At 50.2% G+C, this 55,159-nt stretch overlaps 1 protein-coding gene, 1 long non-coding RNA gene and 3 pseudogenes across 2 annotated transcripts; 1 reads left to right on the top strand and 4 right to left on the bottom strand.

Moving 5' to 3' along the window:
* Positions 1–8,625: 8,625 nt before the first annotated feature.
* On the bottom strand, positions 8,626–11,477 carry LOC125506659 (uncharacterized; annotated as a pseudogene).
* A 13,435-nt stretch (positions 11,478–24,912) lies between these two features.
* LOC147967678 (uncharacterized) lies at positions 24,913–31,635 on the bottom strand. Its single transcript, XM_087522500.1, has 3 exons — positions 30,927–31,635; positions 27,397–27,576; positions 24,913–25,079 (listed from the first exon to the last, which is right to left on the bottom strand). The coding sequence occupies exons 1-3, from the start codon at positions 31,633–31,635 to the stop codon at positions 24,913–24,915; spliced, it is 1,056 nt and encodes a 351-aa protein (XP_087378626.1).
* Positions 27,909–30,342, bottom strand: LOC147967679 (uncharacterized; annotated as a pseudogene).
* Positions 31,636–40,342: 8,707 nt separating the features above from the next.
* Positions 40,343–43,579, bottom strand: LOC125506658 (receptor-like protein EIX1; annotated as a pseudogene).
* Positions 43,580–49,825: 6,246 nt separating this feature from the next.
* LOC147967677 (uncharacterized) lies at positions 49,826–52,281 on the top strand. Its single transcript, XR_015603188.1, has 4 exons — positions 49,826–50,284; positions 51,151–51,261; positions 51,456–51,513; positions 51,702–52,281. It is a non-coding gene; the product is annotated as an uncharacterized LOC147967677 (long non-coding RNA).
* Positions 52,282–55,159: the final 2,878 nt, after the last annotated feature.

Genomic DNA, 55,159 nt, shown 5'->3' with positions numbered 1-55,159 from the left:
TTTGTGCTGCCCCGGAGATATCTCAAAATCCACTTCACGGCTTCCCAATGAGGTCTTCCTGGATTAGACATAAATCTGCTCACAGTACTAACTGCATGAGCAATGTCAGGCCTTGTACACACCATAGCATACATCAAACTCCCAACAACTGAAGCATAAGGAACATGATGCATTTCCTTTTTCTGCTCATCAGTGGTAGGACATTGCTTTCTGCTCAACTTGAAATGGGCTGCTAGTGGACAACTCACAACTTTAGCATTTTCCATCCTAAACTTCTGAAGTACCTTCTCAATATACTTTTCTTGAGACAAGTACAACTTGTTGCAATTTCTGTCTCGCTCAATTCTCATTCCGAGAATGTTCTTTGCTGGACCTAAGTCTTTCATGGCAAAACATTTGCTTAACTCCTTCTTCAACTTAGCAATCCTAGAGACATTCTTGCCAACAATCAGGATATCATCAACATAGAGCAATAATATGATGAAATCATTACCTGAGAACTTCTGAATAAACACACAATGGTCTGAGCTACACTTCTTGTAGCCTTGCTCCCCCATGACAGTTTCAAACTTCATGTACCATTGTCTTGGTGCTTGTTTTAGACCATAGAGACTTTTCTTCAGCTTGCACACATAGTCTTCTTTGCCTTTCACAAGAAACCCCTCAGGTTGCTCCATGTATATTTCTTCCTCCAACTCACCATGAAGGAATGCAGTCTTCACATCCATTTGCTCAACCTCCAAGTTGAGACTTGCTGCCATGCCAAGGATTACTCTTATGGATGTCATCTTCACAACCAGAGAAAAGATCTCATCATAGTTAATGCCTTTCCTCTGGCCGAATCCTTTTACAACTAGCCTGGCCTTGTACCTTGGATGTGATGTGTGCTCTTCTTGCTTGATTCTGTAGACCCACTTGTTCTACAAAATTTTCTTGCCCTTAGGCAACTTCACCAACTCATAAGTATGATTCCTATGCAAGGAATCCATCTCTTCTTGCATAGCCTTTTTCCACTCCTTCTTGTGCTCATCTTCCATTGCATCTGCAAAGCATTTAGGTTCTGAACCGTCAGATAATAGCACCACGTATTGATCTGAGGGATACCTGCTGGAAGGAATTCGACCCCTGTTGGATCTTCTAAGTGGAGCAGCTGGTGGACTTTCTGGTGCTGGTGCTTCCTGTTGATCCGGATCATCAAATTCAGCATCATACTCTTGTTGCTGCTGTTGGGGAGCATCTTCTTCACCTGCACCACCATGTACATCATCTTGTACATCTTCTGCATCTGCTTCAACTTGCACAGGAGCTGGAGCTGCAGGAACTGGATCAGAATCAATTATGTCTTGCTGCTGCTGAGGAGGAACCTGCCCCTTTGTCTTCACAATATCCTCAATTGTTTGGTCTTTAAAAAACACAACATCACGGCTTCTCACAATTTTCCTTGTTATAGGGTCAAACAGCTTGTAGCCAAACTCATCACCACCATAGCCAAGAAAGATGCACTGTCGTGTCTTCGAAGAATCAAGCTTTGACCTTTCATCTTGAGGAATATGAACAAAGGCCTTGCACCCAAAAACCTTCAGGTGGTCATATGAGACGTCCTTGTCACACCAGACCCTGTTGGGAACATCTCCCTGCAAAGGATAACTTGGTGAGAGATTAATAAGATAAACTGCAGCCATCAAAGCCTCACCCCAAAAGTGTTTACGTAGCTTTGCACTTGACAACAAGCATCTAACTCTCTCCAAAATTTTCATGTTCATCCTCTCAGCAAGACCATTCAGCTGTGGTGTCTTCGAGGGAGTAAATTGATGCCTAATACCTTGCTGCTTGCAATATGCATCAAATGGCCCAATATACTCTCGTCCATTATCAGTGCGAATGCACTTGATCTTCTTCTTAGTTTCTCTCTCAACCGAGGCTTGGAATTGCTTGAATACACCTAGTACTTGATCTTTGGTCCTCAAAGTGAAGGCCCAAACTTTCCTGGAAAAGTCATCAATAAAAGTCACAAAGTACTTGGCACCACCAAGAGATCTTACCGACATTTTGCAAACATCGGAATGTATAAAGTCTAGCTTCTCGGGCTTCTTGTGAGGAGGTAGAGTCTTGAAGGCAACTCTGTGTTGCTTCCCTGCTAGACAATTTGAACATTTCTTGATGTGAACTCCTTTCACACCCTTCAACAATTTTTTCTTCACTACCACTGTCATCCCCTTCTTGTTCATGTGCCCAAGTATCTTGTGCCATAAAGCACAATTATCATCCTTCTCTAGTGTATTGACGGAAGCACTAAAGAGCTTAGCATGAACATGATACAAAACTAAGACCATTTTACCTCTTGCAACAATCATGTTGCCTTTGGTGAGCTTATACTGCCCTTTTCCAAAACTGCTCAAGTAATCATCACCATCAAGCAAACCAACTGAAATAATGTTGAGACGAAGTGCCTCAACATGCCTCACAGATTTGAGGACTAATCTTGTACTATTTGCGGTCTCCAAATGCACATCTCCTTTTCCAATGATGGCTGCTCTATCATTGTTTCCCATCTTCACAACACCAAAATCACCTGATATATAGTTAGTGAAGAGCTCTCTGGCGAGATGTAGCATGAATGGTAGCACCGCTGTCCGGTATCCAAATCATCTCGTCACCATCCACAAGGTTGACAATTTCATCAGAAACAACAGTGATCCTCTCCTCAACAGTGGAACCAAATCTGCCCTCATTTTCTTCATGCATAACAAGCATGATGTCCTCTTCTAATGCAATAACTCGGTTGCCCTCTGTGTCACTATCACTATCAACTTGCTTCTGATCTTGTTTCTTCTTTTTCTTTTTGTCTTTCTTCCACTTGTCACATTGCCACTTAATGTGGCCCTTCTGATGGCAGTGATGGCACTCATAATCAGCATACTTACTTTTTGATTTCCTCCTACCTCTTTCTGCCCCTTTACCTGGACCTCTGCTCTTACTTCTCCCCCTGGACTGAGTGACCAACACCTCTGAATGTGAGGAAGAACTAGCTTCAGCCACCTTTCTGGACTCTTCATTTAGTACCCTGGTTTTCACAAGATTCCAAGGGACAACTCCATTAGGTGCTGAATTGCAAACCATGACCTTAAAGGTCTCCCAGCTGTCCGGTAATGAGCCTACTAGCAGCAAAGCTCTCACTTCGTCTCAAATGTTATTCCCATTGAAGAAAGCTGATTTATAATGCCTCAAAATGTATTCACATGGTCTGTAATTAGAGTGCCCTCTTTGTACCTCAAGCACATCAATTGTTTGATCAAGAACATCTTATTTGTACCTTCTTTTCGGGTAAACAACTCTTCCAATTTCTGCCATAAGGTGCGTGCATGTGTCTCATCAATGATATGGTTCAAAACATTGTCATCGACCCATTGACGAATGAACCCACAAGCTTGGCGATGAAGTACCCTCCACTGACCTTCCTCAATGCCCTCCGGCATCTCTGTCGGGTGGTTGGTGCGACATATGCCAACGGATGGCTTATCATTGTGGGAGCCAATAAAACGTCGCTGGTGCCTGGAAACGGGATAAGGCGAAGACATGCACGCCGGCGAATCTTACCCACCTTCGGGGCTCTCCGTGGAGATAACACCCCTACTGCTGCTCTGCGGGGTCTCCGCATGGTCACTAGATCGATAAGTAGCTACAAGAGGCTCCTTGAGCTGTTCGGGGGGAGGAAGAAGAAGGGCAACGCTAGGTTTCTTCCTCCCTCGATGCGTTGTCTAAAACTCCTAAAAAAGATATCCCTTTGCATGGGTGCCCTGGGGGTTTATATAGGCCTACCCCCTAGGGGTACAATGGTAATCCGCCTGGGCATGGGCCCTAGCTGTCTGTGTCTACGCTCGCCGGCTTCTCCGTCGGCTAATGGGGCCCGCCGATTGGTGGACCCGCCGGCTGTCGGCTCTCCGGTCGGTAGGCCGGTCCCACCGCTTGGGGTCTTGTCGGGGGCCGGTTACTGTTGCCCCACCTCTGGTGACGTGGGCTTCGTCGTGGTAAGCATAGCTACGGTGCCGCCGTCGGGCGGCATATCACTATAGCCTTACCCCGTCTTGTCTTCTTAATGAGGCGCGTCCCTCGAAGGAAGGGACTAGCCGGCTACTGGGAGCCGGATACTCCCCAGGCCGACTGCGGGAGGCCTGGCCGCCTTCGGGCATCTTCTTGACCGATGAGACCCGTAGCCCTTGGGTCGTACTGACGATTCACCATGGGTGATGTCACGGTCGACATGGCAACAGTGCTGCGCTGGACTGGGGATGGCCGCCATGTACGGCACACTGTGGCCATGCGCGTCCCGGGATTCGGGGGTGGCAGGCTTTACTGTAGCCATGCCCCGTCTCATCGCCGTTATGTGGGTGTAGACTTTGAGGGCACGATCTTGGCCGCCTGTTGGGGGCCGTCTTCTGGGAGTCGGCCCTCTCGTGGCCGGCTTCTTGGAGCCGGCCCTCTCGTGGTTTCTTTTGGGAGGTCTTGAGGCAGGGCCGCCTTCGCGCAGCCGCCCTGAGAGGTAGCCGGCTAGAGGAAGGCGGCCCCATGCCTTGGATCTTGAAGGCTGGAATGGCTTGTAATTTTTCTGAAGTGCCAGGGGAGCCGGCTGGGCTACCCGTGGTCATTTACTCTGACAGTAGTCCCCAAAGCTGGTTGGGCTCCGAGGCTGAAAATAGACGAGAAGCTCAGTCAGCTTCCTATCCAGAGGAGCCGGCAGCTGGGAGCCGGCCTTGATTTGGTGCGTCGTCTTTTGGTGGTTTCGAAGTTTGAAGGCGGGACCAGGCATTTGTGCGGGTTAGGTTGCGAGCTGACCGCTCGCCGCCTACGCGCCACATGGCATCCGATGGCTGGAAGGGCCTGCCAGCCCACGCGCGCGACGGGACGTCACCGCAGTCCGGGGCCCACCACCACCGGGCCTCGACCCACGCGCAGATCCTCTGTGGCCCGGACGGACCGCACGTCTTCGAGCGGCGGTTACCGCACGCCGTTAAGGCATAATAATCACGGGACGTGGGGGAGTGGGCGCAGTTAATCCCACGCCCCCCACGCCTCGCCTCCTCGGCTTCGCCGCACGAGGCTATAAGTAGGGGGGAGGAGGGGGAGCGGTAGTCGCTCGCACGCTTGCCCTCGCTCCGCCCCTTGCTTCTTCTTCTTCCTCTCCGTCACCGCAGCTTCCTGCCGCAGCCCAACTCTTCCGCCAATCTTCTTGGCTCGCCGTCGTTCTGCTATTGCGGGGCTGTGCGCCTCTTCACCGCCGCACCTCGCTCACCACCGCGCCGTCCCCATGGCACTGTCGAGCTCTTGGGATGGCTCCAACGTCCATGACGACCACGTCGATTTCCTCCGCCGGATGCGGCGGCTGCCGGGCGCAAGCTACGTGCGGGTTCGTCCCACGCCGGCGAGGGAGATCTTGCCGGTACCGGAGGAGGACGAGCGGGTAATCTTCCGCTCGCACTGCTTGCGTGGCTTCGGCCTGCCGGCGAGCGGGTTCTTCCGGTCCTTCCTTGAATTTTACCGTCTCCTGCCGCATCACCTCACTCCAAACGCGGTGATGCTGCTGTCGGCCTTCGTCACCCTGTGCGAGGGCTTTCTCGGTGTTCTCCCCACTCTCGAGCTCTGGGAAGAATTCTTCCAGGGCAAGCTCGGCACTGTTTTCGCAGGCGTGCCCGCCCCATGCGGAGCCTTCATCGCCATGAGGCGGACGAACAAGAACAATCCATTCCCGTCCATCCCGCTGATCCACTCGGTGAAGCTCTGGCAAAAGTCTTACTTCTATGTGAAGAATGTTGCTCCGCAAGGCGACTTCGTCAACTTGCCGGCTTACGTAGCCGGCCCGCCGGCTGGGAGGCAACCCTCATGGAGCTGTCGCTGTCTCAGGCCGGAGCTGCCGCTGTTGCCCAGCTCCGGGTGATGATCCAGTCGGAGGGCCTGACCGGGGCTGACCTGGTGGCCGCCTTCGTGGAGCGCCGAATGCTCCCGCTCCAGGGCCGGCCTCACATGATTTGTCAGTTGAGCGGCCGATTCGACCCATGCCGACTAAGCACCAGGGAGATGCCGCATGTCGAGGTGTCCTATATGGCGAACTACATTTCCAACTGCAAGCTCGCTGAGGAGTGGCGGTACGGCAAGGAGCCGTATTCTCGCGCCAACCTTCCGATCGTGGTAAGTTTCTCTTATTTTCTTCTTTTCTTGTAGCCGGGTTCATGATGGCCGACTTCTGATCAGCCGGCTTGTTTTCAGCAGAACCCCCTTCTTCCGCCGGCAACCGGGGCTGCAGGGGTGGAGCGCCAGCTCCTCCCTGACCGCACGGTGGACGATGTTGACGACCCAGACCTGGGGGCGGCCGCCATGGAAGACGCCGTCGTAGGGGAAGGCGGCGAGGTAGGCGGCGCGGGGCTCGGAGCCGCCCTCGAGGACTGGGTGGATGATGACGAGGTCGAAGTCGTTCCGCGCCGCCAACCGGTGCTCGATCATCAAGGCGCGGGCCCATCTGCCGCGCCGGCTGCTCGTGGCGGCGCACAGAAACACCGGGCCGTGTCGACTCACTTCGGCAGCCGGCCGAAGGAACAAAAGGGCGTCGCGGCTGCGACCAAGCGGGACGAAGCGGCCGCGAAGGCGGCTCGCTTCCGCAAGGTGGTGAAGCAGCCGCATGCGATTTCGGCGTAAGTGGTGTTTTTCTTATGCCTTTTTTCCCTCTTTGTTGAAATTCTTCTAAGCCCTCCTCTTAACTTATCGAACAGGGCCCCGCTTTCTCTCGAGCGGGCCTCCGCCGCCTCCATAGTTGGAACCATGGGAGGGTCTTCGAGCTCCCACCGTGTGGATCCCCGCGCCGACCTCTTAGAGGCGACGGAGCGGAACTTGCGGGAGGCGCGGGAAGAGTGGGAGGCGGAGGAGCAGAGGGCGGTTCGGGAGGTGAGGGAGAAGTCGGCGGTGGTGCGGGCCGACGCGGCCGCCAAGGCCCAAGCGGAGGCCACAGCCGAGGAGACGGAGGCGGAGGCCCTGCAGAACCAGCCTCCGCAGCTCGTCATCCCCCTTCGCGCCGCGGCCCCCGACATCCCTGTGCCTCCATCGGAGGAGGCCGACCGTGACCAGCCGGTGATGGAGAGGGAGGCGGTGCTATCGCCGCCGTCCGGAATGGCTCAAGGGAGCCGGCCTGAGGCGCCGCCCGTGCAGCCGGCTGGGGACGAGCCGACTATGGGGGCGGATCTTGTGGTTTCGTCGTTGTCTCGTCGGCGCGCGGAGAGGGCGACTTCAGCGCCGGGGCTGCGGAAGATAGCGGGCGCCGGCACGTCGGCCCAGGACCCGGAGGCGGCCAGCGACAGCTCGTCCGGGTGGACGCCAGGCGGCGGGACGGCCGTGCTGAACGTGGCGGCGTAGGACGTCCGGAACCAGCTTCAGGCCCAGGCCACCGCGCTGAAGCAGTACACCCAAGAGTTTCTCACGACGCGAACGACTATTCGGGTGAGTCCTCCTGCGCGTTGTTGATTGCTTCTGATTTCTTCCGTGGGGGCGCGTCAGCGCACCCACTGGGTGTAGTCCCCGAGTTCCGAGTCGGCTGCTGAGCAGGCGGCTTGGAACTTATTGGTAGACTTTGATTGCCGTCTTGTTCTTACTTGCATCTCATGTCTTTTCTACAGGAGTATCACAACTCCCGCACAGCTGCTTTCAACTCCCAGGCCCAGGAGTTGAGTCAGAAAACCACTGATCTGACCGAGAGCCGGAGTAAGTGCTTCATCTTCTATTCTCAAGTGGGGGCGTGTAAGCGCACCCACTGGGTGTAGTCCCCGAGATTCGGGCCGACTGCTGAGCAGCCGGGTCGGATCTTTTCCTGACGACTTCTTTCTTATTACTTTTCCTTCTTCTTCATATCTTCAGGGGCCAACACCGACTTGAGGGAGCAGCTAGGTGGAGCCCAGTCCGCCCTTCGTGCCAAGGAAAACGAGTGCAACGCCTTGACTCAGGAGCGTGATCGCTTGGCCAAGAAACTGGCCGACCAGGAGGAGAGCCATAAGGCGGCCCTGAAGGCGGTGCAGGATGGCGAGACTGCCCTTAAAGCCGAATATGAGACCGAGGCGGCGAGCTGGGCCGAGGAGAGGCAGGCGCTGAGTCAAGGCTATAGCCGGGTTGAATATTTGATTGATGGTAGGCCGCCTTCTTCTTTGTTTCTTTGCCTACCTCTTGTCATCTGGTTTGTCTTTTGATTTTGAGCTACTGCTTTCTTGTTTGCGCAGATTACTTTCCCGGTTACTCCGTCGCCACTACCCAAGCAATTGAGGCCTACCGCGATGCGCGGCGGCAAGAAGGGGTTGAGATCGCGCCGGATGCGGGCCGATCTCTTGAGGAGCACCTCTTGGCGATTCAAGCCCGCCTGCAGCCGGCTCACCGCATGCTCCGCCATCTTCAGCGCGCTGGCGCGCAAGTGCTGGCCGCTCTCTGGCCCGGCGAGGTAGTTCCCCACACCCCAAGTCGGACTGTCGACTGGCTGGAGGTTGCAGTCGGCCGCTTCAAGGCTTGGAAGGCATCGGCGGCCCGGCTCGGCGCTGGGCGGGCGCTGGAGTTCGTCCGAGCTTGGTATCCTGGGCTGAACTTGGACCAGCTGCGCACCTAGCGGCTGGAGGCCGAGGAGGAGCAGGAGGCAGTGCGGCCGGCTGTTGCCCAGCGCGCCTCGACGATCGCCGAGTGCACTGACACCTGTGCCTTTGCCCCTGAGGTGAATGATGACGGTGTTGCTCAGCCGGAGGAGTGGTTCGGGCTGAACCCGGCAGAGGGTGAGGACTCGGCGGAGGAGATTGCTTCCAGCAACGAGGGCGAAGAGGAAGAGGAAGAAGGTGGTGAAGACGTCGTGCTAGATAGCGAAGCGACCAGCCAGCCTTAGCCTGATCGTGCCTCCAGCAACGAGGCGCGCCGTCTACGGGAGGTGGTGATCATGCCGAGATTCGCCAGCCGGCCACTCCTCCAGCCAGCACTGCCGTCTCCACCGACCTGCCCGACTCGCCTGTCGCTCCCTTGGCCTTATCCGCTGTCCTTGCTTTTCCTGCTCGTTACTTCTTGAACAACTTTTATTAAATTTGCACAGTTCCACCCACTGGGGGTGTATTCAAACTATGTTGAATGCTGGCCTTTCGAAGGTCTTTTGTGTAAATATAATCATGCATGTGTTTGGCTTTCGTTCATGTTTGCTTTTCATCTTTTGGGCTTTTTCCTTTGCCGCCTTCCCGTGGTCTCCGCCTTCCCAGCCGGACAGTTGCTCTGCAGTCTGTGGCTGGAGAAGGACTTGACCGTTTTTCTTTTGGGAAGGCAAGTACTGGAGCTTTTTTAGATTGCAGCAAGGTGAACGAGAAGCCGGCCAGCCGGCTTCTCTGGTAGCCGGCTGGCGGGACGGGAGGCCAGCTTGTGTTATATAAGTTCGTTAGTCCTTAGCCGTTTTTCGTGTGGGCGCCCTTTCCTGCCTTTGGCTCTTGCCAGCCGGACAGTCGATTCTTCGAGCTGCGACTTTCGGCAAGAGGGGGCTTGGGTGCCGGCACACTACTTGTTTGACCGCAGGCAGAACTTAGATATAAGTTAAGGCGGCGAGTCCCCGGGCCGACTGGTCGAACCCGGTGCCGGACGAAAAAACAAGTGTAGTAACATAATCATAGGCGTGATACTCATCATTCATAGATAAAAGAGGGTAGTCCCCGAGTGCTCCTCGGGGCACCCTTTGTCTCGTACTTAGTACAAAAGATAGCGTGGTACATACTTCTTCGGAGGAGATTGGCGTTCCATGGTCGTTCCGACTCCTTGCCGGAATCATCTCTCTTTCGTGCCTTCGGCTTCTGCGTGTCGATTAGGTAGTAGGAGTCATTGCCTAAAGCTCTGCTGGTGACGAAGGGGCCCTCCCAAGGGGCTGAGAGCTTGTGCTGGCCGGCTGTTCGCTGGATCAACCGGAGCACGAGATCGCCCTCTTGGAAAGATCTTGGCTTGACCTTCCGGTTGTGGTAGCGGCGAAGACCCTACTGGTAGATGGCTGACCGGCTGAGGGCTAACAGTCGGCCTTCTTCCAGCGGGTCGACGCCGTCTTCTCGCGCTTCCTTGGCCTCCGCCTTCGTGTACATGGTAACCCGAGGTGAGTCGAACTCGATGTCAGTTGGGATGACAGCCTCGGCACCGTACACAAGGAAGAAGGGGGTGAAGCCGGTTGACTTGTTCGGGGTAGTGCGCAAACTCCAGAGGACGGCCGGCAGCTCGTCGAGCCAACAGCCGGCCGAACGCTCCAGTGGCATGACCAGTCGGGGCTTGATGGCTGAGAGAATGAGACCGTTTGCTCGCTCGACCTGGCCATTTGACTGCGGGTGGGCAACGGATGCTAGGTCCAGCCGGATGCCTTGTGTTGCGCAAAAATGTGCCAGTGCTCCCTTGGCAAAATTTGTGCCATTGCCGGTGATGATCCTGTGTGGTACACTGTACCGGGTCGTGATATCTGCGATGAACATCACGGCAGTCGGCCCATTCAGCTTCTTGATCGGCTTTGCTTCAATCCATTTGGTAAATTTGTCCACAGCGACGAGAAGATGTGTCATGCCGCCGCGTGCTGTTTTGAATGGGCCCACCATGTCCAACCCCCAAACAGCGAAAGGCCAGGTGAGGGGGATGGTCTTGAGTGCAGAAGCTGGCAGGTGTTGCTTGGAACTGAAAACTTGGCACCCTTTGCAGTGTTTGACTAGCTCTTTGGCATCATCCAAAGCAGTCGGCCAGAAGAGTCCGTGGCGGAAAGCTTTGGTGACGAGTGATCTTGAGGCAGCGTGGTGTCCGCATTCACCTTGGTGGATATCCTTGAGAATTGCTATGCCCTTCTCTGGCTCGACACAGCGCTGGAAGACTCCAGTGACGCTGCGCCTAACGAGCTCTTGGTTTACTATTGTGTATGCTCCGGCTCGGCGTTGAACTTGTCTTGCCGAGATCTCGTCAGTTGGCAACTCTCTGTTTACCAAGAAATTGAGGATGGGCTGGGCCCATGATGGAGCTGTGATTTCTTCTATTGTCAGAACTGCTGCTGTGACCAGGGTGGGTGGGCTGGGTGGTGAAGAGTTGGGGTCGGCCACCGCCTGCTGTGTCGATGAAGTTCCCGGGCCGACTACAGTAGTCCCCGGGCCGAGTTCCGAAGTTCCCAGGCCGGGTTCGACTATGGCAGTCCCCGGGCCGCCTATCGGAGTCGCCGAGCCACCTGCCTGGTTCCCCAAGTCAGATCAGACTGCGTCGGGGTCAGGCGGCACGAAGATGGAGTCATATTCTGGAGATGGCTTGATGGATGGCTTGAGGAGGCGGCGAATGGAGACGCCGGCTGGTATAGCTTGCCGGGTAGAGCCTATCCGTGCCAGGGCATCTGCTTGCTCGTTGTCGGCCCGCGGCACGTGGAGGAACTCACATCCTTCGAAATATCCACTAATTTGCTGCACGAGGAAGCGGTAGCTCGCCATGTTCGCATCCTTGGCGTCCAAGTCGCCAGATGACTGTTGGACCACCAAGTCCGAGTCGCCATAGCACAGGATCCGGCGGATGCCGAGCTCTTTGGCTAGCCGAAGCCCATGTATGAGCGCCTCGTACTCGGCCACATTGTTGGAGGCGGCAAAATGAATTTGCAATGTGTACTTGAGCCTGTCGCCCTTGGGAGAGGTGAGGACGATGCCGGCTCCCAAGCTGGTGCGCATCTTGGACCCATCGAAGTGCATCCACCAATGAGTGGAGTCGGGGGCTGGTGGCAGGTACTGGGTTTCGGCCCAATTGACGAGGAAGTCGGCCAGCGCTTGAGACTTGATGGCGGTGCAAGGCTGGTAGAAGATCGTGTAGGGGGCCAGCTCAATGGCCCATTTTTCCACCCGGCCGGATGCATCCCGACTGCCTATGATTTCGGCGAGCGGGGTAGTACATACGACCGTGATGGGGTGCTCTTGAAAGTAGGGCTTGAGCTTCTTGGCGGCGAAGTACACACCATAGCACATCTTCTGGTAGTGTGGGTAGTTCTATTTTGAGGCGGACAATACTTCGCTTAAATAGTATACCGGCCTCTGGACTAGCTGAGCTCGGCCTTCTTCTGGGCGCTGGACCACGATAACTGTGCTGACCACCCGGCTAGTGGCGGCAATGTAAAGGAGCATGGGCTCTTTCTCAGTCAGCGCCGCCAAGACAGGCGGCGTGGTCAGTATCTTCTTTAGCTCGTGGAAAGCTTGGTCTGCTTGGTCGTTCCACTTGAAGTGAGCGGACTTCTTCATGAGTCGGTAGAGGGGGAGAGCCTTCTCTCCAAGCCGGCTGATGAAGCGATTCAGGGAAGCCAGGCATCCGATGAACTTCTGGACGTCTCGTAACTTGGTTGGAATCTCCATTCTCTCTATGGCCTTGATTTTCACTGGGTTGCACTCGATGCCGCGTTCGGAGACCAGGAAGCCTAGAAGCTGGCCGGCTGGTACACCGAACACGCATTTCTCGGGGTTGAGCTTGATCTGGAACCGGCGCAAGCTTTCAAATGTCTCTCTGAGGTCTTCCAGCAAAGTGCCGCGCTTCTCTGTCTTCACCACAATGTCGTCTACATAGACGTGGGCATTTCTGCCGAGCTGCTTGAGGTGGCATTTCTGCATGCAATGCTGAAAAGTGGCACCGGCATTTCTCAAGCCGAATGTCATAGTCAGGTAGCAGAAAGCTCCGAATGGTGTGATGAAGGCGGTCTTCAGGCGGTCAGCTGGATCCAACTTTATCTGGTGGTAGCCTGAGTAAGCATCCAAGAAGCACAATAGCTCGCATCCGGCTGTGGAGTCTATCACTTGGTCAACCCTTGGCAGGGCAAAGGGATCTTTGGGGCAGGCCTTGTTGAGGCTTGTGTAGTCTATACACATACGCCACTTGTTGTTGTTCTTCAGCACGAGGACCGGGTTGGCGAGCCACTCTGGAAAGAAAACTTCCATAATGAAGCCGGCTGCCAGAAGCCGGGCTATCTCCTCTCCTACGATTCTTCTTTTTTCTTCCGACAGTCGGCGGAGGGGCTGTTTGACTGGTTTCGCCCCTTCTCGGACGTGTAGCTTGTGCTCGGCCAATTCCTTCGGAACACCCGGCATGTCCTTGGGAGACCATGCGAAGATGTCCCGATTCTCACGGAGGAAATCGACGAGCTCGCCTTCCTATTTGCTGTCCAGGTTCGCCCCAATGGAGGCGAACCTCTCTGGGTGCTCTGGGTCCAGAGGTACCTTCTTGGTTCTTTGGCCGGCTGGAAAGAACCTTGAGCTTCACACTCCTTGGGGTCGGGGGACAGGGCCGGCTGCTTGCCAGCCATGGCCACGACTCGATCCAACATCTTCTTTTCTTCAGCAATAACGAGGGACTCGGCCAGTCGGCTGCTGGCTGCCGCACACTCGGCGGATTTCTTGCAGTCTCCGGTTATGGTGATGATGCCCTTGGAACTTGGTATCTTTATCTTGAGGTAGGCATAGTGGGGTACAGCCATGAACTTGGCCAGGGCAGGTCGGCCAAGTAATGCGTGGTAAGGGCTCTCTAGATCCACTACTTCAAACCATACTGCTTCTCGGCGGAAGTGATCCTTGTCCCCAAAGAGGACATCTATCCTGATCTTGCCGATTGGGGAACAGGACAGGCCGGGCACGATGCCATGGAACACGGTCCGACTGGGCATGAGTTGCTTCGTCTTGATGCTCAGCTTCTCTATGGTGTCACGGTATAGTATGTTGATGCTGCTTCCGCCATCTATCAGCACACGGGAGAACCGGGCAGCTCACCTTTCTGTTGCGAGTGTGGCGTCTAAGACCAATGCATAAGAGCCGGGAGACGGCATCACCTCTGGGTGATCAACCCGGCTCCAGCTAATCGGCCTTTCTGACCAGTGCATGAACTCAGGGTTGTTGGAGGCAACTGCATTGACTTCTTGATGCTGTCGGCGCCGGCTACGCCGATCTTCTGGTTGGCTTGTAAAGACGACATAGGCGGCATGTTCATCGGGGAACTCATCTTGAATGGCTCCGACTGCTGGTCGAGCGGCTGGCTGCTGAGGGGCTGGGGGCGGCTGACCAGCAGGCGGAGGCGGCACTATCCCCTCGCCCTTGGAGATTCACTTGAGCCAGTGGCACTTCCGGGTCATGTGGTTGGAGGGCTTCATGCCGCTGTGGAACTTGCAGGGGGCATCAAGCGCTTGCTCGTAGGAGAAAGCCAGCTGCCAAGCCGGCCTGCCGCCCTTCGGCTTCTTGGGCGCGGGCCGCCCTTCGGGTGGTTCGTCTTCGACTGTGGCTACCTGCCGACTGGTGGAAGGCGGCACGGGACCCTTGCGCTTGTGGTCGTTGTGGTAAGGGCGTCGGCTGGAGTCCCCAGCCGGCGTCTTGGGACCCGGGGCGAGCACTTTCCCCGAGGCGTCTACTCGGAGCTCGGTCTTCATGGAGGAGTCGGCCGTGGCGTATTTATCTGCTATGACCAGCAGCTCGTCGAGGGTAGTCAGCTCGTTGCAGAGGAGTCGGTGCTTGAGGAGGGTGCCTTCTCGGCACCCGGCGGTGAAGTACTCTATGGCTTGAACCTCGTGCACCCCTTCGCAGGAATTGCGGAGCTCGGCCCAACGCGTGAGGTAGTCGCGGGTTGACTCATTGGGCCCTTGGACACATAAGGAGAGCTGTCGGGGCTTGGGAGCCCGCTTGTAGGTGCTGGTGAAGTTGCGGACGAAGGCTTCTGTGAAGTCTAGCTAGCTGTTGACGCTATAAGGCTTGAGGCTGTTGAGCCAGGTGCGCGTCGTGCCTTGGAGCATGAGGGGGACATACTTCACGGCAACGCGCCTGTTGCCGTTTGCTATGCGAACTGCAGTGGAGTAGTCGATCAACCAATCTTCTGGCTTCACGGAGCCATTATACTTGGGCGTGTCTCTTGGGAGCGAGAACCCTTTGGGAAAGGGCTCCTCGCGGATGCGGGGGCCGAAGCAAGGCGGGCCGACATCATCTTCTTCTTCCAGGGCCAGGGATCGCGCCAGTCGATCGATCCGGTGGCGGGCGTCATTCTCGCCGACTCCTTTGTGGCGGCCCAGTCGGCCGCTGAGAGTCGGATGTGTGACAGGCGGTGGGGTGGGATATCTCTCCCCACGAGGTGGAGGAGGAGGTGGGTTGTCTCGCCGCTCCACAGCACGAGGGCGGCCTTCTGCGTCACGCTCGATGGAGATTCAAGTCCGGCTGCGACTTGCAGCCGGCTCCTTTTCTTTCCTTGCATGGGTGTTGCCAGTCGTCGGTGTTCGTGACGTCGCACCGTGCTCTCGGCGCGGGGGAGGACTTTCAGCGCGGACGCCATCTTCATGCCGCTCTGCGGCAACGTCGATAAGCTGCTGGATGCGTCTGGTCATGTAAGGGAGCTCGTCGGGCCCCAGTTTATCCAGCTCGTCTATGTCCGCCTAGGCGGCGCGTAGGTTCTCGAGAGGCGTGGCGTAAACCGGGCGGTCCACTCCCAGCATGTCGGCGATAGCCGCGCCGCGTTTCTTGATGACGCCAACGCGGCTCGGCCCATCGGGAGGCGGCGTGCCGAAGGCGGCGCGGTCGACTTCGCGCTGGTGAGCCTCGGTGAGGCATCTCATGGAAGCTAGCTTCTGGCCCTCTGCAACGAGGGCGAGGCGGCGTGCCTCCAGTGTTTCCGCGTTGGCGTCGGCCGGGATGGGGGCGGACAAGTCGTGCAGCGCCGTCTGCAAGGCGTCGTCGGCGTTTTCGCCAGAGGCGGCGCCGTGGCTGATGACCAGTATCTCGGTGATGGCGCTGCCGCTGCTGTCAGTTAGAGGAAGAGGGTCATTGATGATGACCACGTTGGTGGGGAAGGCGTCAAGCGATGGTGTGTCAGAGTCAACAAGCATCGGGTCGGTGGAGCCAACCGACTCCAAGTCCGCAGCAAGCTCGCCGGAGACGTGGAGTTGGTCGAGGAGGCTGACGAGGTGGCTCTCGGGGCAGCCTGTGCCCGCGTCGGACGCGGGCTCATCGGAGATGCAAGCTTCACTGAGAAGATCGGCGAGGCAGCTCGCCGCGCAGGCGTCTGCGACGTCTTGCAGCGTGTTGGGGCAAGCGCCATCGGGCGAGCCGGGCTGGCTAGGCTTGCTGGGAAGGAAGAGGGTTCCCGTCCAGAGCAGGTCTCCGGACAACGGTGCACCTGGCCCCATGGTGGGCGCCAAATGTCGGGTGGTTGGTGCGACATATGCCAACGGATGGCTTATCATTGTGGGAGCCAATAAAACGTCGCCGGTGCCAAACGTCGCCGGCGAATCTTACCCAGCTTCAGGGCTCTCCGTGGAGATAACACCCCTACTGCTGCTCTGCGGGGTCTCCGCATCATCACTAGATCGATAAGTAGCTACAAGAGGCTCCTTGAGCTGTTCGGGGGGAGCAAGAAGAAGGGCAAGGCTAGGTTTCTTCATCCCTCGCTGCGTTGTCTAAAACTCCTAAAAAAGATCTCCCTTTGCATGGGCGCCCTGGGGGGTTTATATAGGCCTACCCCCAGGGGTACAATGGTAATCCGCCTGGGCATGGGCCCTAGCTGTCTATGTCTACGCTCGCCGGCTTCTCCGCCGGCTGATGGGGCCCGCCGATTGGTGGACCCGCCGTCTGTCGGCTCTCTGGTCGGCAGGCCTGTCCTGTTGGGGATTGTAGCAGAAATTAAAAAAATTCTACGCAGCACCAAGATCAATCTATGGAGTATTCTAGCAACGAGGGGAATAGGAGTGCATCTACATACCCTTGTAGATCGCAAGTGGAAGCGTTCAAGTGAACGGGGATGATGGAGTCGTACTCGCCGTGATCCAAATCACCGATGACCAAGTGCCGAACGGACAGCACCTCCGCGTTCAACACACATACGGTCAGGAAGATGTCTCCTCCTTCTTGATCCAGCAAGGGGGAAGGAGAGGTTGATGAAGATCCAGCAGCACGACGGCGTGGTGGTGGATGCAGTAGAGTCTCGGCAGGGATTCGCCAAGCACCGACGAGAGGGAGAGGTGTTACGGGAGGAGGAGGGAGGCGCCAGGGGCTCAGGTGCGGCTGCCCTCCCACCCCTCCACTATTTATAATGGGGATAGAGGGGGCCGGCCCCCCTTAGAACCCATCTAGGGTTGGGGGCGGCGGCCAAGGGGGGGAGGAGTGCCTCCCAAGTCAAGTGGAGGCCCTCCCCCTAGGGTTTTCCCCCTCCCATGCGCATGGGCCTTGGGGGGGCTGGTGCCCCTGGCCCATTAAGGCTAGGGCGCCCCCCTACAGCCCATGCTGCTGTATTGGATGTGGTGGAACATTTTCCAGACCTCCGGACCCCTCCAGAATCCTCCGGAAGCTTCCCGATACAATACCGGAAAAAACCGAACTTTTCCCGGAACCCGAACAACTTTCCATATATAAATCTTTACCTCCGGACCATTCCGGAACTCCTCGTGACGTCCGGGATCTCATCCGGGACTCCAAACAACTTTCGGGTTACTGCATACTAATATCTTACAACCCTAGCGTCACCGAACCTTAAGTGTGTAGACCCTACGGGTTCGGGAGACATGCAGACATGACCGAGACGCCTCTCCGATCAATAACCAACAGCGGGATCTGGATACCCATGTTGGTTCCCACATGCTCCTCGATGATCTCATCGGATGAACCACGATGTCGAGGACTTAATCAATCCCGTATTCAATTCCCTTTGTCAATCGGTACGTTACTTGCCCGAGACTCCATCGTCGGTATCCCAATACCTTGTTCAATCTCGTTACCGGCAAGTCACTTTACTCGTACCGTAATGCATGATCCCGTGACCAACCCCTTGGTCACATTGAGCTCATTATGATGATGCATTACCGAGTGGGCCCAAGAGATACCTCTCTGTCATACGGAGTGACAAATCCCAGTCTCGATTCGTGCCAACCCAACAGACACTTTCAGAGATGCCCGTAGTGCACCTTTATAGCCACCCAGTTACGTTGTGACGTTTGATACACCCAAAGCACTCCTACGGTATCCGGGAGTTGCACAATCTCATGGTCTAAGGAAATGATACTTGACATTAGAAAAGCTCTAGCAAACGAACTACAAGATCTTTGTGCTATGCTTAGGTTTGGGTCTTGTCCATCACATCATTCTCCTAATGATGTGATCCCGTTATCAATGACATCCCCATGTCCATAGCCAGGAAACCATGACTATCTGTTGATCAACGAGCTAGTCAACTAGAGGCTCACTAGGGACACATTGTGGTCTATGTATTCACACATGTATTACGATTTCCGGATAATACAATTATAGCATGAACAATAGACAATTATCATGAACAAGGAAATATAATAATCTTTTATTATTGCCTCTAGGGCATATTTCCAACAGGTCCCACCGCTTGGGGGTCTTGTCGGGGGCCGGTTACTGTTGCCCCACCTCTGGTGACGTGGGCTTCGTCGTGGTAAGCATGGCTACGGTGCCGCCGCCGGGCGGCATATCACTGTAGCCTTACCCCGTCTTGTCTTCTTAATGAGGCGCGTCCCTCGAGGGAAGGGACTAGCCGGCTACTGGGAGCCAGATACTCCCCAGGCCGACTGCGGGAGTCCTAGCCGCCTTCGGGCATCTTCTTGACCGATGGGACCCGTAGCCCTTGGGTCGTACTGACGATTCGCCGTGGGTGATGTCACGGTCGACATGGCAACAGTGCTGCGCCGGACTGGGGATGGCCGCCATGTACCGCACACTGTGGCCATGTGCGTCCCGGGATTCGGGGGTGGCAGGCTTTACTGTAGCCACGCCCCGTCTCATCGCCGTTATGTGGGTGCAGACTTTGAGGGCACGATCTTGGCCGCCTGTTGGGGGCCGGCTTCTGGGAGTCGGCCCTCTCGTGGCCGGCTTCTTGGAGCCGGCCCTACCGTGGCCGGCTTCTTGGAGCTGGCCCTCTCGTGGTTTCTTTTGGGAGGTCTTGAGGTAGGGCCGCCATCGCGCAGCCGCCCTGAGAGGTAGCCGGCTGGAGGAAGGCGGCCCCATGCCTTGGATCTTGAAGGCTAGAATGGCTTGTAATTTTTCTGAAGTGCCAGGGGGAGCCGGCTGGGCTACTCGTGGTCATTTACTCCGACAATCTCAGTGGAGAACACCGGCTTCCAGTATTCTTCACATACAATAAGTCCTCCATCTTGCCCTTCCATGCTTGATAATTTGTACCATTAAAAGATATCATCCTGCTAGTATTCACTTTCATCTTTCACCACAAGAACATCAGCAATTTGCACAAGCAAACCAAGGCTCTGATACCACTTTGTTGGAGTTGGACAGCAACAATGCACTGCACAAAATTCACCGACACGGCAAATATGCACACTACACAGCCCCCTCCACTTGTGATGAACTTTGAGGACAGCTTCAACCAACAAGTAAGTAGCGGAATAACACAAACAACATGCAAAAGTGACACATGATTTAACGTGGAAAAACCTCCTCAACTTGAGGAGTAAAAAAACACAGCTGTGGACCGACCGGTCCACACAACTTCACTATGAGAATGATGAGTACAAAGTCTTCTCTAGAACCTCTAGAGAGATTTACAACACACTCTCCACGTTGCCAACCGGCAACAACAACAACAGCCACAAGAGGCAAGATTTCAGCAAAGCAGAGTTTACACAGCTTCTGTACCCTTCACTGTTTTGCAAACTGCTCTTAAACCGCTGAACCAAACAGCACCAAATTTGGCAGACAAGTAGACACACGAGTTCTTAACATCCCCTCCAAATTTCAGCTCAATCCAGACATCGGTTGTCTACCCAAACTGTTCGTCTTCCAAAACTACTCTGTTCTGAAACTGCAGCAGTCAGAGTTGACAAAACCAGTCTCAAATCTGATGCTCCATTAACCCAATCCTCAAACCAGCTAACCAGATCGAAGTACTCAAAGTAAGGAACGAGCTCACCAAGTTTGGGGTCGATCCAAGCACGTTTGAGCCTCCAACCACAAGCTTGAACACTGTCTAGTCAGATGCAGCAAATCTGGACAGAACCTCTGCTTCTTCTTCTTCCTCTCTCTCAGGTTGTGTTTTCTCTTATGTGCTCTCTCTCTCACTCTCACGAATGGCAGCCACCACCAGCAGGGGTGGAGTGGCTAGGGTTTTCTTCTTGCTTCACTTTCCTTGGAAGCACTCTCAACCGTTGGATGCAGCGAAGATCAACGGCTGACATGTGTTGGACTTATGGGCTGATGTTGGGCTGCCAACACACCTCCATGTGGAGGGACTTAGCCCAACAAGCCCTTCATTTAGCATCAGATGTACTTATTACCTTTTTTATGTCATCTAGATGTTGGACTTCACTGGCTAGTAAAATGTCCAGAAAACCGGCAGTTAGTTGGTCTTGCTCCTACGCCAGTAAAAAATCAGCCCGTACTTAGTTGAGACTTCATGATACAAGTAAGAAGGTATACATTCTATGAAGATTACAGAGTTCCTTCAAGAAAAGAAAAAAGATTACAGAGCCATTTCCTAAATGCTGGAATCAGTTACAGCTCAGCAGAGACACCGGAGAAAGACAGAGGTGAAGGGGAGGATGCAGGTTGCAGCTGGTTCGGAGGGCTCACAAGCGGCGATGGAGAGGTTCAACCAGCAGAGCGCCAATAAACCGAGGCAGGCCGCTGAGTCGCTCCTACATGCCCCAGCGAAGGAAGAGATCGTCGCGCATCAATCGACCGGAGAAGTGGCGTAACCGTGGCGGAGGGCGACTCGCGGAGGGAGATCTCCGTCAAGATACGTGAGCGTGCTCCATTGCCCCATCTGGCGGCTGCTGTTCAGGGAGGAGGACAACCGCGTGTTCCTCCTGGTCGGCGGTGCGCTCGGCCCCGGCTCGGCCGCGTCCGTGCTGTGTGTCAGGGCGGAGGCGTCGCCATTGCCACGGGACACGTTCAAGGTGTGGGCTAAGGACCGCCGGCGGCGGATACCAACCGCAAGGCCGACACCGTCCTGGCGGACATCGAGGTGACAAGCAGCATGACGCCTGGCGACGTCACGGATGACGAGCTCACGTGCCTGGCAATAGATGGGAACCGTGGCAAAGCTGGATAGGAAAGGGCGGCGTGGCGGGTCAAGAGAGCACGCGGAGTCGGAGCGGAGTGCTTTCTGCACACATCCGGTTTCTGCATAGTTAGAGCATCTCCAATACATGGTCCAAATTTTGACGGTCCAAAACCGGAGATGTAAAATTTGGACCGCCGAAAAATGCATTTTGGAGCTCTGAAAAAAGGCCAACTCCAATAGATGGTCCAAATTCATAGTCCAAAAGAGCAACTCCAATAGATGGTCCAAAACCTTGAGGAATTCCGTCAAACACCTTGTGCGCACGGTGGAGGAAGATGGTCGCCGGTTGGATTGGCTGCTGCTTACGGCTGCGGACGGCTCCGGACGGCGGCGGTGATAACAGAAGAGGTTGGAGGCCGGCCAAGAGGAGCTCGGTGGGCGGCGAAGACAAGTTCGGCAGCCGGGCAGAGGGATTGGTGCGGCGGTCGTCGTGCGGCCGGTGCAACGTCCGTGGACAGGCTCACGGTCGACGGGAGCAGGTCGGCGGCAGCCCGAGACCCCGCGGAGGCCTACCGCGGCAGCCGGACCGCTGGAGGGGCCGAACCCCGCGCCGGCTGCCTCCCAATTCGGCGGTGTTCGGGCGGCGGCGGGGAGGCGAGGGGGGCGACGGCGGCGGAGGGCGGCGGCGACAGCGGCCGGCGGTGGGGATGTGGGGTGGTGACGGCGGCGACGATGAGGTTTTGGGCGGTCACGGCGACGGATTCCGGCCGGCGGGTCGCGGGCGGGCGGACGGGCGCGGGCGGGAACGGAAATGAAGTGGCGGTTGGGCGTTCGTGGGCGGCGGCTGGTTTTGGACCAGATGCATCTCATGATGTATATTTGCATTGCGAGGTGTTGGATTTTACATCACGAGGAGGCCGCGGTCCAAATTATTTTGCATATGGACCGTCTGTTGGAGCAGCGTTTTTTGCCCAGACGGTCCAAAAGTTAGGTATTTTTACATTTGGATCGTCTATTAGAGATGCTCTTAGAATGCACACAACCAATACCAACGCACGCACACATAAAGAAGCCGACAAATAGCAAAGTCATATAAGACCACAACTGTTATGCATACGCACAAAAAAAACCAAAGTGATCAGATACGCGATCGGCAAACTACAACAATGACAATATCCGCACCAACAATCTCATGGCACCACACGAACGATGAGGTTTTTCAACATCAATGCCTTCAGGAAGGGAGCGACGCTCAATCGTCGCCGTCACCGGATCCAACCACTCAAGGCTAGAATCTAGGTTTTCAGCATGAATCCGTCCGAGGATATCCGAGCAATGCCTTCAACAAGGTAACGACATAAAAACATCGTCATTCCCAGGTATAACCAACATGGGTCAGACCTAGGCTCTTGCCTCGGTACTTGAGACAGGGTGCTCAAGTAGCACCACCATCGAAGTCACTTATGTGTTGCACCACCACTTTTTCGCGATCCCAGCAGCTACATTGTCGCCGCTACGCAACCATTCCTTTGCGTCAGGTCACCGTTTATACTTTGCATCTCTCAGCCAAAGTCAACCGACGGATCTGCTGAAAGAAAGTGAGAAACCCTCACAAAGACCTTTCGGTGGCCACCGCAATCCGTAGCTTTCCCGTTGCCCTAGGTTGGAGTGGTCTCCTTTAGGACCAACACCGATGGCGGAAAACACCACTGCCGACTACCACCTCGCCCAAGAGAGCCCTGTCCAGGCCCGTTTGCCTAGGGACCAACATAGCCGGAGCCGGAGCACGAAAGGCATACCAACGTCGCCCGCGCAGAGCGCGTGTGGTGTTAGATCAGGAGCGCATATCTGCCAGATTAGCGCCTCCGGATGTCGCCAACCAACTCCATGGAGTCGCCAAACAGCGCCTTGGAGCCACGCTGCATGCGTACGAGGCCGTCCACCGATGCCATCCGCGCAGGATATGAGCATTGGTACAACCCCGAACCACCCCACTCGTCGCCACCCACCACCAAGAGCAGGCGCCGCACTGTCCCCGCACGTCGCTGAAGCGAGCAGCCCGCCGCGTGCACGCGCGCCACAGAGGAGCCATGACCAAAGAAGCCGCGATGTTCCCCGGCCAACACTCAGCACACCCCCACCATCCATTGCCATGGAGTCCAGCAGTCACCATAGGAGAAGAGGGCGAGCCGAGGCCCCGCCGCCGCCATCACCACACGGGCTTCGCCCGGCAGCGGCGAGGGAGCGGGGTGGAGCGGAGGGTGTTCCGGTGAGATGGATTGGGGCTGCCCGAGTCGTCCTGCTGGGATGATGCAGGTTAGATCCTATTTCTCTCACGCGGCAGTTCTCCCTCAAATTATCTCTACTACTATTATTCTCTATCTCTATCTCTATCTTTACCTAATAATAAAGCGTTTATCGCTTCTGCCCGCACACCCATCATGGCACTTTTGCAAAAGGGCCCTTCCCTTTTCCGGAAATTAACCCCGCAGTCCAAATTGAACAGGTACGAAGGGGAAAAAACACAGCCACGCTCTGCCTCGCGCGCTCCGCCCCACCCAACCCACCTCTGCCATGCCCCGCGCGCCGTCGGCTGCGTTCTGCCTCCCAATCCCATCTCCTCCTCACCCGGGGCTTTCTTCGCCGTTCACAGCTCCCCTCCACCTACTGGTCGCGACCTCGAGACGAGCAGGCTCGATTAAGGGGATTGGAGGGTGGCGCCGGCAGGCTCGCAGACGGGGATGGAGAGGGCAGGTGCCGTCAAGATCGAAGCCGGGGATGGATAGGGCGGGGATCGACAAGCTGGAGGCTGGGATGGGAAGAGGCGCCGTTGCCGGCGGCCACGAGTGGAGGAGGGCACCCAGACCGACAGGTTGATGAAGCGGGGTGGATCAGTTGCGGCCATTCCCGGAGCTGCCCGGTCCTGGCCGCGTGCGTTTCGTCGGTCTGCTCTCGATGGAATTGGTGTCCGCTCTCGATGGAATTGGTACCTATCATGATAGGGTACGAGAGAAAAAAAACTCTCCTTCGACTCCTATGGAAACTCTGCTCCAAAACGGAACCTGACAACCTACAACAGAAAAACTCTGGTTCTGGGGCACCCTATAAAAAGGTTTCGAATCCCTTGATCGAAATCGAAACCCCAGATTGAAATTGCCTCGCAAGTCTACGTTCACACTCGAGCTTGTGCCAGCCAGCTTCAGCTCCTTCCACCAGGTCACGGCCCACCATGAGCCAAACTCCATCGCCAGGCAAGCTCCTCTGTCCCCATGTCATCTCTTCTGTTTTCTATGCAATGAACAATGTAATTGATGGATGACGAGTTGAGGACTAATTAATTGATGACGTATGGACAAGAATGGATTGGTGATGCATGGATTGGTATGGATGAATGGGAAACTGCAGCGAAATCTGAATCGGACCCTGTATATTTTTTTGGTTCCTTTGTGTTTGTCTGAATGTGTAAACTCAACTACTTGCACGCTGTATTCAGACTTCAGAGTTGGATTGGTGTTGCTGCTGACCAGTTTCCATGGCCCGGCCAGATGGCAGATGCAAACAAGGTGAATCTACGTTCGAATTACTCACGCATACGTGCTCCAAGTAACAGTAATTACTTCTTTAGGTAATTTTTTAGATGAAAAGGGCCGCGCCCCTGTTCCATTTCTTGAAGAAACGAAACAACAGTTACAGAATCGTCTTACATTTTAGGCATACGGCGGACAGCAGGAAGGCTGCCGCAGAGGAAGCAGGAAAAGCTACAAGACTAAAAGCTTGAACTAAAACAGCAAATGCCGAATAAAGAGCATTGGGGCAAAAGCCATAGCCTAGCCAGCGATAAGAGAAACACCAAGCGACTCCTCTAAGAGATAGTAGCAGCCTCCAGAGGAAATGGCTTCAAAATGTATATCCACGCCTCATCCGGGATCTGGCCACATTAGCAGAGGTGGGCTTCTTGCTTTCATCTCCAGTTCTTTCGCAGCCCACACCATCCTGTCCTTGGCACACCCTGAGGACAGGCACTCCCATGTAGACAGATTTGACGTAGTTTTTCGCCAGATAGCCTGTAATCCAGACCAAACAACATTGTGGAAAACCATGTCATTGCGAGTTTTCCAGATAGCCCAAAGTCCAGCTGCATGGACAATATTAGTTACAGCAAAGGTATCTCCTCTGATCCAGTACTAGGAGATGGACATTATACTGATGTCTTCATCAATCCCAGTTAGGATACATAAGGCTTTCCAGAATTCAGTAGCAACGACACAGGTACTAAATAAATGAGAACAAGTTTCCTGTTCAACGCAAAAAACACAGGTGGAATCGCCTACCTCCTGCCTTTTAGACAAATTATCTCTGGTCAACAACTTGTTGTTAGTCAATAGCCAGAGAAAGATCTGAATCCTAGGAGGAATTTTGATCTTCCAAATGGCAGGAGAACTACTGGGCAACACACCTCTGAAATTTAAGAACTTATAAAAAGATTTAACAGAGTATACCCCTTTGGAATTCATATTCCAGACAGGGGAGTCATCCTCTACAGAGAGATGAATAGAACTGGCAATTTCCAAAAGCTCGTACCATAGAGACATAAGTTCCTGAGTGAAACATCTCCGAAAACTAATTTTAAGGTTACTGCCGTCCCAAATTTTATCAATGGTGGCATTATGCTCATTGGCAAGGACATATAGATCCCAATATTGGGTGGCCAAGGTGGCATTACCAAACCAATGGTCCTCCCAGAATCTGATCCTTTTACCATTAACAATTTTCCAAGAAAAACCAACATTAGCCGCTTGAGCTGCCCAGAGCACCCCTTTCCAAAAAGGAGATGCTCCAGTATTTGGGCAAGCAAATAGATTGCTTTGAGTTTTATATTTGGAAAATTATATTTTTCCAGATCTTACCCTCTGAGTTATAATATCTGCTGACCCAAGAGGCTAATAAAGCCAAATTCATGTCCCCAATGTCAGTAATACCAAAACCCCCAAATTCTTTCCTCATGGTAATAGACTTCCAGGCAGTCAGATGGTACTTGTGGTGACCCTCATAATCATCCCAAAAGCAATGAGCTAGTTGGGAATTTATGAGTTTAATGGCCCACTTAGGGAATTTAATGAAACCCATGAGGTAAGAAGGAATACTAGCTAAGCAGGCTTGGACTAATATAAGTCGTTTGCCAAAAGAAAGAAGTCTCCCTCTCCACCCAGCAGCTTTCTTGATAATCTTATCAATAGTGGGTTGGAGATCTTCCTTCCTAATTTTACTAAAATGCAAAGGGGCCCCTAAGTACTTAATAGGGAAAGCACTTAATTTGCACCCCAAGGTTTGAGCAAAAATAAGAGCTTCATCTCTATCTATATTGATAGGGACCAGGTCACATTTATGAAAATTGATTCTCATGCCAGAGATCTGCTCAAAGCAGGACAGAAGCCATTTGAGGTTTTTGGCATGTTCAAGATTATTATCTAAGAAAAGCAAGGTGTCATTAGCATACTGCATGCTAATGACACCAGCAGGATTAGAAGGAGGGAAAACACCAGCAATTAAGTTTGCCTTAGCAGCTTTAATCAAAATCCTAGTAAACACATCAGCCACTAAGTTAAACAATAAAGGAGAGACAGGATCACCTTGTCTAGCTCCCTTGCCAGCTATAAAATAGTCACTGTTGGTGTCATTAAGTCTGACACCCACAGATCCATTGCAGAGCAAAGATTCAAGCTTATACATCCAAATAGGACCAAAGCCTCTCTGCCTCAGCATTTTCAAAAGAAACTCTCTACTAATCATATCATAGGCTTTTTCATAATCTAATTTAAAACAGAAACCATACATTTTATTGGAGGCCACTGCATGGACCACCTCATGAGCAGCTACAATGCTTTCCAGAATAAATCTCCCTTTCAGGAAAGCAGTCTGATTAGGGAAATAAGAACATTACAAACAGGGCCAAATCTGTTTGTAGCACATTTAGCAAAGATTTTAAAACTGCAATTGATCATGGCTAGGGCCTAAACCTATCTAGTTTAACTGCATTAGGTTCTTTAGGGACCAAGGTCAAAAGGGAGAAGTTGAGTGTATATAGATCTAGATTACCAGCCTCCCAATCTCTAAAAAGAGCAAAAAGATCATGCTTGGTTAAATCCTAGTATTTCTAGTAAGAAAGAAAAGGAAAGCCATCAGGGCCTGGAGCTCCTTCAGCATAAGAGCAAAATACAGCAGCCTTGATTTCCTCCTCAGAGAAAGGCTTTTCCAGTAACTTAAAATGCTCTGTGGAAAGTAAACTATCCTGATCCCAAAAATCATCTTTGAGATCAATATCAATAGTAGGAACAAAACCAAACAGCTTTTTATAATAATCAACAGCTATCTGCAAAATACCTTTAGTGTCTTGCACAGGACCTGAAGGGGTTTCTAGTACAGCAATCTGTTTCCTCCTCCTTTTTTGATTGGCCACTGCTCTGAAGTACCCAGTGTTGAGTTCTCCCTCCAGTATCTCCTTCTCCCTGGATCTCTGTCTAGCCTTGATCTCCTCCTTCCTCCATATATCATTTAAATCACCTGCAATGGTTTTCATTCTTTTTTTAGAGTTAGGGGATAAAGGTTGAGACTCAGCTAAAACATCTAAGAAATTATACTCAGCCACCAAAGCTTGCTTAGTCCTATTCTGGTCTGCTTCATAGTTAGCACACCATCCTTTAGCAGCTTTCCTGGTGGTTCTGATCTTAAATTGCCAAATATCAATGGCCTTGGTGGAATTGCATTTAGTATTCCAGGCTTTGTGAATAACCTCATCAAAGCCAGGAATTTCTAGCCACCATTTCTCAAACCTAAAAAACTTAGTAGGGAAAGAAGGAGGTCCATTGGAAGTGTTCAACACCAGGGGTGTGTGATCACTGCCCAATCTGGGGAGAGCTTTAATGGAAGCCCCAGGGAAAAGGTCCTCCCAATCAACAGAAACAAAAACCCTATCTAGAGTGGCCATGATAAGGTTGTCTTGGTTATTAGCCCAAGTATACCTTCTACCAGCATTCTTAATTTCAATGAGACCAAACTTATTGATCCAATCATTGAACAGGTCAGCCCAGTGTTGGTTAATGGAGCCAGTATTCTTCTCACTGGTATTCCTGACCAAATTAAAATCCCCTCCAACTAAGGTGGGGCCAGACCACTCAGCAAGGACACTGTCAAGTTCATTAATGAAATCAAGTTTAAACTCATCATAAGCTGAACCATATACAGAGATTAATCTCCATTTAGTGTCATTGTGTTTGCACTTTAAAATACAGGAGATGCAGAAAGTGTGAATATCACAATTTAAGATGTCAAACTTATCATCTTTAACTCCAATTAAAATACCTCCTGCAGTACCAACAGCAGGGAGCCAATTCCACACAAATCCACTTCTAGTATCAATAGCTTCTAGTTGTGGAATGGTAAAATCAGCTTTCTTGGTTTCAGACAAACAAATGAAATCTGGGCAACAAGCTTTTACAAGCTCTTGAACTCTGGTGTTTTTAGAAGGACCGTTGAGGCCTCTAATGTTCCAGAAAGCACCAATCATTAGTAAATATTCTTAGAAAATCTACTCCTACCATGACACTTTTTGGACCTTTGATGGGATACTTCCATCCAAGGAATCTCACCCTCCTCCACTTCTGAGTTATTTCCAGTGCGGGGGGAAGGGTTTGTCTCAGTGTCACTCTTAGTATTGCAGTAATTAACTCCATTGACATCAGTGTCAGGAGGGGGAAATAACTCAGGGTTGTCTTTTTGAAAATTAGACAACCTTTCAAGCTCTTTTTGCTTAATATACTCAATATTATTGAAGCAGCTAATAGGATCATTCCCAAGTTTTAAGCCAGATAAATCAGCATTATACAGAAGAAGCTCATTATCAAGGCAAGCAAAGGAATTATTGGAGCTAGTAGTAGTTTTACCTTTGGTTACCTCTAGGTTCTGAACTTGCTTAATTTCCTGGGCTTTAGCTATAGCATTCTTGCCATCTCTTATAATCCTGTTGCTCATCCTAGTGGCAACAACAGGGCCCCATCTCCCTTGGTCAGTCCTAGTGGCCTGAGGTCTGGGAGTAGGACAAGAGAGGGTAGTGATAGCTGAGGCTGAAGTTAAGGGATTGGGGCCAATGTCATTGGAGTTACCCTTCACTGCTTCAAACTGAGCCAGCAAACTGTTGCCACAGCCTTCATAGTTGGCTTTCTTAGCAGCATCTAGATAACTCTTAGTCACAGGGGCTCCCAGGTGATTTGAAGAAATTAAATGAGCTTGCTCAATAGGGGTATGAGGGATAGGATGGACAGTTCTAGACTTAGATCCACTTGGGGCAGGAGTAGGATTCTTGGGAATCTGATTGCTAGCATCTTGCTCCATCTCCTCCCCAAGTATGTCATCATCGCTGTCATTATCACCATCTCCATTCCTGTCAGCATTCCCATGATCTTCAGTACCAGTAGAAGGACCAGGAGGACCATCTGAAGGTTTGTGGTTAGGAGATTCAGTAACAGTATTATCATCAACTTCAAAGTTGAGCAGATACAGTTCCTGTTGGATCTCATATAACCTATCCTTAGGAATCAGCTGTGGATCTCTAACAGCAACTTGAACCCTCACAACTTCATAGAAACTTCTGAAGATTTCATGCCAGTCAATATTGACAATGACACCCAGGGAAGAAGCAATTTGAGAGATGACTGGCCAGGTGCACTAGACAGGAGGAATGCCAATGATATTAACCCAAACTTCATTGAGAGAATCAAAAGCAGGGAGGTCACCATGCCAGTCTTTGAAGGATATAGTAACTCCCTTCTTCTTCAGGTTAATAGATTTAAAAGCAACCAGATCAGAAATCTTTTTGTTGGGGGGGGGGAATCTAACTAGAAATTGAGTTTCATCACAAGGTCTGATCTACCAAGGCCAGTTAGTTTTCCACATCCCAATAAAGCAGCTTTCTAGTTCTTTAGCAGTGATATTGCCTTCTTCCACAACAACCAGCCCAACATTGCCAAAATTCAGCCAGCTGCTGTCACACTTGTCACCAGCTTCAATATGAAAGAAACCAAGGCCACTATTAGCACTTCCCCAATATTGGGCTGCAGGATAAGGTTCATACCACTTTGGGCAGATGTCCATATGGTGGCCTGGGGTTTTACAGATGAAGCAGATTTTGGGAACAGAGCACATGCCCACAAAGTGACCAGGAAGGCCACAGTTGTAGCAGATAGTACCAATATACTTAGGGTCTATCATATATTCTTCAGAGTCTGAGGCTGTATGAACAGTAGCACTGTCAACAGCTCCAGCAGCAGTCATAGCTTGCTTTTTAGCACTACTCCTGTTCTTCTTTTTGTTCTTTCCAGAACCCACTTGCCCACTTCCTCCAGACGTACTTGCAGAGCTCAAAGTAGAGGATGAGGGAATTGCATTGGGAGATTCTGTTGCATATAGGGGAATTGGAACTGCGGCTGTTGCATCCAAGGGGGCATATGAGAGTATTGATAGTTGTTGGCAGGGAATCCAGGATAAACTTGATTCATGCCAGGATGAATGAAATTGGGAGGATTGGTCCCTATAGGAATAATGGGGGGCTTGGCAAAGATAGACATGGGAGGGCCCTGTTGGTTGAGGGCAGGAGCAGGGACAGGGGCAGTAGGAGCACGGGCTGGAGGCGCATTCACAGCAGCTGGAGGTCGAATTGCATCACCACCATGCCCCCCCGGATCTGCCTCCCCTAAGTCCAGGAATTTGCCCAGATCTAGCCATCTTCTTCACTACAGCAGCAAGGGGGATTTTCCCAGTCTTCCTTGACCAAAAATCACGGGAGAAGCTGAATTGCTTAGGAGCAACGATGCGGTCTGAAGGGCCAACAGGGTAACAATCTGAAGCCGAAAAATTACCAGAAACAAAGAGATCACGCCTAACCCAAACTAGCTTATGGTGGTCATGGCGGCGAAGCGCACGAGGATGAACCCTAGAGGGACGAGGCGCAGGATAGCTGTCGGTGGGGGGATTATAAATCTCTTTACCATAGGTAGTGGGGGGAGAAACTACGGTCCCGATCCCTTTAGGAGGAATCGGACGGCCAGTCCATCTTCTAAGGCAGACAGCCGGGCCCTGCTTGTTGATCCCCATTTTTTGTCCGTCAACGCGCGGAACCACGAACGGCGGCGGAGATGGGGATATCCGGCGTCTATGGGTCACATGGCAGTCAGAATCACTCGTGGCATCGGGGGAGAATGAAATAGAACACACCGGACGGCCACCAACACCAGATTGGGGCAGGCTGGATTTGTTCCTATTCCTACGAACACCAATCCTCATCGGAGGAGGAACAACAAACAGCGGTGGCGACGTAGAACGCCGACGACTGGGAATAAGAACAGTAGTACAGCAGCTCGGAGTATCATCAGAGGTGCAGTAATTACCAGAGTTCGCCGCCGTTGATGACCAAGAGATCTTCTCCTTCTCCGAGCGCGGTAGGCGATAATCTGATCCACCTGCAATCAATCCAGCCTGAGCAATCACTCTCGAATCGACGCCAGCGGCCAGGATGAGATGCCTTGGAGCGGCGCACCCGAGGGCACCACCCCCAGCATGCCTTCCCATCTCATCGCCCTGCGGGGATCGCCGGATTTCGCCTCCGCCCTTGCCCACTGCACATATGCTATCGACGTGGAGTGCGGGAAGGGGGGCATCCGCGCCCTCTCCGCTGCTGTTGCTTCGTCGTAGATGCGCCGTGCCAAATTCCTCTATTCTGCTTCTGCTCTCAGGCGGCAAGCATCCGCAACCCTTGTCGCCGCCGCCTCTGATTCCGGATCTCGCGCCGCCACCACCGCCTGATCTGCTGCTTTGAGCTCCTGGATCCGGCAGATCCACGCCGTCGTAGCAGCGCGAATCCGCTTCGCCTGATCCACCCACCCCGGGATTCCCGTCGTCATGAGTGCCGCGTGCGGGAGAGGTGAGCGTTAGACAACAATATGTTTGCCGTGAATTGCCCCATGGGCTGCACCTCTATTTAATCTGATAGACCTTGTACAACAAGGATACAATCAATCTGATACTAATCAGATCGTAGACTACCATACACAGCAGATTACAATTGCTACATAATATCTCCATCATAATTACATGAGATATGACTGATACTATTCCATGTACGTTAACATTCCCCCTCAATCTCAACTGGCCACAAGGTTGAGATTGTGTCGTAATTTCTCCAGCATGATCTTTGTAGCAGGTTTAGTGAAGGCATCTGCTACTTGATCACCAGAAGACACAAAACGTACATTTAATGCTCCTTGTGCCACCTTTTCTCTGACGAAGTGGAAATCCACCTCAATATGCTTCGTCCTTGCATGGAACACTGGATTTGCAGTTAAGTATGTGGCACCTAAATTATCACACCATAAAACTGGTGGTCGCGGCAGAGGTACTCCCAGGTCTCTAAGCACAGACTGCACCCATGTGACTTCAGCTGCACCATTTGCAAGGGCCTTGTACTCCGCCTCGGTACTAGATCGTGACACTGTTGGCTGTTTTCTAGCACTCCAAGAAATCAGATTGGGTCCTAGGAAGACCACAAAACCACCTGTGGAGCGTCTGTCATCGGCACATCCCGCCCAGTCAGCATAAGTGAAAACACTCAGAAGTGTGGAGTGTGATTGACGAATCTGGAGACCAGTAGCCACAGTACCTTTAACATATCTTAGTATGCGCTTGACAGCCTCCCAATGCACATCAGTGGGTTTGGACAGATATTGGCACACTTTGTTTACAGCAAAAGAAATATCTGGGCGGGTAAGCGTGAGATACTGCAACCCTCCGACAATACTGCGATAGCTGAAGGCGTCATCACCATTGAGAGGAGTGCCAAGAGCTGCTGCCAACTTATCAGTGACGGACATGGGAGTAGAAACCGCCTTGCAATTCTCCATATGTGCACGGTGAAGTAGGTCATCGGCATACTTACGCTGAGAGAGCACCATTCCTCCTGAATTGTAGGTGGCTTCAATCCCAAGGAAGTAAGCGAGACGACCTAGATCCTTGATAGGAAAAGACCCGGCAAGAGTGCGAAGCAGTCGATCCACCGCTTTAGAACAGGAGCTAGCAATGACAATATCATCAACATAAACAAGCATGTAAATGACCACACGCCCTTTCCGAAAAATGAAGAGGGAAGTGTCAGCCTTAGAGGACTGAAAACCAAGTTGATGTAGTCGATCACTGAGGCGGGAATACCAAGCTCGGGGAGACTGTTTCAGCCCATAGATTGACTTCCGAAGCTTGCACACATGATGAGGGTAGCGAGGATCCTCAAAGCCCGGTGGCTGCTGCATATACACCTCCTCATCAAGAAGACCATGGAGGAATGCATTGCTCACATCAAGTCACACCAACCCTGCGAAACAGCGAGTGAGAGCACAAGGCGAACAGTAGCTGGTTTGACAACTGGACTAAACGTGTCGAGATAGTCAACACCATACTGCTGAGTGAACCCGCGAGCGACCAGGCGGGCTTTGTACTTGTCAAGAGAGCTATCAGAATGTTGCTTGACTTTGAAAATCCACTTACAGCTGACAATGTTGGTGCCGGAAGGACGTGGAACAAGTGACCACGTCGCGGTGTGCTGAAGGGCTGAAAACTCCTCTTGCATAGCGGCTTTCCATGCAGGATCAACAAGCGCCTGTCGGTACGTAGCTGGAGCGGCCACAACAGCACTGAAACCACGACGATACGGGTTGTACCGGACAGTGCCATCAGTGGGGATTTTCAGGCGTTGTATGTTGTTCTGAAGACGCGTGCGTGTCCGCTCAACGGGGGGAGCCGCAGACCGAGACGGCTGCAAGGCAGGAGGTGATGGAGGAGCGGCCGCCGGAGAGACCGACGGCGAGGCCGATGGTGATGCAGAGGCACTCGTCGGAGAAGCCGTTGGCGAGGCTGGTGGTGATGGAGGAGCGCCCGCTGAAGACGCCGGCGCGTCTGGTCCGGCATCGACGCACGCAGAGGCGTCAAGTGCAGGCGATCTACGCGCTGATGGTGAGGCCGGCTCGTCTATCTGGTCAGTACATGGCGTAGACGTGGTAGAGGCCGGAGTCGGCCCACCTGATGGAGAAGCACCACAGCCGGGGCCTGCTGCTGGACGTGTGGCACATGATGGCTGGGTGCATGGCGTTGTAGCATGCACGTCGCTATGGCCCTGTACAGCGCTCGTAGATACATGTCGTTCCTCTGTATCTGCAGGACACAAGTCAGGAAACAAAAACGACAAGTTGTAGTTTCTCACATTAGCATCCTGAACTACTGGCTCATTGGAAGGAAAGGATACAGGAGGATTTAAGCGAGACAAGTCGGGACACGCACTAGTTGCAAAGGGAAAAACATTTTCATCAAAGACGACATCGTGGGAGATATAGATGCGACCAGTGGACTTGTCAAGACACTTATAACCTTTATGGAACGGACTATATCCGAGAAAAACGCACATCTTGGAGCGGAACTCAAGTTTTCGGGAGTTGTATTTACGAAGACTAGGCCAACATGCACATCCAAATACACGAAGAAAAGAGTAATCGGGCGTGATGTGAAGAAGACGTGTGAGTGGTGGCATATTTTGAAGGGTCCGGCTGGGCATGCGGTTAATAAAATAACATGCGGTAAGAAAAGCTTCATCCCAATAACGCAAAGGAAGATTGGAGTGAGCGAGGAGGGCAAGCCCGGTTTCAACCAAGTGCCGGTGCTTCCGTTCAGCTATACCATTTTGTTGGGATGTATGTGGACAGGATATGCGATGAGAAATACCGACACGCTGAAAAAATTTATGCAAGCGGTGGTATTCACCCCCCCCCCCCAATCAGATTGAACCGCACGGATTTTTGCATTGAGAAGTCGTTCGACATGGGCCTGAAAATTATAGAAAACTTGTTCGACATCAATTTATGTTTAAGAAGATAAATCCACGTAAAACGGCTAAAGTCATCAACAAAGCTAACATAAAACTTAAAACCTCCAGAGGAGGCGAGGGCAGGACCCCACACATCGGTATGAATAAGCTCAAGTGGTTTCGAAGAAACACGGGATGAATTATTGTAAGGTAATTGATGACTTTTGGCGCGTTGACATGCTTCACAAACGAAAGTATCATGACTCGACGAACAAGGGAGTTTATTTGACCGAACGACAGACTCAACTACATTATTTGATGGGTGACCCAAACGATGATGCCACTGACTCGATGAAGAACGGACTCCGGAGAGAGATCGACGTGATGATGACGACGACGGCCAACCATATGGGATGGGGTAGAGGCCATTGCGACTTCTACCGAGAAGAAGGACCCTCCTCGTGATTTTGTCCTTCACACAAAAGAAAAAACGGTGAAATTCCACAAACACTTGGTTATCCGAAACAAGACGATAAACAGAAAGAAGATGTTTGTGAATTTCAGGGACGTGCAGAACATTTTTAAGGTGGATGGGATCACTAGAGCCAGCAAGTTTGGTATGACCAATATGAGAAATTTCCAAACCTGCACCATTTGCAACTTGAACTTGATCCTTTCCACCATAGCGCTCGTGCACCGTCAAGCGGTCGAGGTCGCTGGTGAGGTGGTCAGTGGCACCGGTGTCGAGGTACCAATTGTTGTCGCGGTGGCCGTATGTAGCCATGTTGCCGCTGCGGTCGTTGTAGCGATCGCGACAATCGGTGGCGTAGTGCCCCTCCTCGCGGCATATTTGGCACCTTGGAGGACGACGGTTCCTGCCGCCGCCGCCATTGTGACGGCCACCGTTGTTGCCACGGTTGCCATTGGAACCATAGCGGCCACCATTGCCACCATCCCTGTTTCCATGGCCACCATTGCTGTTCCGGTTGCCGTCGCGGGAACCGGAGCCATTGCCGTGGCGCACGACGTTGTTGGCTGATGAAGAGAAGTCGCCGCTGTTCGCGGCATGCTGCTCCTGACGCGCCTCGAAGCTGAGAAGGTAGGCATAAAAATCTGAGAGTCTTACTTCTCCTGTGAAGATGGAGAGCGCAGTCATGAGGGGGTCATATTCCTGACCCAGCCCACCGATTATGTGCCCGATGATCTCGTCATCGGACAGTACCTCACCGACGGTGGCCAGTGCGTCGGCATAGCCTGTCATCTTGTGGAAGAATTCTGCCGCTGACATGTCCTTCTTCTTCGTCTGCGACAGCTGCGTACGGAGTTGGCGCACACTGGCCCGATTCTGGGCAGCGAACATAGCGCCGAGGGCAGTCCAAACGGCCGCCGCAGAGGTCGCTCGCGTCATCTGGGCGAGCACTTCCTCCGTCATGGAGGACAGGAGCGCGCCGAGCACGGCCTGGTCGGTCCTCCTCCATGGCTCGTACTCAGGGTTGGGCACGGAGCGCGCAGCATCGCCGGTGCCCTCGGTGATCGTCTTCGGCGGCGCTGGAACGGAGCCGTCGAGGTAGCCGAACAGACCGGCGCCGGTGAGGTTTGGGACAACCTGCGCCTTCCATAGCAGGAAGTTGGCGCGGGTGAGCCGGACGGTGATGAGGCCGGCGAGCGACGGCATGGTAGCGGTGTGGCCGGAGACGAGCGAGCCGGCGGTGGTGGTGACGAGTGCGCCGGAGGTGGTGCCAGCCATGTCGTGGAGAGATGGGATCGAGGCTCTGTTACCACGTTAGACAACAATATGTTTGCCGTGAATTGCCCCATGGGCTGCACCTCTATTTAATCTGATAGACCTTGTACAACAAGGATACAATCAATCTGATACTAATCAGATCGTAGACTACCATACACAGCAGATTACAATTGCTACATAATATCTCCATCATAATTACATGAGATATGACTGATACTATTCCATGTACGTTAACAGTGAGATCAATCTCACCATCTGGGCGCAGTCCTCCTGGAATCGAGCAGGAGAGGGGGGCGGGGGTGGAACAGCGGTCGAGCTCGCAAGGCCTTGACTCCGCCGTCTTGGAGGCATCTCCAAGGAGCAGCGCAGCTAGACCCGCAGCAGGGGCGATGGCGCGGGGAGGGAGTGGAGTCGCCGTGGTGCGGGAGCGGGGAGCGACGGTCTAGGGCCGCGGTGGTGTTCCTGCCCGGCCGGAGGCTCAGGGACTGCTCCTTCTTTAGGTAATCTCTGTTGATTTATTTAGGATTGTTGTCATGATCATCTTCCTCCGATATACAGTCTTATATCAAGATACATTAATTAAGATTTCCTTCTGGTTGTGGTGGTCAAAAGCATAGATATCTAGCAATTTCTTTTGCATTATGGTGTGCTACAGACCATTAGGTTAACTTACAGCCAGTGGTAGAGCAAATGGTCAGTGTCCTTTGTGCGCAAAATTATCATCTAGCAATCTTCTTTGCATTGTTGTGTGTTACATACTGAAGCATTTTTAGTTGGATCAGCACGTACAACTCGATGGTCTCCACATCCGAGAGGGTGTGTCACTGTCAAGTACCTAGGGCAGTTCTTCAGTACTATTTGTTTTTGTCAAAAGTTCAGAATTGTTAATGTATTACTAGGTGAATTGCTACCTACTTTCTTCATATGATTAAATATGCTGACTCCTGCTTTCTATTGAGCGTGAGGTTGACAATACTTATTACAGTTTCCATGCTGACTGCAAAACATTGTTTGTTTTGTGTTATTTATTATAGTTACTTTTTTTTAGATTTCTATGCCTAAGATCTATTATCAGTAATTGATTTTTCTGGCAAGGGAATGTTGAGATGATAGCTTGAGCCTCCGTGGCCACATTTTGAAAATTTGAAAATTATATTTTTAAAAGTGGTAAACTACACACCGACCACCAAATACATATCACAACTGTATCTGTTTGATTCATTTAGCTGTATTATTGTTTTGTTTGTGGAAACTGTCCTTTTCTCCATTGGCAGACTTCGTACTTGGACCTTTGTTAAAATTCGGCGTAAGGGCGAGTTGTGGGGATATTGACGGCAATATCTGCAAGCAGAAAACTACTTCATTCACCTACGCTTGAACTGGAATTGCTAATCAGAAAATATGCATTTCATGTGTCATTTTGCCATTGGGCTAAATTATGTTAATTTTCATCCGCTTCCCCTCTCCGACCCCATCCCACGAGGAGTAAGATTCTGGTATGTCATGAAATCCTCATTTTTCCTATTATTTTGGCTAGAGGATGGATGATCTTTTTACAATGCTCATGATCTCATTTTTTTCTATTATTTTTTACCTAGAGGATGGAGGATCTTTCTGCAACGTTCCTGAACTCATCAAACACGATCGGTGTTCCACTTCGATCTAACCAACATGGTTAATGGCAACTAATGTGTTGTGATAGGAATTTGTGCTATTGTTTTACCTCCCATTGCAACGAAAAGGGGCATGCTTACATTTTACAGTGGAAAAATAGGTTACATTAGGCAAGTGGAAAAATAGATGTCTATAGTAGCTTTAGCTGGTACAGGTGTTTGCATTTCCTGTTTTCAACCTGTTGCAACGCATGGGCCCTTTTGCTACTTACTATTAAACAAGCAAACATTATCTTTTTAAAGTGCACTCCGTCTAACGCGTACACACAATAACCCGAATCAATTAGCCACGAGATTTAGTCTACTCTTTAAGATCTAACCGTCAAGATAACAATAGCCCTCTCTTATAACAATTTCAACTGGCAGACGAAAGCTCTGCCAAACGCATAGACACCCTTGCCGGCTGACCCCGCCCACCAATCTCGGCGTGCTAGCTAGCCCAAAATCAACCCCACGTCCTTCGCTCTCACAAATCTCTGTCTCTCCCAAGATTCCCCAGCCGCCAGAAGCAAACACCATGGCCTGCACCCATGACCGCAGGCCCGAAGGATGTGTACTCATTGTGTTTGTATCCTCTTAATGCTGCATTACGAGACAATAAAATCCACCCTTTGTCGAGCTTGTTTGTTGCTAACTGATGAATGTTGCTCTGTATCAGTTCAGTTCACTCTCTATGCTGCTCGGATTTACTGCGCCGTGGCCCATGGGAGATTTGCACCTTTGGCTTGAATTGTTGGGTCGTTGTTGGCTTGGCCCCTTGTGTCAGCATGGGCACGAATCAAATCAAGGTGAACCCCAGGCCGCCCTGTCACTGCTCTGTCTGTGAGGCGTAGCATGCAAAGTTTAATCTTGCGGCCTTTCTATCTCAAATCCAGAGCCTGTACTGCACTGCTAAGCAAGCAAAAATCTTGCATTGAAGTAGCAACCAACACTTGCAAATCTGCAGTAGGAAAACGAACACGACCTTCCAAATTTCACACCCATGCGGCATGGATGCCAAAGGGGATGCATTCCCTGGTGGTACTCATCATGAGATGTGGGATTGAACTTTGCAAGCCCAGGAACTGAAACATGAATTGTTTGATCTGAATCTTCATCACCACCACGTACGGTCCTGATGCTGAGAAGCTCGTAACCTGAGGAGAAAAATGAGACGACAAACTAGCATCGACACATAATGTACTCTACCCTGACTGTCTCTGAGCGTACAAACTGTTTCATGATTGTGAATTTGTAACCAGTACATTACCATCCCACCGCAGGTGAGGAATTAATGTTAGTTCTCTGTGAAGTACTTAGTACTAAGCAATCGTAACAGATCTAAACTACTTAAGAATACCAGTTATGCTCCGTTTACCCATATGCTTTAGTGCAGCAAAAATTCCGAAGAACTGTACAAGCACTTGATTGCCAGAGAAAACCCAATCGCTGAAACCAATAGACGCATAAATTGGTTTCTGCAATTGGTAAGAGGAAAAGTTCATCCAATACCATGTACAAGCAGAAAACTTAAGAAGAAATGCTCCACATAACCGATTAAAAAGCAGCACGTCAGGACCAAATGCAGTTCTAAACATCATCATGTGCATTGTACTCTTGACAAAGGGAGTACATAGCAGAGTACATGTGCATTATAAACTGATGTTTTGCAAGAATTTCCATGGTTAATTTACTCCATATGAAGAACCCATTGCAACAACAACAACAAATATTAACTCATCCCGGTCGGAGAAACGAGTTCAAAATATTCAGCAAACGATGTTCATGATTACAGTCCAGAAAAATAGTAAAGTCTTACATGTATCAGGATACTTGAACAACACATAAGTCTTGCATGTACCACAGCAATTATACAATAATGATGTCATAAATGTATCAGAAGAACTAACATCTCCATCTTTATTTAGAGGAATAAACAAGGCACACGATAAACATATGTTGCTGAGCATCTTCCTCACCAAGTCACCATGGTTAATTAATAGTCCAGAGCTCCCATTCAGAGGAAAAAAGTGCTTATTCTGCGGCTGTGTTCTTTGTGAAGCTTCCCCACTTCACAACCACAAATACATAGACTTGATCATACACCTTGTCGAAGAGCCGAAAAGAAGCAGTTCTCCATGTCCTCTTGAACAACAAGGCACAAAATACCACCCAGAGCCCCACCACAGGTCCCAGCACAAGACCAAAATGAAAGGTCAGTGGATCAAACTGTTGCTTACTGCTTTCAAGATCACCATAGACGATGAAAGAATCATTTCCTGGACAATTATTTTGGAGGGGATGCCCACAAAGTCCAGTGTTTCCTATGTACATAATAGACGGGTTGTACGGATTGAGGGTGTCAAGTTGGCGGCCAGAGGGTATCCTTCCAGATAAATTGTTGTAGGACAGGTTCAAGGCAGCCAACGATGCCAGGCTTGACAAGCTCGACGGAATTTCACCAGAGAGCTTGTTCCGAGAGAGGTCGAGAGATACCAATGATTGCATGGACCCAATCATGTTTGGAATTTGTCCACTCAATTTGTTCTACGATAAATTCAGATTCATTAGTGCAGCAAGGGAAGTGATGCCTGTAGGGATTTCACCAGTCAAGGAGTTACCTGATAAATCAATACTCACAAAATATGCAAATGCTCTACCATACACAAGCTGCTGTCCTTTTGTAACTACTAAGAATATTTCTTTCAACCGACCAGCACTCATCTGGATCATGCCGTCCATTTCTGATCCAGTATATCCATCATCAATATACATGAACTGCTGCTTATGTACCTTTTTCATAAGTGTTAGGTTTGATAGATGCCAAGGTATTGAACCAGAGAAATTGCTGCCTGACAAATCCAAGTACTGAAGAACCATAAGCCTTGTTATGTCCACCGGAATATTATCCGAAAATGCATTGTGGCTCAATAATACAAAATGCAGTTTCCCCAGATCTCCTATCCATGTAGGCAATCTTCCAGATAACTTGTTCCATGCAAGATCCAAGAACTCCAAATATGTGTTGTTCTGCAAAAATGCTGGGAATCTTCCTGATAAACTGTTGTTACTGAGCAAAAGATATTTCATTTGTTGGATGTCAAAACATTGAGGAATTTCACCCTCAAAAAAATTGTTCGACAAGTCCAGATACGATAATTGTTGCAATTTGCAAATAGAATCTGGAATGTACCCACCAATTCGATTTGAATAGATAAGCAACATTTCAAGCTTGGAGGCTTCAAAATTTGATGGTATTACTCCTGAAAATTTGTTGTTGGAGATGTCTAACCTTGTGATATTTGTCAGCAACGAAGGTATTGACCCGGTGAGTCGGTTTGAACTTAGGTGGAGTTCTTCCAAAGCCATGTCATCCAGATGTGCTGGTAAACTGCCACTCATCTGGTTGTTAGAGATGTCGAGATATCTTGTCTGTGAAAATGTATACCAAAACCAATCAGGAAACTTATCCTCTAAAGCTGTGCCCGAAATGTCAAGATGAGTGATTCCCCGCAGCTGTTGAAGCCAAGCTGGAAAGAGAGGACCTATTTCGCAAGATGCAAAATCTGTGAACTGTAGCCTAAAGGGAGAACGCCAATCTGAGTTTACTACAATCTTCAAATTATTGGAAGACAAGTCTATGTTCAATAAACTTGTTAAGTTTGCAAAGTGTTCTTCCGTGATCACACCACTAAGGTCGTTGCCGCCTAGGTACAGATGGACCAACTTCTTCAGGGAACCTAATTCAGTGGGCACACTTCCATTGAGGTGATTACTGGAAAGGTCTAGCATGGTTAAGCTAGTTGAATGCATAACCTCTAGTGGAATAGGTCCAGTAATTTTGTTGCCTCCGAGCCTAAGGGTCGCCAAATGCTTCAATTTTCCAAGCTCGGACCGAATACCTCCGGTCAAGTTGTTGGCACTTATCTCTAAAACAGTCAGAGCACTAAGGGCACCAATTTCAGTTGGTACATTCCCGTTGAGCTGATTCCAGCCAAGTTTAAGTAAGGTTAAATGCGTCAAATTCCAAACCACTGGTGGTATAGGTCCAACAAGGTTGTTGTCGGACAGGTCAAGCATGCTCAAGCTTCTGAATTCCCTCATAAAATTTGGCAGGGTCCCAATGATTTTGTTAACACTGAAATCTAGCTCTAGTAGTTTTTTCCATGCGCATCGTGGCAGCCCCTCCATCAAGGCCACTATATCTCCATTCAAGACATTTCCAGAAAGGTCGAGGATTTCCAAACAACAAAGATTTTTAAGAAGACTTTTAAGGTTCGCAGTCTCATTCAGATTGGTAACTGACACATCAAGGACTCTGAGTGATGTCATGTTTCCTAGTGCGTCGGGAAGTTTGCCAGATAACCAATTTGCATCGGAATTCCAACGAAGGCTGAGGTATTTGAGGCTCGTCACATTCCAAAACCAACTTGATGCAATTGAGTGGTCCAAATTATTATAAGATAGATCAAGCTTCTCAAGTTTCGTGAGGTTAAGGTAGGGAAGTGATTGGCTTGCAGTATGAAGTGAACATTCAGCAAGGTTAATGACCCTTAGTGATGGAACCATATTCAACGTATGAGGCCAGTCAGCTATCCTTGAGAGATTTATTGTGTTCATGCTAAGGTATTGCAGCAAAGGTACCTTTGTTAGCCAGGTAATGTCCGTTGAGTACATCCCAGAATAACCCTCGCCAAGGTCAAGATGCTGCAACTTGGACAGGTTACCAAGCTGAGAAGGAACTCTACCGGTAAATGGAATGCCAGAGAGGTTTAGATATCTCAAGTTCTCCATGGAGCCCAATAAGTGAGGAATATGGCTATTTGGCCCTAGCAAACAGTTCATGCTAAGATCCATGTGTTCTAAATGCTTCAAGGAAAGCAGAGAGGGACTTATCTCTCCGACCAATGAATTACCTTTGTCACACGGATAATAAATGATGCCAGGGTCCGGACTTTTATTGGGAAGGTGAAGCTTGATGACATGGCCTGTTCGGTTGCTGCAGCTGACGCCCCTCCACCGGCAGCAATCCTGTCCTTGCCACGAGGCGAGGACACCAGCGCTATCGCGTGTGACGCCCATGTGGAAGGAGAGCAAGGCGGCCCTCTCGGCTGGTATGCAGCCGCCGCCGTAGGCATTTTGGGGTTGTAGCGCCAGCGCATACACCGTCTGTGAAAAGGAAGTGATGGCTATGATGATGAGGGTGGTGAACAAGAGAATGGTTATGTGAAACATGCTGGAAGTACAAGCGCTGGGTAGCTGGGGAAGCATCGTATGAAGTACTCCCTTTGTAAACTAATATAAGAGTGTTTGGATCACTAAACTAGTAATCTAAACACTCTTATATTAATTTACGGAGGGAGTACTAGATCTGAGTGTGACTAGTATTTAGCTATGTAGCAGAGCCACACTAGCAGAGATCTTTGGCCACATTCTACAAGCCCCAGGGAGTCCACGGTCAAAGCACGAGCTCGTTCAATCATTCAATCAGGTCTTGTTCATGGAATTTTGTCGCCAGAAACCGGCCGCTGGACTAGTCTAATTGCTTGCCTGCAATCACACGGTACTGTAAAAGTCACTACTCAATTATTATGCACGCCGGCCGACCGGCCAGTCTTCGGCCAAATTCATTTTTGTACAATGTTGTTGAAACTCTCTACTACTTCCTCACTTTTATAAGACCTTGTAGACATTTCAGATAATATGTAAAACAGGTCAATTTCAGTTGTTTGAAACGACTTATAAAAATGAACGAAAGGAGTAGTAGAGTTTTCAACTTGAAACGACACATGGCAGCAAAAGGGGATAGAAAAGAAGATAAAGCAGCACAAAATATCATAGCAATACCTTGTAGCATCCTCCAAACTCGAATTTAGCAGATGGAGGGCGAAGAACTTACTCCAGCAGGTGGTCCTCTATGTATTGACATCGCCAGTCCTTTTGCGCTGCAGAACAAAGCTGCTCCACAGCCCCCGACATGTTCAGGACTTGAGGTGACCACTCGGAGGGAAATTGTCAGTCGGGTTCCCGGTGAGGGAGAGAGGCGGCCGTCAGTAGGACGCGTGGATGTAGCCGCCGCGCCACGCATGCGCCGTCGGTAGGAGAGGGGCGGCAAACTGAAATTCTCCTTCCCCCCTCCGCTTACTCTCCCGAACAAAACTGCTATTATTTCGTGACATCGTTCATCTCATTTTGGTTCATTATCATGATTTTATTCTTCTCTTGAAGGAGTTTGGCCACGGCTTTGTTTTCTACGGCTTTGGCTCTTCTCTCCTCAGTGACGGCCTTGTGGTCGGATTTTTCCTTGAGTAGTTGCCACTTCTCTTGCTTTTCTTGTTCCTTCTTCTCAGCCAACGCCAGCTCCAACGCACAACCCGTTTTGTCTGTGCGTCATGCGTGTCCGTTCAAGTCAGACAAAAACAGCGGCCCAGCCGTAGACTCATCTAACTTTTTAGACGTCGATATCTTTTCTACTTATAAAGATTGGAGTTGGTGGTGACTTCACATGTGGGTACAACATCCTTTTCAAATAAATAAATACGAGCATCACCACATGTGAAACTAGCAATCTTTCAAAAGAGATATAAACAAATATACTTTACTTACATGTAGAATCTATCATAAATAAATAAATACACTGCTTTCATGTGAGGCCAACTTTTTTTTGTAGAAGTCACAATTTAATAACAAATACAAAACTGTGACTTCAACTCAAAATCAATCTTGGTTTTAGTTTCTCTTCCCAACCTAGTATGGTCATTTAAAATTCTCTGACATTGCATTGCCGCTCACCTATTTTTGCTATCTTCAATAGTCGTAAATTGTGCAACGGACACAAGGACACTAACGTTATTTGACCACCTCCTAAGGCAACGGCTCCGTGGCAAAGCATGGACATCATACTAGTCTCCTGAACATTCAGTTTGGGATCTCCCCAGACCGAATGACTAGTTCGCTGGGATGCATCGATCAAACCGAATGAGAACATTCAGGCTAGGAAGGAGACCATGACAGGAAGAGTAGAGGCACCTCCATCCACTCCTAGCCCGGCATTAGCCACCGAATCTGAATTAGCGCCTCAACCGTAAGAAGCGCCCATGCCTATGTCCTCACTCAGTTCAGATGGACGGGGGAGGACACGATCCAGTGACTGCTGACGAGCGCCACAAGGCCAGCCCCAGCCCTGGCAAGCCTCCACGATGCCATGTCTGTGACCATTGGCGTCGATCCATCCGACGATGCATCGATCTTACAGCCACCGCCACCTCGCACCGTGCCTATGAGGAGGGAAACCTCGCCGCCCGTGGACCCCTTCCGGACCAAGCCCAACAACCCCTACTAGATCCGCCTCGGGCATAGATCTAGTCCGCCCGAGCGAGAACCCTAGGTCGAAGACCCCACCGACCTTGATCAAGGAGAGGGAGTGTCGTCGCCACCACCCCGCACTGCCTATCGAACCCGGCCGCCAGATCCGTGCCGCCGGGGCCCCTACAAGTCTGCACCGCCGCCAAGCAGCACACCCACTACCTCAACCCACACATGCCCTCCGCCACCACCCCTCGCCGCCCACCGAAGACCAGCCTCCAAAGCCGGGCGGAGGAGGCTAGGACCAGGCAGGCACGCCGTTGCCAAGGAAGCTGCATCAGCCGGTGACCACCGGGCGCATCCGCAACCTGCACCATGACCCGTCACTAGTGACATGCCCCAATGTGCCCGTACCCGCAGGCCGCCAGACCCGGGGCGAACCCCGGCCTCCCGCCGCCGCCAGCACAGCACGCCGCACCACGACCCACGGCCTATCATGCCACCAGCAGGAGCCCGAGACGCAGCCGCCAGGCCTTGCCGTCGCGTTGTCGCTTGGGCACATCGTCCCGCGCCAATCCAGTCCCAGCGGGGGAAGAGAGGCTGCCCCGCCGCCGCCAATGCTGGACGGCGGTGAGGGGATGAGGGGGACTAGCCGACGGCGGCTAGGGTCCCTCCCCTCCCGCGGTCGCTCACGGGAGGGGAGGGGGGAATCACACTGCCGGTCATGGAACAAAAGTTTCATAAGAGCATTTTCTAATTATGAAAATAAGAGGTAGTTTGTTTATACTCACTAGTAAGCGTGCATGTGCAACGCACGCCTCAACCAAAGTAACACATTAAATTCATGTGTATTGAATTCTATAGTGCCAACAATCCCTAAATCTCTAAAGGTGAAGTTCAATACAAACCCTGTACTTATCTTCTGAGGGTGTATGCGAAGTTGGAGTAGACAAAAAACCAATCATAATCCAAAATGAAATTGCAAGTGAACATGGAAGGACTTATAATACTTGTCCAAGTAAACATGGTAGAGATGCAAACTGTGAACAAGATATACAAAAAAGAACATAGTCTTCGAACAACTGAATTCCTCTTGGATTCAGGCTACATGTCATCTTCAGAATTTGAATTGATGGGCTGGACTACGCCGCTGCCGCCACTCGCGCAAATCTTCCCTGCCGGCCACCGCGACATGCGCTTGTCGTCGCTAGCTCGCCACCGCATATGCGCTCCTCTTTCTTCTCTCCAAGATCCAGCCGCGTACCACTCCACCACAACAGAACTTAACGGATCGGATGAGCGCTCCACCAGATGTGCTGCGTTTATTTCTATTTTTTGTTTCTGTTCCCATTGATTTCTTTCTAAAATCCTGTTTAAAGTGACAAAATCTGAAACTGAAATCTGCACATTATGTTCTGTGTATAAATTTCGGTAGTAAACCGAACCGATTTTTCGGTTAATCGAAGTTTCGGTTAGTAGATTTGCAAGCTTATTTCGGTTTCCAGATTTGCTAACCGAATATACAAAATAACCGAACAGTAGAAACTGAAAAAACTCCCAGGCCTAGTAAGTAGCAAGAAACATGACAACACTGGAGTAGCTGATAACCCCTACACCAGCTGCATTATGATTTACTCTGGAGTATTGTGTTATTTGTTGTTGCCTGCAAATGTTGGATTTGGTGGAACATACATTCCTTGTACCTTTTATTTGCTTAAGCCCATTTTATTCTCGTGTTGAACAATTCCAAGCTTGCAGCATAGCTGAAGCATTGCAATCTACAGAGCTAAAGTATTGTGAAGAAACAAACATCTGAATAAGTGTTCAGGCAAAATATGTGTGGATCCGGAAGGTAGCACGATTCTCAATTCATTCTTCAGAACCTCCATTTGAATTCCTTAAAGTTTAATTTACTGCATCGTCATGATTTAAAACATAAGAACACAGGTTTTTCAATACAGTTTTGAGTGGCATCCTATGTAGGCTAAGTTGTGCAAACTGGAAGATACTTCAACATATTTTAGAGGCCTTATTTGGTACAGAAGTAACATTCAACACGACAGTAAATCTTGACATTATTGGTATTACCTGGTTCTACTTGTGGGGCCGATGACTCGGGTTCTTCGACATTAGCAATTCATTTGTCACCTTAGTAATTCAATAAGTTTCAGTTTGCCACCTTAGCAATTCAATAATAGTAACTATCACTACAATTAACAAACAAAGAGTATATACTCAGCCCTAGAGAAGTAGCATAGACCAACCTTCTCAAACTGATTCTTCTTGCAGGACAGTCCAAATTTCTGGAGCTAAAAAATTGCAGGAAGCGTTAGATGGCAGCACTGTACTTGGGCTCAAGATGCTACTATGGTCACCCTGGAGGACACATAAAAAGGATAAATAAAAAAATTGACTAACCAGTAATACATTCATTTGTCTCAAGTATACACATGTGATTCATTGAGCACGTTAATCTGATGCATCCAATAATTAGATAATTGCATGTGGACACCTTCGTGTGTACATTGTATATACCTTGAGCGTCACCGAGGATTTGGATGGCACCGCCGGTAGTGTAGCTCCGGTGATCAGCACTACCGAGCCTTCCGGTGGCCGCACCAATTACCCTTCCCGATCATGCCATATTCTGCAAATCGATTGGTTCTACCATACGAACTGCATGCACAGATAGTATAACAAGAATTTCGGATTTAAGCCTGAAAACACACTCTCATACAATTCATTCCCCTATACAGAACAACTTCAGATTTAAGCTTGGGAGGCTGGGACCAAGTATGAAACACAAGGTAATGAATGTTCAACCATACTATTGAGAATAATAATGTAAAAAAAAATTTAGGTGTATGTCAATGAGCTCTACACCTAGAGAAGTATCTCGCTGATTGTTTTGACCCTTTTATAGGTCACTGTACATCAAAGCAATAAGCATAAGATGGAGATATTCCGGAGCAATTTTCTGTTGCCCTATGCCTATATATGCTCCAATTTCCTTTGCACTCTTTCTCAGATTGTTTTGAAGAAAAGAGCTGGAAAGCAACCACAGGTCCATCCTCTATTGTTGTCACTCCTCCATTATTTGTGCTGTAGGTTCTAGGCTCATCTGTGCATCCTAACCAGATATGATTGTTCTCAAGAAAATTGTTTTGGCTAGGTAATAGAAGAAGAAAAAGAATGGAGAAGTGCTTGGTTCGGTTGTGGATCTCGGGCTGGTCACGTACTGCTGGCTGGACTGGAGAGGACCTCCACGCTGTCGAGCTCTTCCTGGGCTGGTGCTTTCAGTTCGCCATGATCGGAGACCCTATCTGAAAGCCTGCAAAGCGGGTAGGCAGGGCAGGTGGAGGCGTACCTAGGTTGCCGCCGCGGCGGACGGAGGAGCAGCCAGAGTGTTGTGCGGCGAAGGAGGCGCAAGCGGCGAGGATCTGGTCGCGGAGCTCGCCGAGGCGCGCGGCAACATCGGGCTCCTTCCAGGATGCCTCGCGCCGCTCCTCTTCGTGCTTGATCCGCATGTAGGACGCCCGCCGCCGTAGACGCCATCTCTCCATTCCTCCGCCGCTTGCCACTCCGGTTGCTTCGGGAGGTTGGTTCCTCGCGCCTTGGGTAGCAGAGGAGAGGAGGAGTGGCAGGCGGCGGCGATGGGAATAGGGAGGAGTTGTGTGGCGGCTGGAGGAGAGGTGGGCGCTATGGTTGGAGTTGGAGACGTGATTTTTTTTTGGTTACAACTGATACGATGATGTTTGTTCGGGGGGATGACGTCGTGAGCGGATTAGTGGGCATGCGTGGAGACCGTACGATGGTGGCAGACTGGCAGAACATTTAATCTCATTCATTCGTTTCAACGGCAGACCATCAAAGTAATACGGGCTTTTAGATACAATTAAGTGGGTTAGATCTGATGGTGCTGATTTATTTGTGTACACTAAGTTTGGTGGATTTAGAGTAATTCACATTTGCTTTTTCCTCCACTATTAAAGGAGAATCGAACGTCGTGATGGTTCAATCTCTCTTTTCGATCCCCCCGTGCGACTAACCCCACCTTCAATCCCCGCTCAAAATTAAAAACGAAAAAAGAAAAAAGAAAAAACACTACCCACGAACACACGTTCCATGACCCCCTCTCCCGCAGCCCCTCCTTTCCGATCGCATCTGTCTCCGTGAAAAAATCGTCGCCACGCACGCCATCTCGCCGTTCCAGATCCGGATTCGCCGCTAGGAGGACTCGCGTGGCCAACCCATGCCTCCCAGGCTCCTACCCTCACCATCGTTTGTCCTCCTCATCCGCATCGTCGCAGTCCTGGTTGTGGACGACGCCGCCCCGCCCCGCCCTCACTCTCTTCTGCACGATAACCTATCCGCCGCAGTTCACCGCTCTTCTCCGGCTCCTCACGCCGCCCTCGTCTCCATTGCGGTGGCACCTCCCTGTACGGCAGAATAGCTAGCGGCGTGCGGGCAGAAGCTGCACGCTTTACTGCTGTGCCGGCAAGTGGGAAGCAAGCACGGGAGGCTCGTGTAGGCGGGTGGCTATGGAGAACGGCCCGCTCAAACCGCCGCCCTCGTTGTCGTCTCCCTTGACCTCCTCATCTTCAAGCCCCACCGCTAGCTCGGCCCTCTAGAGTCATCTCCCTTTTGGTTCAAGCTCGGCTCAGGGAAGAGGTTAGTATCAATTTTCATTGTGCATGCCTGCATCTGCATTAGGCTGTAGCCACTAGGATGTTTCACTATCTAGATTAAAACTAAAAATTGTTCAAGTATGAATTAATGTATTGATCTTGACCTTATTATGTTGCAAACATCTTGTAGATGCACACGAGTTGGTATCATAGTTCTATAACACAAGAGGTATTGTGTTAATTTGGGGAACTATTTACTTCTCTGTTTATAGTTTTAGAATTAGTCCCATGTATCAGAAGCCTTGTTTTTCTAACACTGATGTTTGCTGCTGAGATTTCGGATTGACATGCACTTCAATACTGGAAGCAACAGACGTATCTTTAGAACAATCCATATGGCTTGAAACTTGGTCGAAACGGGAAATTCGGGCCCTTACATACGTACAGTTATATGCTGCAATATTTAGGGAGTGCCCATGTTGTTTATATGAGGTTTTGCAATTATGGTTCTGTAGGGCCCTGGATTTTCCATACTCTTTGCAAGTCAAGGATAAGACAATGATCTTGGTTATAAAAACATTAAAGTATAGGTATCGGTGAAGCTTCTAAAAACTGGAGCGTATACACATGCATTCAGAAGTTGTGCTCACAGGCTTTTCTTTAGCTAGAGGAATGTACAGTCTATACTTGCACACTATTTTCATGTTCCCACCTTACACTAGAATTTCAGAAGTTGGTTTATGATTTTACAAATTTACATATGCTCTTACTCGTTAATTGGAGTGCATGATATGTAATATTCTAGTAGATATCACAATGGGCATGGTATTTTCCATGTAGAACAATACAGTTATAGTGAATTTTCCTTTAAGAAGTGTATCATGATTGGGCTCCATGTTTTATTTTCAGATTCAGGACCATGCATGCTTCTGGCACTAATTCAGAAATATAGTATTAATCAAAGATATTCAAGTTTATACAATAAGCTATACATCATCTAAACTCAAGTGGATATGCCAGGTTTGCTTTTTTCCTACACTTTAAACCTTTGTTTTGGCATGTATCAGTCTCATAGTGCTAGACTCGGTGCTTAATGATCAACTAGAACAAAGGTTCTTAGCCTTCTAGATTTATTAAGTCAACATTAATAGGATAATTCCTGCTAGACATGCTAATTGACTGTTACATGCCATACGACAAAATTCTTATGTTAGGGAAAGAGAGAACATTGGATGGAGGAATTATGCAATTAAAGTGGCATGATCATCAAAGGTATTTTTCTTCTTCATCGTGCCATGTGTTATAATATTGTGCAAATCATAATGTCATTTTCGAGGTTTGCAAATAAAATTAACCTGGATATATCACATCTATTGACTGACTTATTTAATCTTAGTGAGCATAATAGAGTTTACTATGAGGTTAATTCTCTAAAAGCTAATGTTTTGCACGTGCATCAGATAAATTAAATCATGGAAACCCCCAGCTAGCTAGCAGAACTACACACATGAATGACTGTTGATTATAGCCGATGTGACACAATGATGTGAGGAAACCCAAGCATAAGAGAAGTGATATGCAAAATCAGTCCGAAATGACAATCCGACAAAGGCTGCTCCACTGGGTAGCAAATGAAACCTTTCAAGTTTGGCTGTTGCTCCATTTTGTTATATATTCCTTTGTCCAGTTGATTCCTTTTGGTCCTTATTAGAGTTGTGTTTCCAAGAAGCTTATTCGATCAGGATATAAGCAATATGACATTGCCTTTTTTCGTGCAGATTTGGATACATGGTTGTGGAAAATAAATATATTTTTTTGCTTACTTGTGTTGCCTACCACATTTTGGTTTATGCATTATTTTTACTGCTTGCATGTGGTGCCCAGAGTAACAGGTGGGGCTCTATTTTTCCTGCTACATTCATTTGGACAACCTCATATTTAAGCATGGATTCAGTTCTGTTTTTTTTCTGAAGTAGCCAATATAGGTCCTCACAAAAGTAAGTAGCAACATCATGTTGGCCTTCATGCCAGTTATCCGAGTACCTGATGTTCACTACTAGGAAAAGGGCTATAGATGGAATGGACACTAATGACGCACCTGTCATGTGATGCGCCACTACTATATAGCAGTGGCGCACCATGTGCTGGTGCGCCATTAGTGTCTTCCACACTAATGGCGCACCTGGCACATGGTGCGTCACTAGTAACAATTTTTTTTATTTTTCCAAACATACTAATGACGCATCACCACACGGTGCACCATTACTAGTTAGCACTAGTAATGGCGCACCGGCCACACAGTGCGCCACTATTGTTTTTTTTTTGCAAAACTACTAATGGCGCACCGTAGCATAATGCGCCATTACTAGTTTAAACTAGTAATGACGCACTGTGCCACAGTGCGTGTAGGATCGAAAGTATGTCTAGAGGGGGGTGATTAGACTACTTGACCAAATAAAAACTTAACCTTTTCCTAATTTTAGTTCTTGGCAGATTTTAGCTATTTTAGGACAAGTCAAGCAATCATCACACAATTCAAGCAAGCATGCAAAGAGTATATTGGCAGCGGAAAGTAAAGCATGCAACTTGCAATAATGTAAAGGGAAGGGTTTGGAGAATTCAAACGCAATTGGAGACACGGATATTTTTCCCGTGGTTCGGATAGGTGGTGCTATCCTACATCCACGTTGATGGAGACTTCAACCCACGAAGGGTAACGGTTGCGCGAGTCCACGGAGGGCTCCACCCACGAAGGGTCCATGAAGAAGCAACCTTGTCTATCCCACCATGGCCATCGCCCACGAAGGACTTGCCTCACTAGCAGTAGATCTTCACGAAGTAGGCGATCTCCTTGCCCTTACAAACTCATTGGTTCAACTCCACAATCTTATCGGAGGCTTCCAAGTGACACCTAGCCAATCTAGGAGACACCACTCTCCAAGAAGTAATAAATGGTGTGTTGATGATGAACTCCTTGCTCTTGTGCTTTAAATGATAGTCTCCCCACACTCAATTCTCTCTCACAGGATTTGGATTTGGTGGAAAGAAGATTTGAGTGGAAAGCAACTTGGGGAAGGCTAGAGATCAAGATTCATCTGGTAGGAATGGAATATCTTGGCCTCAACATATGAGTAGGTGGTTCTCTCTCAGAACATATGAGTTGGAAGTGTAGATGTGTTCTGATGGCTCTCTCCACGAGTGAAGAGGAGGTGGAGGGGTATATATAGCCTCCACACAAAATCCAACTGTTACACACAATTTACCAATCTCGGTGGGACCGAATCAACAAACTCGGTCGGACCGAAATAGTAAACCTAGTGACCGTTAGAGATTTTCGGTGGGACTGACATGCAACTCGGTAGGACCGATATGGTTAGGTTAGGGCATAACGTAATCTCAGTGAGACCGATTACACAAACTCGGTGAGACCGATTTGGTAATAAGCTAACCACAGGGTTCGTCAGGCAAACTCGGTGGGACCGATTCGCTCTTCTCGGTGAGACTGAAATGTTACGAAAAGGAAACAGTGAGTTTACATTGCAATCTCGGTGGGACCGATCTGCTCTTTCGGTGAGACCGAAAAGTTACGAAAAGGAAACAGAGAAATTGCAATCCCATCTCGGTGAGACCGAGATCCCTATCGGTAGAACCGATTTTCTTAGGGTTTGGCAATGGCTATGACAAGTGAAACTCGGTGGCGCCGGGTTGAAAGAATCGGTAGGGCCGAGTTTGGCTTTGGGTTTAGGTCAAATGTGGATATGGGAAAGTAGCTGAGGATTTTGGAGCATATCATTAAGCACATGAAGCAAGAGGCTCATTAAGCAACACCTCATCCCTCCTTGATAGTATTGGATTTTCCTATGGACTCAATGTGATCTTGGACCACTAAAATGTAAAATGAAGAGTCTTGAGCATATGAGCTAGAGCCAATCCTTTGTCCTTAACATTTTGAGGGTTCCACTTTCACCATCCATGCCATGCCAATCATTGAGCTTTCCTGAAATGATCATCTTGGAATAGCATTAGCTCAATGAGCTATATGTTGTTATGATCATCTTGGAGCGCCGACTAAGGGGCAGTATGCTCCATGATATCCAACAGCGAGCGAGATCAACCCCTGTTAAGCCGTTGGCCATAAAGGCTCGGAGCTTTGACAGTTGTGGAGCATATTTGCTTCTCTCCTGGGCAGTCAATCTCTGAGGAAAAGGGTGTCTATTGCTGAGCCGCTCCGGACGAAAGCCAGGCAAGGGATTCTCACCAGCAGGGGGGTGTCTTTGAAGTAGAACCATGTCTGATTCCACTCCTTGGGGTGACTGTGCAGCTTGGCGTGAGGGTATGTGACATCTTTCCTTTTCTGAATCGCCACGCTACCCAACTCCGTATTAGAGCCATCAGTAAACTCGGTACGGCGGTTTAGATGGAAAAGGTCTTTGAACAATTCCACTGTGGGCTCCTCTTGAAAGAACACCTCACAGAGCACTTGGAAGTGACACATATTTGTAACAGAGTTGGGGCCAGTGTCTTGCGGATGGAGTTGGAAATCGGCTAAGACATCCCGGTAAAATTTAGAACCGGGCGGTTTAAAGTCCCGGGCTAAGTGATCTACGAAAACAACAACCTCTCCTTCTCGAGGTGTGGGAGGGCATTCTTTGCCATGAGCCCTCCAATGGATGGTATCTTTGCTGCCCAAAGCGCCAATCAGGACTAAATCGTCCAGTTGATCCTCTGTGACGCGAGAAGGAACCCAATTGCACTCATATACTTGCTTGGCCATGATGGAATCTACAAGGTAGAAGATCCCGGTTCAAAAATGCATTTGATCAAGGTACGATTGGTATATGCACTGGTAAACCGGAGACAGAACTATCTGAATCGGAGTTTCATGAAGCAACCAACATCTGGCGGTTCAACAAGGGGA

The sequence above is a fragment of the Triticum urartu genome, chromosome 5A (genome assembly GCF_056163025.1).
Source record: "Triticum urartu cultivar PI428250 chromosome 5A, HENAU_Tu73, whole genome shotgun sequence".
Taxonomy (NCBI): domain Eukaryota; kingdom Viridiplantae; phylum Streptophyta; class Magnoliopsida; order Poales; family Poaceae; genus Triticum; species Triticum urartu.
The sequence above is the reverse complement of the archived record's forward strand: the minus strand, read 5'-3'. Positions and strand labels throughout refer to the sequence as shown.

Excerpts from the sequence above, each read along its gene's own strand:
- LOC147967678 (XM_087522500.1), bottom strand. The coding sequence starts at position 31,635 with ATGGGAAGGCATGCTGGGGGTGGTGCCCTCGGGTGCGCCGCTCCAAGG. Across the intron at positions 27,577-30,926 it reads GCGTGATCTCTTTGTTTCTG|GTGATTTAAATGATATATGG; the intron begins GTAATTTTTCGG and ends AAACCATTGCAG. Across the intron at positions 25,080-27,396 it reads TCCTGTGCAAGACACTAAAG|GCTATCTGGCGAAAAACTAC; the intron begins GTATTTTGCAGA and ends TCTGGATTACAG.